The sequence below is a fragment of the Marmota monax genome, unplaced genomic scaffold (genome assembly GCF_021218885.2).
Source record: "Marmota monax isolate L192 unplaced genomic scaffold, Marmota_monax_Labrador192_F-V1.1 WCK01_AAM20220418_F8-fsc01212, whole genome shotgun sequence".
Lineage (NCBI taxonomy): Eukaryota > Metazoa > Chordata > Mammalia > Rodentia > Sciuridae > Marmota > Marmota monax.
This window is the reverse complement of record NW_026693961.1, coordinates 164-72,252: the sequence shown is the minus strand read 5'-3', so window position 1 is coordinate 72,252 and position 72,089 is coordinate 164. Positions and strand designations below refer to the sequence as shown.

Below are 72,089 nucleotides of genomic sequence, written 5' to 3'. Positions count from 1 at the left end.
ACCTACTCCACAAGAGGGTGCTTGAATGTTTGCTCACGCTACCACTTCTTCTGTGACAATGGCTGCTGCATTGATATCTCCCTGGCGTGTGATGGCAAGCCGCAATGTCCTGATGGGTCTGACGAGGCTTTCTGTCAAAACTTGGGCCTTGACCACAAGATGGTGAGCCACACGCCAGCTAGTCCTGCCCAGCCAGACACAATGGGCCTGAGTGAACATGCAAGGGAGCACTCATTGTTGGAAAAGTCCCAGAAAGTCACTGCCCCCAACCTGCTGGTCACCTCATCAGTCTCAGAGAAGAGAATTCACTCCACCTCCTGGGGACCAGAGAGCCAAATCATTCCTGTGATGCCAGGTAGTCATTCCTCAAGCAACAACAGAAAAGAGGAAAATTATATTTTTGAATCCAAGAGTGAACAAGGCAGAAGAGAACACCCAGCCCCAGAAACAGGTGCAGTGCTACCCCTGGCATTGGGTTTGGCCATCACTGCTCTGCTGCTTCTCATGGTTGCTTGCCGGCTGAGACTGGTGAAACAGAAACTGAAGAAAGCTGGTCCCATTACATCTGAGGAATCTGATTACCTCATAAATGGGATGTATCTGTAGCAAATGTAAACACTTAGGGGAAGAATGTGTTTCATGTACAATTTATTCTTTTATTAGGTTCTAGTATTTATAGCCTCTTTTGTTTTTAAATGGCAAATCACAAACCTTTATTTACTATAGAAAGATTGTCCTTAAATACATGAAATATTTCAATAGAGAGAAATTAATGTGATTAAAGACTTTTACAGATCTAATTCTGATTTACTAAATAGTCCCTAGAAATAGAAATTTGTAGTCAGCTGAGGCAGTTTTGTCAGTATCCCCAAAGATGGCCTCAGAGTGGTGGCATTCACACTTAGCTTTTGAGATGTGGCCCACTGGGCCCTGATAGTACTGGGTCACTTTAGGTATAGCTTCCTGTGGCGCTAGTCTTCTTTAATCTCCAGTGCCCCGTTTTTCTTTTACTCTGAAAAACATGTTCCTTAGGATGGATTTCAAGGAAGTTTATACTCTCAATGAAATGTTACCTATGGCAGATATATATACAATTTACAAATCTTTAGAACAGATGAAGCCTGAGGAGAGAGGAAGGTGGGTTCTTCCCAATGCCTTTGACATCATGTCATATAGTTGGGGGCCTCCTTAGGCTGATCTTCAGAGGGGAAAAAAAAAAGCTAGACTTTGGATTAAAAACACCTCTAAGATGGTTACGAAGTGAGATAGGAAATCAAGGTGGAAGTAATTCTGGTGGCCAAAAAAATTAACAGAAACTTACCTGAGGACAACTCTAAACATTGTGTACAAAGTATTTTTATCAACAGGTGGATAATTAATACTTTGTGATTTCTGCTCACCACTGTTCCATGGTCCAGCGCAGCAGCCCATTCATACAGTCACCAGTTTTCAAGATGAGTATTTTTTGATGAAAGAAAAACAGCAGGATGTTAAATGGATTTTGGGGTACAGCTTTTATAAAAATGTCACCATGTTTAAGTGACAGCAGGTTATTTGATCTAATGGAACAAGCCAGGTTTTTTTCTTCCATTTTGAAAATGCTATCCAATATTATTATGACGTCAGTCAGCTAGGGCCAAGCTCATGTGTTCCAGAGTAGAAAGCAGTGTTGCACAAATTCATCCTTAGAGAAAACTGGCATTCTATCTTTCCTTTCTAAATCTGTAGGTATTTAAAGACAAATTATTTCATACACATTTAATGCCAGGATTAGATACACTCTAGAATAATTATCCCACTGAGAGGAATGTGTGATGCAGTGCCTGTCTATGCTTACATGATGTTCCTATTTATATATATATATATATATATATATATATATATATATATATATATATATATATTTTTTTTTTTTTTTTACCATAAAAGACAAATCTTTTAAAACACTTGAAAAATACTCTAGAGTCTAGTAGTTTATTTTTAGACTATCTAAAGTAGGTGGTTCCTTTAGCAAAGGACTTAATTTGGGTGGGAAATATATCAAAACACATTAGCAAGTGGAAAGATCTAGAAAAACCAATAATCATTTTTTGTTTCCTGAGAAACTCATGTTTTTGTGGAATGTTTAGAGTTGAGCAATGATTTAAATTTCAGTGGCAGTTTAAGAGAAATGGACTGTGTGAATGAATTTAATATGTGTGTACTCCCTGTGATGCTGTGCAGTATCTTTATACAGAAGGATGCCACCTATAGCCATACCCAATGAAACTGATAACACATGCATCTATCACCAAACCTTTTATACATGTAGAAATTAATAATAATTTAGGATCGCTATAGTACTGATTTACTTAAGATGTCCCATATTACATAAACAATATTCCTTTAATAAATTGTATTTTATTCTTTAAAAAAAAAAGCCATCTCATCTCTCCACCGGTATAGCTAGTACTTCATACCCCTGTATGAAGTACTAGCTATACCCGTGATCTTTTTCTACAGCAGTCATTCACTTCTTTCCTATGGATGATTTCTGTATATTAAATCTTTCTTCATCCCTTATTTTTGTAGAAATAATGGTGCATTATTTCAAAATAATTATTTCAAAAATTATTCCAACCATCCAGAAGAAAATAATGTTCTTGTTAATTTATAAGTAATTTGTCCCATATTTTCATAATCTTTGAAATTTTTAAACACTTTGATTTTACAGAAGACATTAAAAAATAAATTAAAAAGTTAATCATATTTGTTTTCATTCATATATCCCTTACCTAAAACCACCACCTGCAATAACTAAAATTGCTTTATTACATTCTCAATGTCTTTATTAAACCTTACTCTTCTATCATAAAATATAATATGTATACACACAAATTATATATTATACACACACACTTTTTTATTCTAATAATTCAATGTTATTTTTTAGTGTATAGTACATATGCAAGCTTTCTCAAAGTTCATGATCTAATACAAGGCAGTGCCTTTATTTCTTAATGTGGTTTGCAAACCCTGTTCATTATGTTAAATTATTTTTTTTATTTTGCAATTTTGACTTTTTTGTAACTTAAATATATAAATTCTGTAAATTTTACAGAATTATGCATTTTTAATTTTTTTCTAGCCTGCATATTTCAGCTTTTAATAGATAATAGTGAAATCTATTCATATATTAGTGATCTACTCACCTGCTTACAAAATTTAAAGTGATTGAATTATTTCGTTTTTTCAAGTAAAAGTTGAGTTTAGCAAATTTACATTTCTTGACTACAGATATGGAACTTGTACACATAATTCTCTGATTTGTACTGAGTCTTGTGGGGAACCATTCTTAAAAAACACATGAGGATCCTCTCTCAGCAAGTAGCCAGGGAGATTTTAGGTTTAACCTTGGGAAATACCAGTGGCTTTCCCATGCAATAGATTGCCCAAGGCACTTGACTTTTACCTTTGCTGTCTTGTGGTGGCTCTTGAGATAGGCATAACCCATTGGTAACTGGACAGACCGTCTTTAACCTTTTAGGGAGAAGAACTTTCTATGGAAGAACTTTGATGTTCTCTGATATAAATAAAGCAGGTGCAGGCTCCATTTTGCCTTTTAGTCGAGAAGCTCCATCTGTCTGGTTGGCTTACCAGTCCTACCCCGGCTTTTTAAAAATATTTTCTGTGTCCTGTGTTTTTTGCCTCATTCTATTTTACTTAGCTTTAGTTTCTTAGCCAGCCCACTCTACCAGTTCAGTGGGATGTGTGCAGGAGAGACTGATTTTTTTTGATCTTATTGTATTAACAACATTTTAAATATCATATGTATGCTTGAAAATAATACATATGTTATAAATATTTGATGTTCTTATTATCTCATCTTTGCTCATATGTTGAAACTGTCTTGGAGTCATTTTGATTGTTTTCATCTAAAAGTCCTATAGTGTGCTTCTTCAAGTTTTGCTATAATGACCTTGCTAACACAACGTTGAACACTTAGCTGAATTTCTGTTCAACCTCTTGCCATTCAGTTGAATTTATACTAAAGCATTGTATGATCCACTTATTACTGAACTAGATTGACTTCCCCTTCTGTAAATCAGGAAATTTGCCTTTCTTCAAATATGAAGTCCTCAATCATTCTTCACCATACATCAGGTGATGACTCACTTTTAAAACATTTTCTTTGTTTTTTCCTTGCTACAATTCCAAACTTTTTGCTATTTCTTAACTACTGCAGGATACATCTCACCTCTTAGGCTTTGTTCTTGGCTACACAATCTTCAAAAAAAAAAAAAAAAAAAACCTCCTTCTTAGTAATTGTAATGACTCCCAGATTCTTATATCCTTCTTTTTTTCCTCCTGAAAACTTTATTACTCCAATAAAACATTTAAAAATTCTTATAAAACTTTTTATCTAATAACAAAAGCTAAACTCACAAATCTAACAATATTTCAGTATCAAATTTATTATTGAAGCGGCAAAGGTTCAAAATCCATATTACCACAAAGCTAATGACTTACCAGGATCTGTTTTTGATTTTCATGAAAAGCTGTAAAATATATATCCTTTTCTCTGTTGCTCACCTATAATACCTTATATATGTGCATGCTTTTAAAAATTTTTGACAATTTCAATGCACCCCTCCCCCAAATTGTTTGTTCATTTAACTTCCAATATGCTGATGATAATAATGATATCATGAAAAATTTTCTACAGCATTACATTTGCATTTCACTTAGGATACATCATTTATTAGCCATTGAGAGAGCCTTAAAACACGGTATCCTATTAAAGTTGCTTGAGACATATGGTCCTATATGACCTGTCATTCTTAATGTCAAATGCTTTTTTTAAAAAATAATTCTTTTTTAGAACCAAAGATCTTCAAATATTGCTTACTTCCTTTTTACCAGGTACCTTTATTCTTTGTTCGTCTAATACCTGTGATTCTCTTGCTCAAGTATCTTTAGTTTTGTATAATGCAATATAACTAGAACAATAAAGGTACTCAATAGAAATATGTTGAATAAGTAAGATATAAGTAATGAGTCATATTTCTATAGCCATTTTAGAATGCTATTATGACTAATATAAATGTAAAAAGGAAAATATTAAATTTTATTTAAATGATAACATTTTTACAACAAATAGAATGGTATGATCTAAGAAAATCATGCCAAGGAAACATTTAAATACTTCTCTGAGACACCAATGTATTTGATAAATCCCCCTTATTAGAATATTGTTTTGATATGAATCATTGTCATATTCTTCTACAGCCATGATAATCACCTTCAGATTTAGCATGAGATTTTATTAGAAACATTTTTCAGCTTTTGAAATAATGAAACTATGTTGCTACCAAAACAATGAATGGTTCAATAGAGTGATTTTCAGCCTTCAGGTCAAATTCAAAATTCCTGTGCCAAGTAGCTTAACAGTATCTCTTTTCTAGTTTTGTTTGTGATGCTGTCTTGACACAACTGTAAACAAAGTCTCTTTGCAGGGTAAAGTTAGGTCAGCAAGTCCACATACAGGATTGAGTCAAGTGGGGTTTCTCTTCCATAGAAGTGATTTTTTTTTGCTGCATCTTTCACATCCTTGTTCCTCAGGCTGTAAATCAGTGGGTTTAGCATGGGGATCACCAATGTGTAAAACACAGCAGACACCTTCTCCTGTTCAAGGGAATACTGAGAGCTTGGTTGGATGTAGCTGAAGGTCACAGACCCATAAAATAAGGTCACTGCAGTCAGGTGTGAAGCACAGGTGGAGAAGGCTTTGCGCCTCCCCTCAGCAGAGTGGATTCTCTGGATGGCAATAATGATGCGGATATAGGAGACCATGATGACAATAAAAGTGAACACTGCAATGACCCCAGAGAAGACTAAAAGCAGCATCTTATTGGTATGGGCATCAGAACACGAAAGCCTCAGGAGAGGAGGGATGTCACAGAAGTAATGATTCACAACATTAGGACCACAGAAGTCTAGTTGGAGCAATCCTATAGTGTGTGTCAGTGAATTAATGAGACCACCCAAGTAAGATGCAAGGACCATTTGAATACAGATGCTTTTTGTCATAATGACTGTATACATCAAGGGGTTCGCTATTGCCACATACCTGTCATAAGCCATCATAGACAAGAGGATTCCCTCTGTGGTTACATACATTGCAAGAAAGAAGCTCTGTAGAACACAGTCAAAAAACGTACTGGACTTATGTTTGGATAGGAAATTGATCAGCATCTTAGGAGCAAAGACAGTAGAGTAGCAAATATCACAAAAAGAGAGATTGCTAAGGAAGAAGTACATGGGAGTATGAAGCTGGGTGCTTAATCTGATCAAGACAATCATCCCCCAGTTACCTGTCAGAGTGATGAGATAAATAAGGGTGAAGAGTAAGAAGAGAGGGATCTGCAAATAAGTATTTTCAGTTAATCCTACCAGAAGGAATTCCTCCACACCTGTATGATTCTAGCCTCCCATGCATTCAGGTTGATATGACTCCTTAGTAGCAGAACAAGATGATGTCATTTAGATAAAAAAAATGACCTCCTTGATTCAGTATTCATCATGCATAAGATATTTAGAATACCCTGTACATAAATGGAGAAAATAAATTGATTTCAGCAGTGGATCATATGTGTGATAGACAATCTGTATCTGTATGCTATGGCTCAAAATTTCAGTATTTCTAATCATTTTATTCCCTGGTTATCAATTTCCACATCAAAATGATAAGAAACTTTATAATCTAAAAATATTATTAATAGGGCTGGGGTTGTAGCTCAGTGGCAGAACACTTGCCTAGCATGTGTGAGGCACTAGGTTCAATTCTCTGCACCACATATCAATAAATAAAATAAAGATCCATTGACAACTAAAAAGTGCTTACAAATTATATATTGAACATTCAAATCCATATCCTGGTCTACGTCTTGTATAACTTATGCCTACACTCCTTTTCCATGGGTGTGACATGACTACAATCCAGAGATAACAAACCTTCCAATATCTTATGGGTAACCTGTACCTACTTTTTACTCCCAGATAAGCTCAAGGTTTTGACTTTCATAATATGCACACTTTTCTTTTCCAAATATCAAACCACAAACCTCTTTTTGCCTGACCTTCTAACCACGTGGAAAATCAGGGACTGTGCCCTGTAGCAAATTTGAGTCCAGAAGGGAAAAAAAAAAGAGTCTTTTATTTGCTACTTAATGTTAAGACTGTTCAAAAATTAGGACTGTCATTTAAATTGAAAGTCTTTTCATTTGTTTTCTTCATGTAATTTTGTAATTACACTTTTGTTGTTTATCAGAATTAAAACAATAAACTTGAAAATCCATTGTAGAGAAGCAAGGTGTCATGTGAAGCACCAAAACTATCAGATTTTTTTTTGTTTTAAAAAACATAGGGTGTAACTTATTTCACATATTTTTGACATGATATGTTACCAATTCAACATTAATTATGGCAAAATATTAACAAATTAGTTTATCTACATGTACTTTCACACATTCAATAAATATGCAGTATTTGCTGCTCTATGTCAAAATATATTGTATTTTCTAGAGATGTAAAATGAACAAGACAAGTGTCCTGACTTCAGAGAGCTCATACTCTGTTAGGGAAATAAAGAATATGCATACTGATTTATGCAGTGGTGATTAATACTGTTAAAAAAAAGTAAAGCAAGCAAGTGAAAATAAATAAATTGTAGGTATTCTATTATATATTAGCTTTCTTTTGCTGTTATCACAATGCTGCACAAAATTGGTGACTTAAAATAGCTAACATTTACTCTCTTACAGTTCTGAGGTTAGAATTCTGAAATTAGTTCATTAGGTGGGAGTGTAAGGGTCAGCGGGGCCAAACTCCTTCCAGAACCCCTTAGGGAAAAATCCATCTCATTGCATTTTTGAGCTACTGGAGATGCACTTTACATATAGGCCCCTTCTTCTCATTTCATAGAGAGTAGCAGAGCACTTTTCTCCATTATTGTACCACCTTCTTTCATAGCAAAATCTCCCTTTTCCTCCTTCTTACAAGAGTAATTGTTATATTTAGTGTCCATGCTGCTAATCCAGGATAATCTCCGTATCTCCTGATCTAGAATAGACTCACAGGAGACAAATCCCCTTTTACATATAAAGTAAAGTATAAAGGATCAGTACTTGACTCTTACTAGGAACCATCTTTCAATTTACCATATCTAGGTTGTTCAAAGAAGAACTCTACAGAGGGAGAAATATGAGCAGTAAAGTGATGGAAGTGGTATAATTAGATATGTGGATATCTGAAGAAAGAATGTTCCAGCAAGTTCCAAGCCCTAAGAGTGGGAATTTGCATAATCAAAGTACAAAATAAATTGATCAAACCAAGAAGACAAGGGAGAGTGACTGAGGAGGAATAGACACTCTTTTCCTAGGAGTACTTTGTAAGGATTTGGAAACTCTCTCATAAGATGAGAAGCAGCTTTGCAGAAAGGATCACATGACCTGAACAATACTTTTACAGGTTTTTGCTCTAGGACTTTCTTAGAGAACAGACTACTGTAAATCCAGAATAGAAGCAAGAAAGACATTTAGAAAGCTGTCTCAAAACTTTTTGAGAAAGATGACTATGTCTTTCAATAAGGTGGCAGTGGAAAAACTGACCAGAAGTCATCCCATTTTGCACAGATTTTGAGATGAGAACTAAGGAAATGGGAGAATTGAAATGAACAAATTATTATTTTAGGGGTTGTGTAAGTGTGTATGTATGTGTGTGTGTATGTGTGTGTGTTTTGTGTGTGTGTCTACATACATGTGTCTAAATACCAAATTGACCTTTTTTTTTTCTAAATGTAAGAAGAGAAATGTATTGAAAAATCAAGAATTTTGTTTAACTATATTTTGCTATTAATTATTTAAATTGCTTTGGCATTTGATGTTTGATTATGAGATGTAAAAATCTTTAACATATGGTAATACAATGTCTGAGATGACCTAATAGGAGGTAAATCTATATAAATAATTTATTCCTATGTATCTTATATTAAGAATGACAGATTCTTCCTGCTCTCTAGACTCCATCAAGGGAATAATAATCTATCCAGGCAAAACCCAGAGAAGGGAGAACATTCTCTATAATTTGACCATTCTATGAATGTTTGTTGAGCCTTATACTATTTTTGCTGGTTTATAAAAAAATCAATTTTGTATAAAATAAATCATTCTTTTCTTATTGGACCCTACTCTACTCCTAGGTTTTAGTTCATATAAGTATGAATGTGTCCTATGTTCTATGGAAAATATATCTCATTAACAACATTATTATATCATGTATTTGTTATTCAAAGAGTGTGTCCTCTGTGTAGGGAAACATATTAGACATTAGAGATTTAAGAAATGTAGAAGAGTTGAGTCCTCATGGAACTTGACCTATACATAGGTCAGTCCTGGAATGCAATATTGTTGGTATTGATAAGTTAAAGCCCAAATCTTCCATCTACAAACATAGGTTCATCCCTCAAAAACTGAAGATATAAATTAGATTCTATCTGTATTTCAGATCAATGGCCATTGTAAGAACATTGAATCTATATAAGGAAAAGTGAAAATACTGTACTTGGAAGTAGCAAGAAGTTTTTGTGGTTGCTAGTAATAAAACCAGATTGCAAAAGAATCAAAGAGGTTGATGATTGTAAATAAAAGTCAACTTGAAACACGAAGCAGCAAGCACTTTTGAGGTAAAGAAACACTTGTGGGTGTTTTAAATGCTAACCTCCTTCCTCTGCAATGATGCTTCATGTAATAGGGACATCATAAATAATACTGGGGTGTAATAGAATAATGACTGAGTTCAGTAGGTTCTTCTCCATCTACAATAAAACACATGCAGGAACCAATTCATCAGAGTTTTTGATTGTTCAGAGAAATAGAGGAGTTGTAGCCAATTTAACTAGCGTAAGTTTTCAAAAAGTGCATTAACAATGGCCTGACTCCTATCTCACCATGAGAACACTGAGAAACAGGAACCATATGGAGCAGAGAGAAGAAAGGAGGTCAATGAGTGTGAACTGCAATTGGGTTTTCCGTAATATTTCTTCCTTGTTTATTGCTATCACAGTAGGAAACAATAAATACAGAAACATGGTACCACGGTCAGAGTATGATTTGCTCTTTTGATGTGAGAATTATAGTCAGAACAGAAATCATTCTGACACTAAATGCAGGGTTTTTATTACCACTTACTGTTGCCTTTCTGGTAAATTAAAGAGTGATCTCAAATCCTAATAATTTTGAGTATCCTCTTAGGGGAAAAAAAATCCTGGAAATAACATATATAGAACCAAAAGACATACTTTGATGTGATTTTTCAAATTTTCAGATTAGTATCTTAGATGTCATAACAAAATAAGGATCTTTCAGTACATATTAAATTCCTTCACAGTCATTTATTTTGGCTTATAACTCAAAAAGAACATTAGAAAATATATAATTACCAGTGATTATTAATAGTTAAGAATATTGGTGAGAGAAATCATAAAATTAAAATCATTTTAATTCTAATAAAAACTGGAACCCAGCCAGAAGCCTATGGGAAGAGTTAAATGATTATCAAAATAATGGTGTCTCCCTATTGTAGGAGCTCAAGTGTTCACCAAAGTAGAAGCAAGTCCTCCATTCTCTCATGTGGCTTTGTCCACAAGATATGACTATGCAGAAATAGTATTTATAAATGAGTTTGTCACAAATTATTGAATGCAAATGATATATTCATATATTATTTATGTAATGTTCATATTATAGTAAAATATGCAAAACTATTGAGCTAATTAAATGTTATATGAAATATGTCAGATTTCTCCATAATTATATAAATTTGTAAGTTTATATATGTACGTATACTTTAAGAAAGCATACACGAATGGTTTATAATTGAAACGTTTATTAGACAAAAGAGAAAAAAACTAATTACAAATCAAATATAAAAATAATGATCATAATTATAACTTTAAAAACCTACAATCAACAATAACTATGACAGACTGAAAGTCATAAAGTTATAGTTCAGATTGTCAAATTTAAAATAACACCCTTTATTGTGAAGATTGTTTTATTCAGGCCCATTTGCGTTGTAGTGGGAAGAAACAGTAGTTTGCTATAGCAAAAAACAAGACCTGAGCCCTGGGAATGAAGAGAGTGTGTTATAGACAGGATGCAGTAACAAAATCAAGGAATATAGAAAATAATGAAAATATTTTTATGAGAATCATAAAACAAAGTTGGATCCAAATGATTCCCAACTATTATTATTATTCTAAATTGGAACACAGTAATTTTCATCATACTACAACTTCAGAAATTTATAAGCCTCATATATTTCATTTTAAATAAATTTTCATAAATATTCAGTTGATTTTTAGGTACTAAATGAATCAAGTGTTACATAATTTAAACATTTATGAACTTACACTCAGAAAAAATGGATATCATGTCAATAGTACCCTTTTAACAACATGAAAAGGCCATTGGAGACCATTCAAAGATAAACTACATCTTAGGAAAAACATTCTTTTTCTGTTTATGAAAATGCTGATACACAAAAGTTTCTTTCAGTATCAACAGATAAAAGAAATGTCAGAAACTTATAATAAATGCACATAACAACTTCCTAAATATACTTACAACTCAGCAAAGCCCAGAGTTACCAGTGTCTACTGGAGACCAGATCTTCATAATTCTTAAAGGACTTATTAATAGCAGTAGAGATGTTTTATCTTTAGTCGCAGTTCTTTTGGGTAAAAAGGGTGGGTGTAGCTTCTCATGTGGAAGTGAATCTCAGTTGTTCACAAGTTGGATCATTAGTATCCTTCCAGTCTCTGGAGAATGGAACTAATCATAAACCTGCATACCCTCTGATCCATTGACGAATAGATCCTGTAAATTTCACTTTGATAGAATTGTTAAAATTGAAGTGTTTTATATGTAAAACAGTTTCAAAAACCAGTATGTTGGGGCTGGGTTCATGGCTCAGTGGTGGATTACTTGCCTAGCACCTAGTGTGAGGCACTGGGTTCGATCCTCAGCACCACATAAAAAATAAGTAAATAAATGAAGGTATTGTGCTCATCTAAAAAAAAAAAATCCTAAAAAAAACCCTGCATGTTCTCTAAAAATCAACCTTATAATAAGCATATAATATAGATAACAGATGCAATTCCAGGAAGTAAAAAGTGTTCTAATTATATATATACACACCATTCAGACAAATTTTCTAATGTTCTAATGAAGAAACAACTGAAGTTCTTTATTTTCCTGTGAAATGTGAATATTCACAATCTATCTAACTGGTTCACTAAGAAATTAATATTAATTAATGTTTTACATTATACTCTACAAACTTTGATCATAACTCACTGAATTAAAGTTTTATGCCAGTCTTCATACACAATAAATACTCAGAAATAGTTTGGCTGTGTGGCTTGCTCTGGCTAGTTTATATTGAAATGTATGCTTTTTCTCTCTAATAATTCAGTAGGCACTATATATCTGTGGAGTGTGTTTATCATTCTCTCATAACTTTCATTCTGCTGAAATGGTAGGGAAATAATAATACAACAGGGAGATTTTTGCATACTTTTCACATAGGTATATTGGCTGTAACATAATTTTGTATTTGGCCCTCTTTAGTAATTCAACTAAACATATCAACAGTTTGTGTGTTTCAGAGAGTGTGGCAGATAATTTACAAGTTCTGCCATTAATCCATTAGCATGTCTTGGCTATGATATGCAGAGAAGTAAAATAACAACAACACCAAACCAAATATTGTACAAAATTCACAAAAGTATAAAAAATTACAGTGTTGCAGTTCCAGACATAATAACATTAGAATGTTTGGGGATATGAAATGAAAAATATTACTATGTAAAAACAAATGAAATTCAGAATCCCTCAAAACCATCAACAGATGAATGGTGTTATGTGCATTATGAGAATAGGGTGTCACAGGAAAATCAGGAGAAATGCAATAAAATTAAATATCATATAATCAATGACACATTCTTCATAATTGATGTAAAGATCTCTCTCTATATATACATATATATAAATACATACATATATTTCTCTATAAATAGAGAAATTAAGATGTCTCAAGAAATTTTTATACTTTAGTGTAATAGAGACCTTTGAAAATTATAGCCTTTAAATATTATAAGCAGTACTAAATATATCGGTTATAATCTAGAAAATTTTGACAGTTGATTTTGACAGCCTGCTTGGACATTTTAAAATTTGCTATTACGGTAGTAGTCTAATTTCTTTTCCTTTATTTCATATATTATCATCAGAGAAGACATGGGTGCCAGGACAGCAATATTTGTATTTATGAAGATTATAAATATAAAGAGAAGTAAAATAATGCCAATACCAATCCAAATCTTGTACAAAATTCAAAAAAGTATAAACAATTACAAACAGTGGTGAAGGTTTCAACATAATAACATTAGAATGTTTTGGAATACAAAGCAAAAAATGTTACTGTGTCAAAAGAAAAAAAATGAATTTTGGAAAAAGATTTCTTAGGATGATTCTATTCCTGTCACTCCTTGGGTGGGGTCAGTATGTGTTGAAAGACTAATAGGCTGACAGATATAATGAACTCAGATACCAAAGTATGGACATGTGCTAAATGTTTAAGGAAGTGCTGATAAAGTTTGGTTGCTCAGAAGAAATGATAACTTCTCATGAAAAATGGTGTGGATGGGGAAAAAGCCATTGGTTTTCTGGTGGGACACAGGGATATGTCAGGAAACCCTGTCTGGCACTATTGTAAGTATATGCAAGAATTGAATGGTCTTGGAATACAAAATAATATAAGTTTCTCTGAAGTTTAAAACCTTTACAATTAAAATTCATTTCTTTGTGTTAAAATTTCCATTGATTATACAAGCCTTTAACATTTATTAGAAAACACAATCTGCTTTCACTGTCAAGATCATACAAAAATACAGAAAAGATTCTCTAATAAAGAAATTCCTGTTTAGGAAAAAAAGAATAATATTGCAATCTAGGATACATATGCATAGGCTACTGTGGTCTCTGGAATGTCCAGAGAACAAAGGAAGAGTTAAGTATTCTTGTCTGGATAGAGACATCTACTTAAATACTTTGAGAGAGCTGGCTGACTCTTCAAGTGGCAGTAGTTGTTATGTAGACCTAGTCTTTTGGTCATAGCTGGTATTCCACCCTAGCAAATTAAATCCTCAAAATAAGGCAAGCTGTTTCACTGGTGTGGCTCTGCAGAACAGTTATGGGAGCAATTATTTGTGTACTGAGCATTTTCTCTCCAGGGTATCTCAGCTCCATTTAAAAAAAAAAAGTGTTATATATAGACACCACTCAGACAAATGTTCTAATGTTCTAAGGGTATGCCAAGAATGCTTTATTATGTGCTAAATTTGTGCATGTCCTATCAGGTTCAATAATTATACCTGGCCTGATCTATGGAGGTACCTGAATGGCTGTCCAACAGAGAGGAGAATTTCTTTTGGCCACCCGCAGGGGCTGTTGTTGAGTTCAGCCTGTAGCCAAGCTCAATGGCAGAGTACTAAAAATCAGAAATTCTGTTCAACTACTTTACACTCATACATTGCTGGTGGGACTGAGAATTGATGTACCCATTCTGGAAAGCAGTATGGAGAGTCCTCAGAAAACTTGGAATGGAAACACCATTTGATCCAGTCATCCCACTCCTCGTTTTATACCAGAAAGATTTAAAATCAGCATGCTACAATGACACAGCCACATCAATGTTTATAGCAGTTCAATTAGCAATATCTAAACTATGGAACCAACCTAGATGCTCTTCAAAAGATGAATGGATAAAGAAAGTGTGGTATATATACACAATGGAATATTACTCTGCCTAAAGAATAATGAAATTCTGGCATTTGCCAGTAAGTGGATGAAGCTGGAGAATATCATGTTAAGTGAAATAACCCAATCCCCCAAAAACCAGAAGCCAAATGTTTTCTCTGATATGCAGATGCCAATCCATAATGGGGGTGGTGCTAGGGTGGAATGGAGGAACATTGGATAGGTAAGATGTGAGTTAGCATAGGGGAGGGGGTTTGAGGTGGGAAGAATGGTGGAATGAGTCAGACATTAATACCCTATTTACATGTATGAGTTCACAACTGGTATAATTCTGCATGGTGCAACAGTCAGAGAAATGAGAAGTTGTGCTCCATTTGTGTACAATATGTCAAAATGCATTCTGCTGGCATGTATAAGTAATTAGAACAAATTTTTAAAAAGAAAGAAAAATATTCCAAAAATTTGAAGAGGGTAAGGAGAGAATTCTTCCAAATTCATTCCACAAGACCCTTATTGCAAAACCAAAATTACAAAACAAAACAAACAAACAAAAAAAACCAAAAAAAAAAAAAAAACAAAACAATATACAAACACACAAACAATAAACATTCCAATAGATAAAAAGAGAAAAGAAAATACTGGCAAACATCCCTGATAAACATAGATACAATATTACTCAACAATGAATACTAACCCATTATGTTTTACATACCAGGTGTCCCCCAACAGCTCATGTGCAAAGGTTTTGAAGGTTTACAAGTGAAATGATTGGGTTATGAGAGCCTTAAACTAATCAATCCCTCTCATAGGGATTGATTGAGTGGTGACCATAGGCAGGTAGGGTGTGGCTGGAGGAGGTGGGTCTTTGGGGGCATACCTTTGGTTTAAATAATTTTTGAGCTGAGCTTAATCTCTCTCTGCTTCCTGATCATGTCCTGAGCCATTCCCTCTACTACACACTCCTGCCATAATGTGCTACCTCACCTACCTTGAGCCCTGAGGAATGGAGTTGGCCATCTATGAACTGGGACCTCTGAAACTGTGAGCTCCTAAATAAAATTTTCCTTCTTAAAATTGCTTTTCTCAGATTTTTTTTTGTCACAACAGGAAAAAAAAAAGCTAAAACACCAACAAAACTTATTAGCACATTGAAAAGACCAAGCACTATTGCACTATGATGAAAGGGGATTCATCTCAAGGATTCAAGATGTCTCTCTCTCTCTCTCTCTATATATATATATATATATATATATATATATATATATATATATATGAAGATTCCATGCAATGTTACCTTCAAGTAAAATATATATATATATATATATATATATATATATATATATATATATATATATCAATAAACATGATACAACACAGAATAAGGGTCCAAAGTCATAGGACCCTTTTAAAAAAATAATAAAAGATGTTTGACATAATTCAACATCCCTTCATGATACATACACAACAAATTAATTATGTAAGTAATATACTGCAGCTTCCACATAGGGAGGAGGCTGAGGTGTATGTAGATTGAGGAAGGCCCCAGGTAAGGAAGCCCAGCTCCCTCTTTTAGCATGGATGTGGATTTGGCAAGAAAAGGCAGTTGGTCCACTGGAAGGCTGGGCATCTGGGTTAGGGGCAGCTTTGTGAACAGAAGTGACAATCAATCCTTCTCTGCTGCCTAGATAAACCAGAGATTTGGCCAGACAATTGAGCACATACAAAAATAATGAGGAGGCAGACAAAGAGCATAGACTATGGCTCTGAAAAAAAAAAGTGATATGGAATTAAATTATTTGGCCCAGTGAACCTCCACCCATATTCTGTAAGTCCAGCTGGGAATGATTAGTTTCATTGGCAGCCCACAAATATAATACCATGATTTCAAGCCAACACCAAGGCAATGCATGATTTTTGACACCTTCAAACCACCTAAGGTTGTATTTACAATAGGAATTTATCATCGAAGTATTTACAGTAATTGTAGCATTTGTCTTGAGATTCTAAGAGCACAGTTGTCATCCACTTTATTTCTGAAGTTGTCTTATATACCTTTTCTTCACTATGTGATCCATACTCAGATGACCTCCCAGAGACTGCAAAAACATTGTGAAACAGACTGAGAAAATGCACAACAGGATATCTCAGGATTGGACTCGGAGAAGATTCCATGCAATGTTACCTTCAAGTCAAAATAAACTGCATTATAGCTTGAATAAATTTGAAATTACTGTGACTTTTTAATTTTCTTACTCGATCACTCCACTATCAGACTTTACCCTTTTAAATTTTACTTTTATTTTTTTTTTCCCTCTGTTCATTTACATGTCCATTTGAGAAGACAGGTACTTCCAGCTGCAGATATTACTGCTTTTAGAAACAGCACAGTAGTTAAAGGAGAAGAGTTGCCTAAGATTTAGAATTATTTTTTAAAAATATTGCTTGTGTATTTTGTGGCAAGTATCTTCAATATGAGACTAAAACCATTTCTCAGTGCTCCAATATGGTGGAGAAACCATCAAAGCAGGAGGGAGATGGATGCTCATTTGCCTCTTCAAAGGAAACAACATTTTTCTAGCAGTAGCTAGTTTTGTTTAAGCCTTCCTTTGTTACACATTTGAGGTTACCCAGTATAATTCATTATCATAATGATGTGAATGAAAATTAATGTTGAATTTACAGCATCAGTTAACAGAAAATGTGATGTATTTTATGCATATCAGTAAAAGAATAATGTGTTATACTATAGAGAAGGTAAATTGGAAGTCAATAGTTTACAATTTTCATTTAGATTATTGGAGGTACCAGTAATATGTCTTTAAATATCCTCTTTAATATACCAACAAATAAGTGATGAAATTTGTCAAGGATGAGTGATTAATGCATAATTATGCTATTAATTGATTTATTTTTCTTCAATACATTTGCATAAATCAGTGTTAGCAGCCTAAGCTAAGGGAAAACAATCATTTGCAAAGCAGAGCTTTTTTTTAAAACATACTTTTAGGATTTGCTTCACTGTTTGACATTGAATAATGATATAAAGTACATAAGTGTGAATATCTTGTATGTTTAGATTAAGAACTTTGTCTATTCTCTGACACACTGCTTGATCTCATTTGTGAATAGTTACCAGGGTACTTGAGTAGCATAGCTTTAATTGTTAGCACATGATAGTGGGCACCCTGGAGCTCACTAATGGACTTGGAACCCAGAAGTGCTACAATGTGTACATGGAATTTAGGAAATTTATTTTCCAAGTGAGTACCTCCCCTTGAGTCTAAGTAAAGTTTCTTTTCATTTCTTATACTTGAAAGCTGATAAAAACATAACATAGGAGTAATAATGGGTCAAAATTTACAAAATAAATCACTTGTTTTATTGTAGGAATTATTAGGAGGCTGCATTAAATTATATGGAATATTGAATATCTATTGAAGTTGATTTATTCATACATTAATACTATTGAATATTTAAATTCAGCACACATCTTTTCAGGGGAATTAGCATGAATAAATAAAAATTCTACTGGCTTAAAAAATGTATCCCAACACAATACAGGCCATATATAATAAACAGCTAATATCCTAATGACTGGGAGAAGTTGAAACCCTTATCTATGAGATATGGAACAAGACTAAGATGACAACTATTTCATCTCTGTTCAATAAAGTCCTGGAAGTCCTAGCACAGCAATTATGCAAAGGAAAGAAAGACAAGGCATCTAGTTCAGAATGGCAGAAGTTAAATTGTCCCTGATTGCAGATGATATGGTCTTATAACAAAAAAGATAAATCACACTGAAAACTTAAAAAAAATTTCTAACAAAGAAACAAACAAACAACAACAAAAACAACAAAAACTGTTAGAATTTGTAAATGAAGCAAATTGCAAAGTTGGCAGACACAAAGTCAGCATGGGTAAATCAGAAGCATTTCCTTATACTACCACTTAAGCTATTAAAACAAAATCAAGAAAAATGTCATTTATACTAGCTGCAGGAAAAAAATACTTAGTAAATTAAACCAAACAGGTGAACAATCTTTAAATTAAAAATCATGAAATACTGATGAAATAAAATGAAAAACATCACTAAATGGAAAAATGTTCAATTCTCTTTGGTTGGAAAAAATAACACTGTTAAAATATCTGTTCTTCCAAAGGTGACCTGCGGTGGTAAGTTTATAATAATTTACCTATAAAGTGTTTGTGGCATAATTTCTGATGATCTGGAACAGAAGAAAGAAATTGGAAGGACAGGCTCAGCCTCGCCTCAAATATTAGTAAATGATTCAAATTCCTACTAATTTTTAAATACACGTTTTTCACACAGCTTTTTGAGAGCATTTTTCACATCCTTATTTCTGAAACTATAGCTTATTGGATTAAACATGGGAAAGACCACAGTATAAAACACTGCAACCACCTTGTCACTTTCCGGGGAATAGCTGGTGGTGGGACGTAAGTACATAAACAGGAGTGTCCTGTAAAACAACTTGACAGCTATGAGATGGGAAGCACAGGTAGAAAAGGCTTTGCTCCTGCCTTCTGATGACTTCATGCTCAGAACAGTCAGGAGGATGCAGAAGTAAGAGATAAATATGACCACAAAAGTGCTGGTCTGGATGCCACCATACAAGATAAAGAGCAGAAGCTCATTGATGTGGGCATCTGTGCAAGACAAAGCCAGGAGAGGTGGGATGTCACAGAAAAAGTGGTTGATGACATTGGAACCACAGAATGGCAGCTTAACTGTGAGGCACACATGCACCAGTGAAGTCATACTTCCACTGATGTAAGCCAGCACAACGAGGCTGGTACAGAGTCTTCGAGACATTAGTGTTGGATAGAGCAATGGGTGGCAAATGGCTGCATAGCCGTCATAGGCCATTACCGCCATGATCAGGCACTCTACATCCGCAAAACAAGCAAAGAAAAACATCTGCAGTGCACAGCCATAGAAAGAGACACTCTTCCTGGAAGCTAAGAAATTCACCAGCATTTTTGGAGCAATTGTTGTAGAATAGCTGATGTCTAAGAAAGACAAGTTGCTAATAAAATAATACATGGGGGTTTGCAGTCTTGAGTCAACCTTAGCTAGGACTATTAAACCCACATTTCCTACCACAGTTAAGGCATACACGATGAAAAACACAAAGAACAATATGAATCTGAGGGGGAGATAGTCTGTGAATCCAACAAGTAGGAACTCAGTAGGCCTGGTCTGATTACTCCCCAACATCCTCTTTGTTTTCTTGTTTTTTTTTTTTTTCTCATTGGAGATGGTCGGTATCAGATGATATGAATTGGCTTTGATTGTGGATGAGTCAACATCTTTATTCTGCCTTCCAAGGAAACAAATAGAAGGTTAATGAGAGCACATATATGCCATTTTTTTGCGACATTGTTTTGTTGCTTTGGCTTATGTCATTTGTTTAAAGAAAGCAATTGGTTATCATTTTTGATTCTGGAAAATATTGGTTAGATTATGTTTTTCATGATACAGTAACTCTTTAAAAGTTATGCATTTTGGCTAATATTAGGTGTTAATCGTGGCTCACGTAAATGAGATCCAGTACAACAATGAGAGTTAACTAAATCTTTGGGAGTAAAGCTCTACTTTTACAATATTAAAACACATTCTCCCATGTAGAGGAGATTTGAGACAATTGTTGGAAAATACACTCACAATTTAACTACATTATTAACCAAATATCTGTGATCTTGGGTTGGGTAATAATATAACAGTTAAGAGCATAATAACAATTCAAGTGATGTCTGGGTTTAAAGCATAGCTTTAGCTAGTCATAATGGTATATATCTACAATCCTGGTGACTCAGGAGCCTGAGGTATAGAGTTAAAAGTCCAAGGCCAGACTCAGCAATCTAGCAACACCCTGTCTGAAATTTAAAAAAGAAAAAAGTGATAGAGCACCCTGATTCAATACCAAGTACCCAATCAATCAATGAATCTTGACTTTGCTATCTTACTGTTTCTGTGATCTGAGTAAAGATATTTGATCACTCTTTTGTAGAACAATAAATGATTGGGTAACAATAAATGATTCATTCATGTGACTGCTCATAAAAGATACAATATGAGCATTTATTAAATCAAATTTATGAAAAATAAATAAATTGACTCATTTTTATTTGACTCAATAGCTTGAAGTATGCAGATAGTTTCTAAGATTCATCCTGTCTTTGGCTTCCTGGATATATGAGCTTTAGTCTCATGTAAGAATATTTCTGAGTTGTTGTATATATAAGGGTGTGCAGGTGTATGGACATGTGTTTATCAGAATGCATTATTTACAAATGTTTAATCTTTTACATATGATCTGTATTTATTGTTTTCATCCCCCAAGAGTTCTTTCTTTTTCTTTTCTTTCAGGTAGACCTATAGTTGGTGTGATATCCAGAAAAATAAGTGTTTAAAGGACAGCTGTTAGGTCTATAACTAAGAGCTTGACAGAGAAAGTAGGCCAGGTGGACCTCTGAAACTGTAGTGAAGGAATCTCAACTCTTAAATACCAGGGGAAATGTGCAAGTGTCATTTCGAAACTTTATAAAACATTTTAGTTCTCAGTCCTGATAATTCCTTCCTTCCTTCCTTCTTTCCATCCTTCTTTCCTTTCTTATTTCCTCTTTATCATTCTTTCTCTCTCTCTCTGTCTTCCTCTTTCTATATTTCTTTTTCCTTTCTTTTTTTCTCCTGACAAAATGGTGGTGAGTTCTGTGGTTTAAACAAATCAATTGAGGAACAAATTAAATGTAAGAAAAACAGGAGATGTCGCATGATCTTGAATGGAAGATGGTAACAAACAGAACTGTAATAAAGGCAAAAACTCTCACATAATTATCTAATAAATGGATTCGTGAAAAATATTAAAATGTATTTATATCAAGTATGTTAAAAAGGTTCAACATTATACCCTAGATGATAAATCAGAGATGTGTAGGTTTTGTAGCTTTAATATAATATCTCTTTAACAAAGCTTTAATATGATATGTCTTTAACAATCAATGAAATACATCCCCTTAAAGAAGCAATGACTAAACTGGAAAGAGATGATAGCAAAACAAACAAAATGGATACCAAAACAAAACACTCTAAAAATTATATATATATATATATATATATATATATATATATATATATATATATAGAGAGAGAGAGAGAGAGAGAGAGAGAGATCTTCTTTCAAGTGAAAGAAGACTCTACCTTGAGACCCTAGACTCATCATATTTGTCTGTTCCTTTGTCTTGACTTTTATGGGTGGTGTAAAAGAGGTCACAGTATGGAAGAATAAGAAGGTAATTAAATATTTACAGTGCTTGGCACTAATTCAGGTTGTATATTAAAAGTAATTTCATCTCTATGTCATCATTTCCTCATCTGTAAAATTATTCCAAATCTATTTATTAAAGCATACCCACTCCATTATTCAGAGTTGTAATGTAAGGCAAATATAAGAGCTCTAAAGCTGCTTAGCAAACATTTATGTTTGTTAAGAGATTATTATTTGAAATTGCTAAAATTAGTCGTGCATATCCACACATTTTCTGTACTCACTGGCAACAAAGAAGCAGGTGAATAGAAAAATAAAAATTAACAATTCCAGAAACTATCACCAAAGTATTTCCATTATACTCTTACCATCATAACACCCTAACCAGTAAGGCAAAGTAAACTTTCCTTTCCTTGAATAGATCTCATTTGCATTTTCTATGAACTAGAGCTCTGAGGTTCCTCATGTATCACCTGGTAATGTGCATTAACTCTGGATGATGATGGTGATGAAAACTATCAATGATTGATAAAAGTTATGGAGACTGGCCAAGATATTTTCTGAGCACTTGGCAAGAAACATTTTTGTTTTTTATGATTATCCTGTGGAATGGATATAATTTATTTTTATAGCAAATACAACTAAAGAATATAGATATAGCTTGCCATACAGTCAGATTTCAGTTTTTTCTTTTTACTCAAAATGCTGTTATCTTGTGTGCTCTTGACACATTTTCACCTGTTGTTGGAATTTTAAGCTGGGTTATGTGATTATACAGTGTTCTTACTGGGAAGAGGCTGACAGCGGTCCAATTCACATTCTTATTTTTCAGATGGGATATCTACATCATATTCAAACATCATTCATCAAGTAATGTGTGCATAAAGGTTATAATGGAACTATTACCTCATTGAAATTTAATGAGTATATTCACTCAAATTCATAAATAGTTTATAAGATCCATGTCAAAAATTTTTCCTTGAGTCCCATAATAACTAGTTAACTGTTCAGAGGTTCTATCGATGCCACTACAGAAGAAAAGAATGAGTATCCTATAATCATTGTACTTCTTTTTTTAGGGATTAGCTCACTCTAGTCTGATTTGAGATCAAAAAATATAAGCTAAGCCAGCTTGCACCTGTTTTCAAGGAAATTACATTGACAGTCCTATTTTCAAAAGGTGTCCATAAATAAATTTTTATTTGATACTCTGAAGGAGAAAGTGAGGTTACAGAGATGCTCTAGCTAATCACATTTAATTCAGTCTCTCTTCTTTAAGGATGATGAGCTGTAGGCCATAAGCAAGTAGAATTTGGTGTTAAGCAGATTTGCATTTAACTTCAAGTTTGACAGCTAATCTAGTAGTCATTGAACTTCTATCTAAATTTCTGTGTTTAATGAATACAATAAAATACCATGAGGTTAAAATGAAGACTAAACTAGATAATTTAGTACAGCACATTTCACAGGGATTTTTACATCATAGATACATGGAAATTTATTAACTTCTTCTTCTTATATCTATTTATTAACTACTTATTATTATTACTATTAAAATAATTCAGTTTCTATCAATTCCCACTATGAATTCAAACACTTAGAGAGACTTTGAAGTATGTGGTTACATGAAAAATTCTAAAGTACAAGCTCAATACTATTGAGAAGGGTCTCTGGCACCCAATTATCTGAGAGAATGGAATATATCTTAAATGCTAAACTGCAGATGTAAGAGCTGATGACTCGGGCAACCAAGTTATGAATGCCTGACAATTTCACAGCTTGGAAGGCCTTGAGATGCTTTTTTAAATATAAATTTTATAAAATTTTAAAATTATTACTAACAATTTCTTACCTTAGCAGATTCTTTAAAGGATTGAGATAATACATGTAAGGGCTTAGAATCTGGGTAATTGCTTCATGATTGTTAACTTTGTTTAGCAAATGTGAAAGTATTTTCAACAGTATTTTTCAATAATTTAAACTAAAGGTCTAGATATTTTCATCCTGTAAGTATCAACAATAACATAGTCTGTACCTTGCTATGCTTATGGTACACAGATGGAAGAATGGATGAACAGGATCCTTACCCATTATAATCAATTGACCTCTTTATAATGCCTGGAAGAAAAATCAAAATCAGCTTCTTGCAACTAGAAATATTTAACAGATGCATTATCAATAGAGAAAAAAAGGTCATTATTCCTCAACCAGAAGAACAGCTATATAAATGAGGAATTTAGAGCTGGAAACAATTTTAGAGTAAGAGAAGCTACTCATAGTATTTTATTTCTTTTTATTCAATAAAAGAAATCATTTCCAGAATCATTTCACTTTTATTGGCAGGAAAAGCAAAGAATGTTTAGTATCTTATGTCTAGACTTAAAAATATCAGACTTTGGAAAAAAAATTAGTTGACCTTGCTGGATTCCATGAAATAATACAGTTCTTTGTATTATTAAAGAGAGAACATGATCTGGAAATATCTTCAGTGTATGTGATTTATTTATGTGGGTCCAGTTGCGTGGGTGTGTATGTCAGTGGTGGGGGAGGCATGTTGAGATGTCCCTAACACAGAAACACAGACTTTGTCTAGTTGCAGGACTAAATGTGGGTTGATTGGGTGTAAGGTATAGTCAGTTTAAAACATGGCAAATTGTTTTCTACTTTTCTTGTTCACATTTGCATTTGATAACAGTACATAATTCCCTAGGCTCAGTATCCTCACTGACACTTTTAATGGTGGGATTTTGAACACTTTTTGTAGATGTAGTATGGGAGACAGATGTTTAATCTTCAACACATCTGGAATAATTTTGGCTGTATTGTATCAGGAAGAATTTTTTTCTTTTTTAATGCTGACAGCACATCTTCCCCATATCTATTTTTATACATTCTCCATTTATCTTCAATGATATTCTATGATATCTTAAAATTTAATTTATGTGAGTAATGACCAATGCCAACAAATAGCAGTTTAGTAGTATTCACTTTAATATTATGAAAAAAAATACCTATGTTACCCAATGTCACCTATTCTTGGAAATAAGTTTACAATTCTTTTCAAGCTGCATGAGCAGAGAAAACACACAAGTGAAATGTAAGAATTTATAAGGAATACACTTATTCAAACTGTCCACATGGCAGTTGATGGAAATTAATAGAATATTTAAAAGTTGATGGAAATTAATGAAATATTTAATATTTTGGTGACATAGGGATCTGTTGCTTGGCTTCATATTATGGTCATCAGTCAGTGATAAACTGTCACTGGTGAGTCTTAATTCCAGTATGTAATTCATAGATGCTTTCTCCAAGCTTCTTCAGTTCAGGTTTGACTTTTTCTATTAGGTGTTTGTTATTCCTGAAAAACCTTACAATCAGCTTGTCACTTAAATTCAGAATATTATGAAATTTTGCTTTGAATTCTCCAGGTACATACAGAACTTGCAAAACTCATATCATTATATGAGTCATTCAAAAAACATGATGTCACTGTTTATGTATATTAAGATATTTTAGTGGTTTTTTTTACACTTTTATCTATAAAATTTAGAGTATCTCTTATTACATGCACTTTCTTAAGGAACTTACAATAGATTTTTTTTTGAAAAATTTGTAAGTACTTTCTGTAACAGTGACAAATACAACTCAGTTTTTAATAATTGTCATTAATTGTGATTTTATCCTTTTTACATAAGTCAGTTTCTTACATGTTTTAAAAATTTTGTTTTTAATATATGTATTTGTTTATTTGCCACTTAAATCCTCAAGTAAATTGTTACCATGTTTCTGGAATTGGTGAGCAACATTATCTTTTATATAACTTTAAAGTGGCTACTGCTATTTATCAGCCTAGATCAGAAGTTATAAATTCATTTGAAGTTCTAACTAAAATTGTTTGAGTCTCTTAATGCATTTTATCTAGATTGTACTGATTCATTACTTATAATAAAGGTAGATAAAATATGTTTGCTATCAGAAATCTTTTGGAACTAAAGTTCAAGCAAGTAAAATCATAACACTTTTACCATGAAATTGCACAGGAAGCATTAAAGATGATTGTCCACTTTTTGAAATCATTATTACTTTAATTTTCAATGTACAATTTCAAGTGCAAATGCCACCACCTTTTGAGACTGATTAAAAGCATATAAAAGTAAATGCCCAATGAGTCTCATTAACAATAATAATCAGTACATTTTTTAGTTTGAACTCAAAGAATATAGACAGAAATTATTATTGAAAGGATGAATATAATAAGCACTGGTTGTCCTGAGAGGGAATTAATGAACATATGGGAACGGAATTAGGACACCTCCCAAGCTTTTTGCACTCCACTGTAATGAATCCCTTTGAAAATTATGAATTATTCCTTTTGCACTGGGAAAAATGCAGGGTACAGTATCAGACTGTTTCTAACTATTTTATTTCTTATTTAATCTCAAGAGAAATAATAGCCATTACAGATTTTAATGAATCAAAATATTTTTCATTCTTTTACGGCAAAAGCACCCGTGCAAGTATTTCAACAACAGAAATGACTACAAAAGGACCAATATTTTATATTCTTAATTTGTAACTGATACTATGTATTTGCCTTACATATTTCTTAACACAAAGAATATTATTAAAGGGAAATATCTGTGTCTTGAAGTTAATCATTACATAAATGAAGTTCACAAAAATGTTTGTAATCTAAGAAAGATGAGACATAAATCTAATCATTTATAAACCTAACAGTTATTTTCAAATATATTTTAAAATAGTAAAACCTTTTCATTAATTATTCATGTTTTTATTACTAAATATTTAATGAATGCCTATACTTTGATAAAAAAGTTTACATTGAATTAGTCAATAATTAAGTTTTGAGCTCTAAGGTAGTTTATTTAAAAAATGAAAAATATATAAACAAGTAATTGAAGATTATAAATTCTACTTGGGTAATGTTGTAAATACAATTAAGTAAGTTTTTATTATTAAGGACTTCAGTGTATCTTTGATTAAAATTTCATTTTTAACCATTGAAACCATCTTGTGCAATGAAATTAAGATATGTGGAAATCTCCACCAACAAGAGCATGAATACATGCTTGCCATGTTACTTGATGATTAACAAAGGTATTTAATTATTTAAGAAGTACTCATTCAAACTTTTTTATATATTGTATCTCTGTCATTCTCTCTCTCAATAGTTCAATAAGTGCATGAAAACATGCAACTGACTCCACTTATCATAAGTTATAATGCATGTTTGAGCAGGACTTTATACTTAATGCTTACTTGAAAGGCTACCCGTGTCAGATCTAGAGTTCAATCCCTTATGAACCTTTCTAGAAGGTTAATATCTTCATTATTTCATAAAAAATTTAGAAGGAAAATTTAAATATGGAAATATTAAAAAAGTTTTCATAAAATTTTTTCAGATGTATTATTAAGATACAACAGCAAAGCACATCAATTAAATTTAGTACAAAACAGATAACTCAGAACATTGAATAAAATAAATTAAATGTTCAGTGCATTCAGAGTTATTTAGAAAACAGAAAACGTGAAACTATAATTCAGATTTTTGTCAAAGGAGATGGAGATAAATCTCTTTCAAATTTTGTAGTTTTAAAATAACCTTATATAACTGGCATGGAAATATTAATTTTTTGATGACTATTTTTTCACATATGGCAAAATTATAATATTGTAATTCAAAAATTATAAGAAAATCATGACCATATGATTTAATTTCTGTATGTATTAACACTTTGTATTTTTTGTATTTTGATAAAAAGTGATGTGAACAGACATGAGATGATATCTCATTCTGCTCCAGATTGAATTTCCCTGATGACTAGTAATGTCAAACTCTTCCCACATGGATATAGAAATTGGTCATAGAAAGACTAAGAAAGGGTTAAAGCAGCCTGAGGGTTACAGCATGCTGTGCCAAGAGTGCTGGCAGACAGAGATAAACACAGTCAAAGGATTCACTACAGGTGGTCAGGTAACCAATTCCACAGAGTTGTCAAAGCAGAAGATGTAGACAAAGAGCAGTTCAGTTTTAGAGTGTCAGCTTGAAGTGCCATTGGAATGGGCCATGCATGGTCATCACAGGCACAAGAAACAGCACTTTGTTGAAGCTTGATGGAGATAGGAAATTAAAGGTTCATTGCTGAGTGATTTTCCTTGTTAAAACTCCTGATGAGTGACCAGGGACAGGGTCAAGTTGGCACTGTTTCCAGTGTCATGCAGCTCTTCCTTTTATGGGTCTCAAGTGAGCAATCTTCATTTGGTGAGGTTGATAAACTCCCATGTCTGGTGCTCCTGCTATGATTTGGGATGTCCATGTGTCCAGATACTTACTGATTTTGTTTGATAAGTCTGCATGTATAAATTATTTATGAATTTGTACCTGCTATGCAGATAGTGTTTGTTTATCTGTACTAACAAGGCATTTGTACTCAAAGTCAAATTGCTTGTGGTAAATTGCTTTAAAAAATACAGTCACTCAGGTTTAGGCACAGCCTGAAAATGGCCATTCTATACATGAAAGAGTAATTCAAAGCAAGGCATGACCTGCTCTCCAAAGGTGCCTCATCCCATAGTTCACTGGGATTGCATGCTGGGCACTATAGCTAGGTTTGTTTGATGGTCAGGCTCTGCGATCTGGTGGGTGTAGAGGCTTCTTAATTGTTAGGCAGCATTGCATGCACTTGGGCTCACATTATGAACAGTCTTCTTTTCATCTGAATTTGGGTGGTGTAATTCTTAAAACTCACTTGTCAGGCAGGATAAGGGGTTGCTGTCTGAAGTTCATAGGGACCACTCTCTTGTATCCTTCCCTGGGTAAGGACTGAGACTGGACCCAAAATTGGGTCAGAATGCAAGCCAGGAAATCATGCAATCCAGAATGTGAAAGTGATACCACCAGTTAATGGTGATGAGTTCTGCTCCCTCAAATGTTGAAGTTTGAACATTAGAAAAGCATGCCGAGGCAAGCATATAAGCAGAATTTATTTAAAAAGGGGTAATATAGACTTCTCCCAGGGGAAGAAGGGGGCCATATAGCTGGTATCCTGGTATCCCAAGAAACAAGGTGTTCTGCCTTTTTATGTCCTAGGCTTCCTTTGGTCTCCTGCCTTCTTCCCCTTATGTTTCTCCTTCCTGCATACATGACTAGGCCCAGGAATGCTTGGTGAGATGACCCAAAGGTGGGATACTTGTGGGCTGAAGGGGGAAGGGCAGATGGTGCAACCCAGGACACATTAACAACCTTATAGCCACCTGTGGGGAGGTGCACTTCTTGGGAGAGGTTACCTTGGCAACAGGTTGGAGAAGGGGCAAGTTCTTGGTAGGGGTGGAGGAAGGGCTCTGAAGGAATTAACATTTCAATCCTTCAGGGAACAGTCTCCAACTTCCTGGGACTCCCTCAAAATTGGTCTGACTCATCTGACCTGAGTTGATTTACCTATCTATACTGACTGCCTGTCTAATTCCGACTTCAACATCACAATTCATAGCCAAATAGAGCTACAGGATAGGCTTCCTTTGAGTGCAAACCACTGGATGGCCTCACAGTTTGGGTGCTACTGCAAGGAGGAATGTGATGCCCCAGCCAAAATTCACTAGCTGGTCACTATGAGCCCCCTTTCTTTTTCTAGCTTACCCTACATTGTGTATCCTTGTAATTCATCAGTGTTTCTCTTGAGGTGAGGCAGAAGTGGATCTTTTTCCTCTGGAGACACCTAAGCTCAGGGAAACCTTCTTTGCATGGTGCTAGGCCAGCCTTGAGGAGAGTCAATATGGGACAAGGTGAAACCTTTCCTCTTGCCTTCTAATGCAGCTTTAATTTTTTCTCTTCCTTTCCCTTACTCTCTCCCTGGCTCTCTCACAATGGTCCAAAAGGAAGTGTCTTAAGCCTCATTCCTACATTTTTACATATTCACCAATATGGTTTGGTCCATGGGTAGTTGCCATTGGATTTTCTGAGGGCAAGTAGCTAGAATTACGTTTCTGATAATATAGATGAAGCCATATATGATGCCAGGGATCTGTTAATCTGCCATCTTGCTGACATCACCTCTAGGATGTAATGCTTAATAGCATGATGGTGGGAACTTCAGAGGTTAGAATCTTTGTCTTCATGATATTTCAGATATTCCATATGATGAAAACACAGATGTTTTCTACTGACATTGAAGATTGTAGGAATGGATTCACTAGAAGATAAAAACACACATAAATGAAAAATATACTCACCTATGTATTTTATGTAATATATATCATTAGTCTTCTAAGTGACTAAAACTAAAAATGGAATAGAATAAAAATTAAGTAGCTGAGTATTAATTATGTGGGTCATCATGTTTAAGTTGATTACTTCACTTCTTTCACTTTCTAATATCTTCTCTGTTGGTAAATCATTAAACAATTTCAAGTCTTGCATTTCTCATTTTAAAAAAGTGAAGAGTGAATATTAATGTCAACCTCAAAGATTTATATTTAGACTAATTGAGGGTTTACATGTAAAAGTCTAATGCAGTACTTGATGCCATGAGTTCCTTATGCAAATAAGATCTTCTTGCACACGGACATTGAATGTAGTTGATTTCAGCTTGTTTTATTGGGAAATTTGGTCTAGAAAATCTGTTGTTTCATAGTACTCTGGAATTAAGAGTATAAATGATAATTGCAAGAAGCCAATACAATTTTGAAATCAGAAAATATAAATTAGGTTTTCTTTTCTACTCTTCTATTTTCTTAGGATATCGTATTTTTTCAACCATTGTGCAATGGATATTAGTTAGCTGACTTCCTCTTCTCATTAATTTCAATCAGGAATAGAGCTAGATTAGAAGTTAACCTTTCACAGGAAAAGGGAGGGGCACACAAACTCTCAGACCCTAATCTATCTATCTCTCTCTCTCTTTTCTCTCTCTCATAATGACTAAGTGAATGTTATAGTTTGTGAGAGGCCATATTCTGGACAAGCTTGCCTTTTGACTCCCAGGGGAAAATTCCAAACCAGAATTGAGTCTCTCTTGCCAAATTCAACATCATCATACTGATCTTTGAAATAAGCTACTTTTCCAAATAAGCAGGAGATTCTATTCAACCCCAAGCAGCTTAATAATAAAGTTCTTCCTGTTTGAATCCTACAAGGGAAGTGATTTTGTAATGAGCAATCTGTTTGGTTTTTTCCCTTATTTATACTTTCTTCCGCCTTTTCTGTTTATGCTCAGATTTGTCTTTCACCCAATAGTCAAAATTATTATTATTATTATTATTATTATTATTGGCCAGTTTAATCTACCTTATCTGCAACTTAATTCCAGCTACTTCCTGGATAAGAATAAAATGGCTTAACTTTTCTCATAGTTATGACACTAATGTTAAATTTTCTTATATAGAGCCTCAGGAAAAATGAAGTATATAAGGATTATGGAAAATAATTAACAGCAAAAATGTCTTCATTTTTGTGATTATTTTCTAAAAATCTGAATTGAATCAATTATTCAATTTAATCTCAAAGTTTATGTGAAGCCTAAGGATTTTTATTTATTTATCTATTTTTTTAGTTATAGATGACATCAGGATACACCTTGACTTAATCACAAAAATATAGAACACAATCTACACCAATTCAATCCCAGCATTCCCCCTACTCCCTCCCCCACTCCACTAATCCCTCTTCAATCCATTTACAATTCACATTTTTTTTACAATTAATGTCCTGTTAGACACACCTGATGCAGGGACCTGCCATGTCACATTCATTCATGCACATACAAAATTTCAGTTCTATTCATTCCCCTGCTCTTCTCTTTTCCTGTCCCTTCTTCTTCCTCTTCAATACCCTTCATCTGCTCCACTGATATTTCCTCTATTTTGATGAAATTCCCTCTCCCTTTCTCTCTCTTTCTCTTTTTTTTTTATTTTATCCCACACCCCTTATTCCTGTTTATTTTGGGTTATCTTCTACATGTCAAAGAGAGTATTTACCTTTTGTTGTTTTGGGAGTGGCTTATTTCCCCTAGCATGATAGTCTCTAATTCCATCAATTACCAGCAAATGCCATAATGTCATTCTTCTTAATGGCTGAGTAATATTACACAATTTATATATGCCATATTTTCTTTATCCATTCACCCATTGAATGGCACCTAGTTTGGCCGCAACTAGCTTAGCTATTGTGAATAAAGTTTCTATAATCATTTATGTGACTGTGTCACTGTAGAATACTGATTTTAAATCTTTTGATATATACCAAAGAGTGAGATAACTGGGTCAAATGGTGGTTCCATTCCAAAGCCTAAGGATTTTTATTGGAATATTTTCTAAGTAAACACACTTTTTAATTATTTTAGTATCCATGTCTTAACTAGAAATAAGTTACCAACTTATTAAAAGACTATGGAATCTTTATAATAATTTTCTATCTACATTGGACCTTCACAAATAGAGATTATTTATAATAAATCTTGGCTAGGGAACAAAAAAGTATTTTAAGAGTCTATAAACCAAAGGCATAATGTCACATTAAATTAGCCACATATAATGTTCTATCTATTTATTTTTTCCCAGGTTTCATTTTCACCATTTATTATTTGTAGGAGACTCTTAAATACTTCATATAACAGAACATGCATTAAACTTAAATTATCTTAAATTATATATCCTCACCCAACAAATGGAGGTCACTAGGTGAGGCAGTGGCCATAAGAGAAAAAAGAAAAAAAAAATGTCATCACCTAAATAATGACAACAGTGAGTACCATGATCAGAACGAAGAATTGACACATGGAAAGGTGGTGAGAAGGTAAAAGTGGAATGGAGGACACTGGCATGTCCTAGAGTTCCTAGAGATATGATCAAAATATCAACTACAAGGCTACCTTTGCTTCTGTGGAACAATTCTGGAGATGTTACAGGCACAAGATAAGTTCTAGGCTCCTGATATGCCACAGTGACTTCCATCTTTTCAAAGGAATTAAAACCACTTGGGGAGAAGATCCAAACTAAAAGAATGGCAACTGCACAAGTCTCCTGAAGAAGTGCTTGACCTTTTGCTGAAGGACTCACCCTGTTCAAGCAAGGGGAACTGTTCAGCTTGGGGAGGTGATCTGTGGGTTGTGACCTCTGTCCACTTTGGGGAAGACATTATTTCAGTATGGAATGAGACTGCCAATGATGAAACAACCACAGTCCAAATCTGGGGTATATTTAATGGGTGACTAGTGCATGATCCCCTGATACCATCATGGGAAAGACTTTTATGGTGTCTGACCATCATCTCCTGATCATCATGGGATACAAACTTATGAAATACAAAATGTGTCAAGATGCCAGGGAATCTGGGGTCCCCAGGTGCCTTGATATTTTTCTCTAGATGACACACCATCACTGGTGGCATTGTAATAGTTTCTTGTTTTGCAAGCATGCTACCTAGAAGACCCCTCTGTCCTGGACAAGGAGAATTAGAAGAATATTTTATGTTTTAAAAACAAGCAGGTATGCAGCAGGCACAACAGTTGGAATCAATAAATGTTGCTAAACCCTGTACCATACTATAATTTAATTTACAAAACTTGGAAGGATACTTACATCAAATTTCTGTAGTTAAATAAATACTGAATTGTCTACCTTTTAATGCATCTTTCCCTGTAAACACACATATATTCATCAAAGAAATGGTATGACTTTGTTCAAAAGCAAATTACCATACAATTAAAGTGCATCAATTACAATTTGCCATTTCTTTTCACTCTCCTCAAAAATTTCCAGCCTCCTTGCTATTGTGTGTGTTATGGGTTATATATGATATGTCCCCCAAAGCTCATGTGTGAGGCAATACAAGAAGGTTTAGATGTGAAATGATTGGATTATGAGAGCTTTAACTGAACCAATGAAATAATTCTCTGATAGGGATTAACTGGGTGGTGACTATAGGCAACTACAGTGTGGCTGGAGGAGGTGGGTCCCTAGGGGTGTACCCATGCTGCACATGTTTTCTATCTGGCAAGGGGAGTCTCTTTCTCAAATTTCTGATGCCATGTCCCCAGCTGCTTTTGTCCAAACCTTTCACCATGATGTTCTGCCTTACCTCAAGCACAAAGGAATGGAGCTGGCTGTCTCTGGACTGAGACCTCTGAAATGAAATGATGTGCCCCTAAATAAACTTTTGTTCTGAAATTGTTCACCATTTCTTTTGTTCATAGCAGTGAAAAAATTCAACTAAAACAATCAGAACCTTTCTCTAAAATTTATATGCTAAATTTAGTAGCCAATGTGATACTATTAAGAGTTGAGACATTTAGCAGGTGGTTAACTCATGTGGAGACAGAATGAGTGACCTTATTAAAGAGATATGGGGGAGCCACCATGTGGGCACACAGAAAGAAGCCACCATCTTTGAAACAGAGAACAAGACCTCACACAAAATGAATCTGCTGGTGTCTTCATTTTGGATTTTCAAAGCTCCAAAACTGTAATCATGAAAATTTCAATTATGTATAAGTTAATCAGTCAAACTTATTATGTTATAGAGGGCTGAAGGGATTGATTCACACCCTCTTTTCCAAATTGACATATATACAGTCATATGCACACACATTCAGTTGATATAAGTAGTTCAGTTTTTATTTTCAATGGAGGTAAGAAAATGTTCCATGAACACATCTGACATTTTTAAAAGTAGGTTAGTGTATTTCACAGAAGTGCTGTTTTGATTAGCAATAAATATCAATTATGATCAAGTTTAATATGAAAGCTAAGCATTACTAGTATTCAGGTAGGTAGGAATTATTTTAGTAGAACTCTGAAGGAAAGTGAGGTGCAGCAGAAACAGCCACAGTTCCAGTTTTTGAAGAGAAATTTCCCATAACCCCTGCCCTTCCTGCTGAAGTTACAGCATATAAAATCAGTGATGTTTGTGTTTTCTGTCATATGGATAGAAGATCCACTACATACTGTCACAAAGAGGTCATTCTGCTTCCTTTTGTCTTGTTTGTTATTCAGAACATTTATGTGAAAAATATTCTAAGTATTTTTATTTTCTTTAATTTAAAATTTAACTAAAAATTTCTTGAATTTGTCTTAGAAGTTGGTAATATTCACTGAATCCCTTATTATGGATCTATAATTTTCTCTTTTTTCTATACTATATTATAGTTATATACTATAAACTTTCAAAGTTTCAATCCATGTTCACTTAATGGTTTTTGAGTAACTTATTTATTAAAATGAATGAGAGGATTTGAAATTTATATGATTATGAGACAATATTTTGGCCTATATCTTCACCAGCGATCATTAGGTAAAGCCAAGCAGAAACTTATTTACCAAACATGTAAATGTCCATGAAAATTGGAAAAGAAAGCAAAGAATTTGGAAATAATGGAAGAATTAAAATGTTAGAATCATATTAGTCAAAATAAATTTTGAAAAGACAAAAAGATAATATTAGTATCTAGATTTCTACAATAAACAGAAAATGCATAGAAAATATGTGATAACAATATATAAATGATTTTGAATTTAGTATGTTAAATATATGGTAACATATACATCATATTCATTGGTATATAAAACAAATGAAATCAAACATTTTTTTTTAGCAGTAATAAATGCTAGGGTCCAGATTAGGTAAAGCAATCATCCCATTTAACTTCACAATGGACAAATAAAATTGAACATAGCATGTTAATTCATTGTCAACATGATTGACATAGGATTAAAACATATTATATCAAGAAGATAATTCACAAATGGTCAAATGTATGGGAGGAAAAACAACAGGTAAAAGGTAATTGAGTTTATGCAAAAGTATATAATCTGTCAAAGGGTAAGACAAAATAAACATAATTGCTTTTTGAAAGCTAATGTGTGAAGTCAGAAAACAGCAATACAGTTTTAAAACAGAGAAAAATTTACTTCTTTGGCTGGAAAATTGGCATGTGCTATTATTAAGATTCTTGTTATTTTTTTAAATGATGTTTAGAATACACTGTTCAAATCCATGCACCATCTCCAAACTTCATAAGTGTCCTTGGGCTATTTCAACTACTTAACAAAATGATTACATCCATATTTGTTACTAAAGTATGGGGAGATGAGTATTAATTAAGGAATTCCAAGACTTTTCAAAAGAAAGTCAATCTGATAATCTATAGTATAGCATGATTTCATAAAATCATGTAAAAGTACCATGTGAATAATTTCTCCTTTATATATATATATATATATATATATATATATATATATATATATATATATATATATATAGTACCAATCAAAAATAAATACATAAAGGAGTGAAAGAGAGATCAGCAGAGTACAGGAGTGGAGAGAGGGGACTGGGACTGTACCTCAGTGGTAGATCACTTGCCTAGCATGTGTGAGGCATTGGGTTCAATCCATAGAACCACATAAAAATAAACAAATAAGACACACTGTACACACACATAACACACACAAAAGAGGGTGAGGAGAAAGTAAGGAAAAGGGGGAAGATAGGGATTGAATCACATACCTTGTACAATTCTGTCAAAATGAACCCAAATACTATGTATAATTATAATTCTCTAATAAAAAATTTTAAAATATGAGTTTCTGGATCGGGTTCCAAACTATAAACCCCTGGAAACTGTAAAATCATTTTAACTGTACTTGATAAAACAGTCGTAGCTCACTTAATGACCAAGACACATTTTAAGAAATGCATTATTTTGTGATTGTGCAAACATCACAGTGTGCATTTACACAAACCTAGATGGTGTAGCCTACTGTACACTTATGCTACACCATATAGCCTATTGACCCTGTGCAGTGTTGTGCTCCTGTACTGACATCATTGATTGTTACACAATGAATTGTGTGCATGTAAAAATACCAAAGTATACACAAGGTATAGTAAACATACAGTACGAAAGATGTATATATAAATACAGTATACAAATACAGTAAACTATTGCCTATATGAATAATGCTCTTTCCAAAAATTCAATTTTCAGCACAATGTTTTTCTGGGCAAGTCAGTGATTGTTGAATAAATGTGAACGACATGGGTGCCATCATCTAATATTGTATGCTTTATAAATAAACACTGTACCTTTGGCTTCTCAATGCATAGAAGTTTTTAATTTAATATTAAACTAACCTTACATTTATGTAACTTTGTTACTGTATTTTTAAAGATTTTTGATTCTGTAATAACACAACTTAAAACACCAATACATTGCAGAATGAACAAAATATTTTTTCATTTTTATTCTATAATCATTTTTATATTTAAAATATTTTATTTTATATTTTTTGTTAAAAATGAAGTCACAAACACATATACACACAGACCTACACTGTCTTCTACCTCCAATTCCCACCTCAGTGGAAGATCTTCAGGGGTGAGCACACATGGGAAGATCACCACTCATGATAATAATGCCCTCTTATGAATCCTTCCTGAGGATCTATCTGACCCTCTTCTTGAGGAGGTACCATTCTTCATAAATATGTCCATGTGGTTTTTCTCAAGTTCACTCATTTTTTGCATCATTTACTTATAAGCAAATAATGCATACAAAAATTCCTGTCAATAAAAATCACTTGGTGTTGGGGCACATGCCTTCCAACTTTTTAAGGAGCTTCTGGAGGTCAGAAAAACTTCTCAACCTTTCACTGTGGGCTTCTCTGTAATTTTTTTTTCTGCAGTTTCCTTTTCTCTTGCCTCTTCTTCAGCTGTGTACTCACTAAGACACAGTAATTTTTTACTTCCATTTTAGTCTTACAGTTCTATCATCATATACATGATGTCCATATTAACCAAAAAGTCATTATGAAAAATTTCACTTACAAATTTTAAAAACGCAATTTACTAGTTAAATTGTGTTTAATGTATATCAAATTTATTAATATACTGCTAAGAGAAGATAAAATGATAAAAAATAGATGTAGACTCAAAGAGGGCATGGGAATATATTTATTTAGTTGTGAAGTAAAAAGGTATAAGCAACATAAAAATATGAAATAAGGATTTGTATTTCATTTCACAAACCACTATGGCTAACTCATATATTTCAGAAGAGGACTGTGTCAAAATCATCTAAAATTTTAGATATGAAGAGTACTAGTAAAAAGGAACAAACAACACATTTAAAGAAGAAATAATAAGGATAGATCTATGGCTAATTTCAATGGCATGGTTTTATCTCCTTATACTAATGGAACCAACTAACATGAACTCACACTATGTGGCTGTGAAGGTTAATTGTCCATGCCAATCTGACTGCTGAAGCATAATTTCTGAGTGTTTCTGTGAGGATATATCTGGAATTAATTGGAAATGAGTCAATGGACTGATGAGAAATATTTAACTTCAACGTGGCCATCATTTAATCCACTGGAGACTAAGATAAAACAAAAAGGCACAGAGAAGCCAATCCTTCCTCTCCCCTTATTTTGCCCTTGGATGTCAGCACTCTGGGTTCTCTGGCCTTTGGACACTGGCTCTTCTCTAATGCTGTTTCCTTCCTACCCTTCTTCTCCTGCTCCTGTTCCTCACACCTTTGACCTTCTGCTGAAAACTAACCCATTGGTATCTCTGGTTCTGTGAACTTCAGACTTGGACTGAGCCACACTGTCAGCTTCCCTGGTTTTGAAGTTTTCAGAGCACCAGCATGGGATTTTTCAGGCTCCATAATCATGTGATACACTCACTTTAATAAATCTCCTCTCATCACTCTCTCTAGCTGTATATCCTATTGGTTCTGTCACTCTGGAATACCCCGACTAATGTTGATTTGGGTACCAATAGTGGCTCTAGAGGAAACAAATTTAAATGATAATTTTTCTTAATTGATTTTTAAGTTCCTGGAATTATCTCTATCATCTGATTAGACATAAAACTGCTAAGAACTGCTACATACGGAGAGTGTATGGCATGAACTGGTTTTGAGTTACACAACATATCTGCATTGGATAGTCACTTATAGGCAGCAAAGGACTTGATGACCCTACATATACTTTTGAACATTTTTGGAAAATTAAGGAATATGAAGCTAAGGAATGTAATGTCACTGGACAAAGTGATGACAAAAGAGTAAAAGAGTGTTACAATTGCTGAGAATAAAACACAAGACCTCATTATGTCATTGCCTGAGTTGTAATATACATTGAACTCTCACTCTTGAAAGCTGCTTACTAGAGAGAGAGAGAGAGAGAGAGAGAGAGAGAGAGAGAGAAGAGAATTATCTGCGACAAATAGGATCTTTTATGTTTGCAAGGAAAGCAGAGTGTTTTGTTGACGTGGCTTGGTGCTTGGAGCAAGATGTGCATCAGAAAGGAAGACAAATGAGTAGGACTCCAGGAGCTCATGAAATAAAGAAAGAAGTTAAAGTATGAAATAAAAATTAAAATAGTATACTTAAAGTCAAATAGAAGTTATATTGAAGGGAGATGTGAGCTTGTATCAGAATATTTAAAGTTGTCTTCAGGAGTAATGTCACTTTTCATAAGTTGAAATAGAAAGTGAGTCTAATAAAAGATTTGATATTCTCACTATTATCAATGAAACTTTTAGATAACAAACCACTCACAATTGCAAGGTAATTTTATGACACTGTAGATCTTAAAAACTATTATGAAAATGAAAGACTAATTCCTTATGAATACTTATTGTCATAAGATGACACATCAAGTAAATCAAAATGAGAAAAAGCTTAGTAGGCAAGTGTTATAACCAACTACCCACACAGGTATTCTGTCTCTTCTGAATTCTATAGCATAATACCTTATATAGTTAGACATGTATTGGCTGTTCAAATAAATAAATGGAGAATACTAGACTCACTGATTGCATAATTCCTTTTTATATAAATTGACCAAATATTCATAACAAGAAAAACTCATTCCACTTTCTCTCTTACATTAGTTTTAATATATCATGTCATTTCTCTGCACTCATCCATAGAAAATTCAGACTCAATGTACTATGTCCTCTTTTTAAAAGTATTTCTTCCTCTTATGTAGATACAGGTAAATAAAGATGAATTCTCTCCATAGCATGAAGGAAGGGGTCTTTAGCTTATAAACAGGATAGGTTGGGCTGGGGATATGGCTCAAGTGGCAGCGAGCTCGCCTGGCATGCGTAAGGCACTGGGTTTGATCCTCAGCACCCACATAAAAATAAAATAAAGATATTGTGTCCACCTAAACCTAAGAAATAAATATTAAAAAAATAAATAAACAGACTAGGTTATGATAAACTCATGATTTCCAAGTTGCATTATTTGAAGTTGAGAAATGATGTTCTAGAATGATAATTACAGGGACTGAGAGAGGTGTAAGTTAGGGAGACATATGACAAATGATACAAAATTTTAGACAGATTAGAGTAATAAATCTATCATACAACATGGTGACCATAGTTGACAGCACGGAATTTTATTATTTTAATGGATAATAGAGCATATTTTAAGTATTCTCATCACAAATATTGAGAAGTATGTGAAGGTATGCATATGTTAATTAGATCATTTTAACTGTTTCACAATGTGCACACATTTCAATTATTATGCACAGGACATATGTATGAATTTTGTTAAAAATATTTTTAAAATTTGTTTACTTTTAATTTAATATTTTCATATTTTATGTGTAGATGTAGGCCTATGTGAAAACTGTGAATGTCTTATAAAATCTTGGCCAATAAGGGAATGGCTGTAGTCTCCAAAGGCAGAGGGTATGGGGAGAAAGGCAAGAGGAATGGTCAGGAGGCTAGTCCCCTCAGACCATATTCCAGAGAGACAGAGATGATGATGAAGGACTAATCCAATCAAAAGCAGTTTGTGGATTATTTACTGCTTCTCACTTGATAAATTACTGAGGTTTAAAAATGCATCCTGTCTTAGAGACAAAATGACCTCACAATGAATAAGGAACTATTTCCCATCTAAAATGTACTATAGCTTACTTAAAATTAAGGAATACCATTTCAGGAGGAAATAAAAAGTTTGATTTGTTACTCTAATAATGTCAATGAAAAAAAACTTACCTTACATAAAATTATATTCTTATTAAGAGAGGCACCATATAATAATTTCTTCACTATATAGGTAATGGGTAAGCATTATTGATTTTATTTTAGAGTATTATTTTTAATCTTATGGATCAAAACTCATCAAAGAAAATACTTTCAACCAGATTGCTTTATGAATGTCATAGGCTTATCATCAATCATGATCAGAACACATAGGATCCACTCTGTAAGCAATTACCAAGAATACAGTTCCTTGTTTTTAACTTTAGTTGCCATGCCATACAATGGATCTCTTGATCTGAAGTTCTGCATCGCTTTTTAAACATCTCTCTAACTTTTGCATCCATTTGGTCATTTTTCTACCTCAAAGAATGCAACTTGGAAGTTATGAGTTCATATACAATCTGGGTTGTTTATGTGTTGAAACATTCTCTGATCATGAGATGGAAGGAATTTATCTTTATTTACAGGTACTTACGAAAGAGGAAAAAATATTTTAGAAGACAGATGAAAATGCCTTGAGTCTCAATTTTGTACAGGTGAGTATGGGAAAATGACATTGTGACGTATGAGTACTTTTTGAAAAGAGAAAGTAGAGCGAATTTTTATGGTTACTGTGAATCTTTTGTCAGCTGATTTGAAAAGTATTCATGCATTTCATGCATCTATGAACATTCAATAAATATCCAACTATATAAGGTGTTAGGCTATAGTATTCAATGAGGCAAATTGTTTGTAGTAGTATATACTGGTTATGACAACTGGTCACCAAACTCCTTCTCATCTTTTGGATTTACTCTGTGTGTCATCCTATGAAACTATATAAACTATCAATGAAGTAAATTAGTCTCTCATTTTGTAATAGCAATTGAGATCTACAAAATTACTCTGCAGTTCTGAATGGGTTACTATTTCTCTAAGCTTTATTAATATTATTGAGACTACCAGAATTTTCTGTGAATCTCTTTGATTTATATATATATTTAAATATATAAGTATTTATAATTATTTTATATACACACATACATATATATAGATCCCTTTGGTTTTATATATATGTGTATATATACACACACACACACATTTTATATATATATATATATATATATATATATATATATATATATAAAACACAGTTTGAATTCAGTTAGGATGTATGCTAACTTTATCACACTGGGCAAGCTACTTAACCTCTCTGTGCCTCTGGATTTTCTTGCAATAACACAAATATAATAACAACACCTACTTCACTCAGTATGATAAATTAGATAATGCAAGTAAACTCATGAAAATGGTGTTTAACACATAATGAATGTTAAATATTGTCAGCATCAACAAAAAAATAGGGCAACTAATGAGGGCTCTCTATATCCCTCCTTTAGCTATGCTAGTTTCCTAATAAAATAGAAAATAAGATTAGTAAAGGATAATAAAGAAGAAATGTTTTCAATAAATGTGGTGCAGCTACTAAAGTTTCCACATTAGAATTTCCAAAATATTACTAATTGCCAATGGAGAATATAAACCCAGTTGAGAAAAGATACACGATCAAAGAAGGTTATTTCTGAGAATGTTTCTTATGTATTAAATAGACTTTGATTTAGATTTTTAAATTTCACTTTGCCAATAGTACACTTCTTGTGAGTTCTCTTGACTTCAAAATACAACTATATAGTTGTAAATGTCTTTAAAATTTATAATTTTTAAAAAGAGACCAGTAAGTTTTTTTCCAGGTACTGTTGCTGTTTTCCTCCATCAGCACAGAATTATTCTATTAATTTCAGCTCAGCATTCTTGATAAAACACTGCCCTTTACATCCTCTCTTGTCCTAGATTGAGCAAACTCCGTTACAGGGCAGAACAAATGGTGAGCAGACTTTAAGAGGATAGAAAAATAGCATATTCTAAAATGAAAATTATAAATACAATGAGGATAATAATTATTATAACAGCAACACTTACACAGCGTACAATTGCCTAATTTAAATCTATCCACTCTCATAGCTTATGCCACTCATTGCTCAAAACATCTTCCTTAGTAACCTATTTTTATTACTACAAATGTTTTAAAACAAGAGAAATTAGCCTCCCATAATCTCAATAAGGGCATATTACCTTAATGTATCTATTTTCCACTTTTAACTTACTTAATATCTAGTCCATTGGTTCCTGAACACTCATATCTAGTGAAATTGAGCATAACTGCTGAGATTGGTGGGAAATTTTCATTCCTATATATTAATCAGGAAGAATTTATAAATCACTCATCTGTGTTGGCATCTAAACAGTTTGCTGAAATATAGTATTGAAAGAGGATATGAAGTATTTTTCTCCCAGAAAATATTTTAATCTCTTTTTAAAAAAAAATTAACAAAGGTTATTTTGCTATGTACCAAAATCTATAAAAGTCTTACATTAGCTGCCCTTTCCCTAAGCAATTGTCTGAAACTCCAATAACAACTTTTAATTTCTCTCTATAAACTTTGGCATATCTAAGGTAAGATGCAAAACCTGTCTGACTTCTCTACTAGTCCACAAGCTCTGTGAAAACAGCAAATGCATATTATTTCATGATTATTATCTTTATTACTTAACACATTAAACGATTCATAATAAACTACAAGGTACATATAGATTTGGGTTGGGGCTATATAGCTCAGTGGTAATGCACTTGCCTCGAAAGTGTGAGGCACTAGATTCGCTCCCTAGCACCACATAAAAATAAATAAAGATGCTGTGTGTTCATTTACAACTAAAAAAATTAAACAAGAATAAAAAGAAGATATGTATACATTTAATGATTTATATATTACGTGAAACATATCTAGAACACTGAAGTTTCAATATTCTTTTAGTTTTAGTTTTTTTTTTCCCTCAAGGTATGACTTACATACCTGGAAGATGATGCAAATTTTTGAAAATTTAGGAAAGAGCTGAAATGGAAAACTAATTACTAAACTATGAAAAGAAAAAGAATCGGGAAAAAATAGAAATGGTAAAAAAAAAGTATTTTAGAGCTTACACAGTCTCAGTTTATAGAACATATTATTTTAATCCAAAATTTCCCAATTTGCTGATTGTTCTTCTTGATGATTCTAAATTGGAAGTAGAGGTGGGAGGGTACTTTAAATATGTTGTGGGAAAGAAAGAGAAGAGAACATTCATTGAGAAGAGAAGTAAAAATAAGTGAAAGTAGAAATTGTCAGTTCTTTGGTTGTTTAGCATTTATGAAACAGAGAGGAATTTTGGGTTTTAGTAGAAGAAAGGGATGCTGTATTTTGTAGGAAGTGAAAACAGTTTGGGACCTAGGAAATGGGAGTGCAAAACTCATAACACCATAAAGTGTGGAGAATGTGACCTTCTGTAGAAAAGGTCAGAGTTTAGCATAATTGGAGGTCACAGGCTGGATGGAAACTGAAAAAACAAAAACAAATGTTATAGGATCCAGTGGAGGAGAGGAGAGCTTGAACATCTCTGGTCAAAAATGCTTAATTCTTGAAGGAGATGATGAGGCTCAGTCTGCACTGCATTTAGCACTGTGCCATGTACATCACAAATCAGAAACTCATATTTAATGTTAGAAGTATGAAGTAGAAGGTGTTACGTATTGACTGGTGAAAGATGTGATCCATATTTCAAATTCTTTTGCACATTTAATATTCCCTTTGGGCATATAATTAGCTGTTTAAAGTCCTAAACTTCCCCAACGATGCCTCTTTGTGGCCTATAATTTACAATATAAATGAAATTATTAAGATTATCAGGGGTTTAAAGCATATGACACCAAAAGTTTATTTAGTTCATTTCACATTTTGAACTTCCAGTGCACATATGATTTACTACAGTGCATTATTTCTAATATATATTTGCATGATTAATTAAATAGAATTTTTTGGTGTGTGATAGAGACAAAGTGACATTTCTAATTTTTTTCAGATCAATGTCTAAGTCATTTTCCAAGCTACTCAGTGGTGTGGACATTCAGATTCAGGACTGATTGAACTGAGCAGGGCAGTGGAATCTTAGGGGCTGACTGCCTTGCCATTTGACAATCTGGGTGAACCATCAAATCAAATGTGAAAGAAGCATATAAATAAAATGTAAATTAGAAGTTGTTGGGAAGAAAAAAATACAAAAGAAAGGCAAATAGAGACTACATTGATTGGGAAGGAAAAACTTTTCTCATTAGATAATGTTAAATACTGATGGGAACAGCTCAGATCCTAACATAAACTACTGATATCTTTTTCTCTTATTTTATTGTTCTCTTGTCTTACTTTGTTAGTCACATGATCATAACCTTTATTGCAGGCAGAAACAGAATTTAAAATTATTCTTTTTACCTTGTGGAAATTTAGGATATTGAGTTTGAAATATATCTCTGAATATACAAGGCACTTAAACACAATTGGATGTCTCTTCCATGTCAGTAGACTGGCCATTATTACTATGGCCACCGAGCCTGGTGGATTGAAGTGACTTCTACATCTTGAAATCATTGTGTTCATAAATGGAGTCTACAGGACAAAATCCTCCACAAAGGAATCACACTACACTGGTGGAATTTCTCTTCCTTGGTTTTTCTGATATTCCTAATATACAAGAGTTTCTTTTTTGGTTGTTTCTGATAATCTATATAATTATTCTGATGGGAAATAGCCTCATTATCATAATAACCCATGTTGAGCCTTCTCTCCATAACCCCATGTATTTTTTTCTTGGGAATTTTTCCTTTTTGGAAATATGTTATGTGTCAGTCACTGTCCCAAGATTATTAACAGACCTCTGTAGACAAACCAGAAATATTTCCTTTGTAGCCTGTGCTACTCAAATGTACTTCTTTCTGGTCTTTGGAGCTACTGAGTGCTTTATCCTGACTGCAATGGCTTATGACAGGTATGTAGCCATTTGTAGCCCCCTGCTCTATTCCATCATCATGAACCATAGGCTGTGTATCCAACTGGCCACAGGCTGTTGGGTCAGTGGGATCCCAGTACACATGGGGTTCACCTACTTGATCTTCTCCCTACCTTTCTGTGGCCCTAACCAGCTGAATCACTTTTTCTGTGACATACCTCCTGTGCTTACACTGGCTTGTGGGGACACTCTTGTGATTGAGATGTTGATTTATGTGATTGCTCTTCTAGTTGTCACTATTCCTTTTATATTGATACTTGGATCTTATGTAAGAATAATCTCCACCATTCTGAAGCTACCATCAGCAACTGGACGACGAAAGGCCTTCTCCACCTGTTCCTCCCACCTCATGGTTGTGGCTTTATTCTTCGGATCAGGCATCATTACGTATTTGAGACCAAAGTCTAGTCATTCAGCAGGAATGGACAAATTCCTTTCTCTTTTCTATACTATTGTGACACCCATGTTTAATCCAATGATATATTGTTTGAGAAACAAAGATTTCATGGTGGCACTGAAAAAATTGCATCTTAAATGGATTGTGTTATGACTCATAAAACATAAATCCATAAAATGTGTTCTTATTCATCACAGTCTCTATAAGTTAATTTGGCTTAGAACTTTGATTTATTTTGAATTAGTATTATTGTACTTTTATCCTATGTGAACTCAACTCTGCTTCTGTTTTCAAATAGTAAATTAATCCCAAAACTAATATTTTCTTATGAGTAACAAGCAGCCACCTATAAAACTTGATCCAATATAATGAAGTATCTGTAATAACATATTGGATTCATCAAAGATTATTCCTATTACTGCTATTGTTATTTGTAAGAGTCCAGAATAATATCTCCATTTTATTTTTCACAAAAAAGATTATTCATCTTTTATATCTAGAGTCCAGTGTATTTTCTGGAATATAATATTATTTAATTAAATTGTTAGATTGAAAGGTTACTAATATAATAACAAAGTTTTTAACTATTAATGCTTTATATACTCATGGTCAATATATTGCTTTATAATTAGTGAAGGAGGTTTATATAAAGAAAGAACCATCAGGATCCAATGGGAGTATGTCTGTAAAAGAAAATTGGTAAAGAAAAATAAAAATCTCAGTGATAAAAGTGTCCCCACAGGCCATTGTAAGCACTGGAGGTATGTCACAGAAAAAGCAATTCAACTAGTTAGGGCCACAGAAAAGCAAAGAGAAGATCAAGTAGATGAACCCCATGTGTACTAGAATTTCAATGACCCAATTCAATTTTAAAGAAAATTGATATTTGACCTGCTTTTCTTAGTGATTTATGAAGAATATTTGCCAAAATAGGGAAAGATGATGTTTAATATGTAGCTAGGTGGGTTTAATGTGTTTCACTCCTGAGGAGAAACACTTACCAATCAGCTAGTGGTGGTTTCTGGACAATTATGAACTTTCCTCACAGAAGCAGGCTTCTTAAACACATAGAAGACACAAACAACAACAACAACAACAAAAAAAAAAAACAACTTTACAGGTGGCCCTAATGAGAAGGAAGGGTCTGAAGGAGAAGAATAATATCTTCTCATTTATTAAGGAAAGATTCACCACTGTGTAAGCACAGGAGCCAATAATTATTACAGGACTTGGGGAAGGCTGCTTCTGTGGTAAAGTATGAGTTTGTCTAAATTATGTCAAGACCAAGTCTGCACCATGTAAGTGCATTCTCTTGAGTCACAGAAGGAGTCAGGCTACTTCTAATAGTGCCCTGCCTCCTTTCACTAAAGATGGAAAACTGTCCCAGAACAAGTGAACACATCTGTTTTCTCAATGGAAAGTGTCAGGGACACAAAAGCCTTAGAAGATACCAGGAAGGCTAGTTGAAATAGATCCAGCAGTTCCTCCACCAGACCCCTGATGTAAATGTGTCCCTTCATCTTGATTCCTGCTTGACTTACTAAGTCCTTTACAGGTGGGCAACACACACAGTGTGAAACAACATAGAGAAAACGATTTTGGCAGACCTCCAGGAAAATCAAATCCTTGTTTATTAATATTCAAAATGCAACCACAGCTCTGATAATTTGGGGCTAGGTCCTTTTTTACCCCATTTAAATTCATTTTTTTTTTAAATTCTTATTCAGTAGCTACCATCTTTAATGGTGCTCTACTTTGGTAGTCATCTACAGCTCACATGTTTGTTGGCCTTTTTCTTTACATCCTACTTCTAATTCTGGAATTTTCCCTCTTACTGTCTGTTTGAATTGCCTTTTCAGCATTGTATTCAGAGGTTAAAGACCCAAGAGAGAACATAATAGTGTCCACCAATCACTAGGGCACCTCAATTTTGAAAAAAAAGTTCATGACAGAACAACCTATAGACTGCTTCCTAACTCTGAGGTGATTGCTTTGAGATCAATTTCAGTCACATGAAAGTCCAGGGACAAAGCAGAGCAACTAATGTGGGTGCATTCATATATACACACAATATCCTCAGAAGTGAACAGTTTCATATATTTATGAAAATGGAATTAAAGAAAGAGAGAAAGAAAGAGTTGGAGGGAGAAAGAGAGAGAGAGAGAAAAAAAATTGGCTTCCTCATCTCTAAGCTATGAAAAAAAAATAGATTACTGTTATTTATAAGTGACCAGATCTAAGATATTTCATTGTAGCAGCTTGAATAGACTGTGACAATGAGTATTTAAATTTTGAAACATTTGTTTTGAAAAATAAACTATGTTTTAGGGGAAGGGATTTTTTTTTCCTTCAAGAAATGAAAATAATCTAACATTTCATTGTTTTTCACTTAAATATCCTTAGTCATATCTTTTGCTGCCATCCTGGCTCCTGAGGCTGGAGCCTCTTAAGCTCCCTCTACTTCCTCCTCTGCCTTCCCCTTTCTTCCCACAGACAGTCAAACATTGTACTACTCACCTTTCTATGTTTCATTCAAATGTCATTTAATCAGTGAGATCTTTCCCAAAGTCCAGTGGTTCACATGACATCTTAAATGTTATCACTAAATATAGCATGTTATATATTTCTTATATTGCTTATTATCAGTTGTCTTCACTAGAATTTAAATAAACACCATGAGGAAAGGAGCCTTTGCTGATATTTTCAGCACTCTGCATTCCCACTTACAATATGCCTGTGATATAGTAAAGGCTAAAAGATACTTATTGAACACAAGAAAAAGTGAACAAAGTATATATCTATTCCTAGAGAGAAGAACTATGTTCTTTTAATCTTAAATAGGACATATATTTTCTACTATTTTTTGTGGAGGGATTTTTTTTGGGGGAGGCGGTACTGGGGACTGACTTTAGGGACACTTGATCACTGAGCCACATCCCAGCCCTATTTTGTATTTTATTTAGAGACAGAGTCTTACTAAGTTGCTTAGTCCCTCATTTTTTATGGGACTGGCTTTGAATTCAAGATCCTCTTGCCTCACCCTGTGCTACTGAGCCCAGCTGGAGAGATATTTGAGAGAGGCAGTTTGCATTATTAGATTAAAAAATAATAAAAATCATAAAAACTAGGTCACATGTTTAAAAAGCACTTTCTCTTTTGAATATCCATGTATAAGTTTCTAATTTTACTTATCAGAGAAAATGTGATGCAACTAACACATGCATATAAATTCTTATACACAACAAATGCATTTTCTTTACTAGTGATATTAATGAAAATATTTATTTTCTTTAAAAGACTTTATGTTGTAGAATAGTTTAGGCCAACAGTAAATTTGGTAAAATTGAGGAAAAGGAGCAGAGATTTCCTATACAGTACCTCCTTCTACACAATACAGCATGCCCCAGTATCAACAGCATTACCAGAGCAGTATATTTCTTAACAGTTGTGAGCTTCAATGGACATATAATTAACACCAACAGTATATCATTCACAGTGTCATTCATTCTTGGTGTTATGTATTTTTATGGGAGGGGCAGGGTTTAAAAGATGTATAGTGACCTGTATTCACCTTTATATCATCATCTGAAGTACTTTCACCACCATCAGAATCCTCTGTACTCTGCCTGTTCATCCCTTCTTCCCCTTGTACAGTGGAAACCATTAATCATTTTAGTGTCTCTATCATTTGCTCTTTTATATGATGTCATATATTTGGAATCATACAACATGTAGTTTTACCACATTGCTTTATTTTACTCAATGATGACATTTCCCCCCATGTCTTTTTATAACTTGATCGCTGATTTCTTCTTATTACTGTAACAATATTACACTTTCTGTATGTAACACAATTTATTTATTCCATTGTTTGCAAAAGAATCTCTTGATCAAGTTCACATTTTTTATTAATTGCTCAAAACATTACAATGATCTTGACATATCATATATCATACATTTGATTCAAATGGGGTATGAATTCTTATTTTTTCCATGTGTAAAACTTGCAGGATCACATTGGTTATACAGTCACATTTATACATACTGCCATACTAGTGTCTGTTGTATTCTGCTGCCCTTCCTATCCCCTTTCTATCCCTCCTCCCCTCCCCTCCCCTCCAATCATCTCTCTCTACCCCATCTACTGTAACTCATTTCTCTCTCTTTTTTATTTTTATTTTTTCAAGTTCACATTTTAAAAATTGTGAATAAGTATGCTAGATATGCTGTAAACCTCCATGCATAGGATTCTTTATGGACAAACGTTTTCAGTTACTGTGGGTAAATAACAAGGAAAATGATTGATGGACTCTATGGTAAGTGCATGTTAAGATATTTTGCATACCCACAGACAGTGCATGAGCAGGCTATTGGTTTACATTCTCGTCAGCACTTGGTGCTATCAGTGTTCTGTATTTTGACCATTATTATAGGTATATAATGGTATCTCTTTGTTGTTCTAACATAGATTTCATTAATGACCTTTTGACATGGAGCATCTTTCAAATGTTTACCTAACATCTTTATGACTTCTCTTTTAAGGGGCTTGCTATAGTTTTTGCCCGTTTTTAATCAGTTTTATTTCTTATTGTTGAGTGTAAAGGGTACCTTATGCATTTTGAAAAACAGTTTATCAAGTGGATCTTTGAAAATATCCTCCATAAGTGACATGGGTTCTCAGGTTCTTGATATATCTTATTCAGAGCCAAAATTAGTATTGATAAAGTACAGGGTTTTTTTAAAAAAATAATTTGTTATATATGACAACAGGATGCATTACAATTCATATTACTCACATAAAGCACATTTTTCTTATCTCTCGTTGTACATAAAGTAGAGTCACATCCTTCATGTCTTTATACATGTATTTAGGGTAATGAAAACCATTGCATGTCACTGTCTTTCCTACCTCTGTGCCTCCTCCCAGTTTACCCTTTTCTTTCATGGATCTTCCATTTAGCTTTTCTGTACCTAAAAACTAACTGAAAAACTCTATTTCATCCTGATTTATTCTATGCGCTTCTAAGGCTTTGATAGTTTTGCTTTAGATTTTGTTACAACATGCATTTGAGCTAATGTTTGTGAAGGATATGAAAAGTGTATACATTCTTTTTCATTTTGTTTTGTTTTGAAACTGGGAATGGCCAGTTCTTGTAGTGAGATTCTGTGAGAAGATAGTCTTTGCTCCATTTTACTGTCTTTTCAAAGATCACACTACATTTTCAACTATATTTTGGTGGTTCTATTCCTGGGTATTAAATTCTATCCCATCAATGAATCTGTGGATCTCATCACTAATACCACACACCATTGAGATAATGTATCTTCACAGTAAGTCTTGACATACCTGTCTTCCATTCTCTTTGACTGTCTCAAAATTATTGTCCCAAAATAATATTGATAAGGAAAGTCATGAGCAACTACACCATTTCCACAAAAAATGTAACTTGAAATCTGAAAGAAAAATTTGTATTGCTGCTTGCCATTTGTATATCAATGACAGTTTTCTTCTAGATATCTAACTGTGAACTCATTTTTTTTTTGTCAAACAGGGAACTATGTTGTTCAATTCTGGAGCATGTGCTCAGCAGAGATGAGGCCTTTAGTTCAATTCCCAACACTGAAAAACAAAATTAGGTTGTATTTTGCTTAAATTAGAGTTTCATTTCTCTTTGAATTTTTGAGGATATTTTCTTCCTTAAATTAATTCCATTAGCATTAATTCAGCATCTTATTAGCACTTAATTTATGTGGGGAATTATGGTGGTCAAGGACAAAGACCAACCAATGTCTGTGGACTAAATTATGCATACTCACATATATGCCTGATGCTGCATGCACACACATAATCCTTGGTGATAAACAATGTTTAGATGACAAGTATCAACAAACTGACAAGAAATTGTTTAGATTGCCAAAATACTTGACACAGACTTCATCCAGCAAACAGTTCACAAAACTTTTCTTAAATTACACAAGTAGTGAATACATTTGCCTTTTTTCCCCAATATTATGTAAGTACTTATATTTCTAGTTAGGATATAACCATTTCAAAATGGAAAAGGCAATATTATCTGACCAAGGCTTAGCCAAAACAAACAAACAACAAACAAAGAAAACACAAAAGAAAGGAAAAGCAGATATTCCAATAAATAGCAACAACAAGAGAGATAATTTATTGTACTAAAATAACTATAGTATGCTTTGAAATACAATGTTTTAGCTTTTTCATTGCAGTTACAAAAAGTTCTGACATGAATAATGTAGAGGGAGAAAAGTTTATTTTGACTCATAGTTTCAGAGTTTAAGAGCAAGATCTGCTGACTCCATAGCTTTGGGCCTAATAAGAGGCAGAATATCATGGTGGAAGAAAACATTTCAAAACAAAAGTCAGGAAGTAGAGTGAGATCTAAGCTTACCAGAGACAATAAACAAAATAACCTACAGGCATGGCCCCAGTGACCTACCTCCTCCAGCCACAACCTGTCTACAGATACCACCCAGTTAATCCATACCAGGAAATCAGTCCACTGATTCAATCACAACTCTCATAATCAAATCTTTTTATCTCTACACGTTCTTACAAATATGTCTTACAAACATGTTTTGGGGAGACCAAATATCCTAATCATAACATCCTGTCCCTGGCTTCCCAAAATTTTATGCCCATCTTAAAATACAAAATACATTTAGTCCATTTTCAGGAGTCTTTATAGTCTGAACACTTCAAGTGTTTCCCAAAAGTTCTAACCATAATTTAATCTGAGCCTCAAAGCAAACTTTCAGAAGTGAAAGTAAAGATCAAAAGCAATTACAGGTATTCAAAATATAATGGTGCACAGTAAATGCTTCTATTCCACAAGGAAAAACTAGGGGTAAAGATAGAAGAAAGAAGGTATGGGAACAAAGCAAAATTGAAAATACACCTGGGCAAAACTGTCTTGTGGTTCCTCGTCCAACATTTGTGGCTCAAGGCATCATAATGTTCTCTCCAAAGGACTATGTAGCTCCACCCTGTGGTTTTGGTGGTTGCAGATCTCGTGGCCTCTTTTCACTTGTTTCTGCTCAATTCCTGCAGCTGTCCTCAGCAGACATCCCAAGCTGCTCGTGTCTCTTACTCTCAGGTTCTCTGCTGCAGCTGCAGCTTCCTTTTCACATCTTCACATATCACCCTTTCAGGGGAAACCCTCTGGATCTATGACCCTGCTACACTTTGCCTGACCTCGAAGCCTTTTTTTTTTTTTTCATATCTCAATGGAAGCTTCTAGGACCACCTAATGTATCTTGCATTCCTATAGATCCAGCCCCACATGGTAAATGCACAAGGTCTGCACCCATTTTGAGCAATATCCAAATCTTCTGGGACCATAGTTGCAAGGTTAGCTGAACACAGTGGAATAACATTGTTGGTCCCTTGTGCATGCAGAGAGTCCTCATGATCTCTTTTTAAAGGAATTTTTACTTTTATATCCTTGAGCCTGTGATGAATATGGTCTTGCTAATGCCTGAAATGCTCTCAAGCCATCTAACCTATTGTTTCTGGGTTACAACTTGCATAATCCAATTATCTCACCCCTGAATGTTCTTATATCATCTTGCACATAAGCATTTATGAGACACCCACATATCCAAACAACATGTAATGTAATGAGCAATCATTGTACTTGATTAAATGTTTTCATGAAAAGTTAATAATATAAACTCACTCTTTAAAAGGAATATATGAAAGTAGAAACATGGGAGAAGGGTATCTTCTTTTATTCATGGAGAAATACTAGCACCAGAATAAGACTTCCACAATGAACAAAGATAAAAAAGGACAAATTACGTGAGAAAACTAGTTCAAGCACTGGATGTGAGGTATAAAATATTGTGATTCTGAGAGATTTTTTTTTCTATTGTTACATTACAAATTACCACAATCTTATTAGCCAAAAATGTGCTCCTCCCCACAATATATCTAACATGTCAATTTCTGATAGACCATAGTCTAAACATTGTTTAGCTAAGTCCTCTGTTTCAGGCCCCCAGACTACACAGTCAAGGTGTTGGCCAGGGCTGCATACTCATCCCAGTTCTTCTAGGGGAAGATTCAATTAGGTGGAGAGAATTCAACTTCTTTCAGTTGCATGCCTCAAGTTTTCATCTTCTTCCTAGCTGTTGACTGGAAGCACTTCTCAGTTTCTAGGGGCTGCATTCTGATCCTTGCAACATGGGTTTCTCAGTGAAGGCAACCTCTTCTAGAGTTTGCTTCTTCAAGCCAACATGGACAATGGAGTCTTCTACCAAGATGGTTTTTGCAGTGTTATTTAATGGAATCTTTAAACATAATCACACAAATGCTATTTCCATTATCATATGGTTGGAATAGATTCAAGTTATATTACCTCTAATTTTCAAATGAATTGAGTGAACAAAACTTGAGTACCAGGATGCAAGAATCACAGGGCCCAACTTAGGAGTCTGCCCACCTTCCTGAGAAGGAATACTCAGAAAGCTAATCTTCTGATCAAGCTAACTTCTACCTAAGAAGATTTTCACAGCCAGCCAAACAGCCAACTGTTTATACTGTTAATAACCTTCCATTGAACCATCATACCCAAGTAAGGCAAATTAGTAGCTAGAGTCAATTAAGTAATTTGTTTAAGTTGCTTCTTTGTTAAGCTTTGAAGTCCCATTGTCATGGTACTAGAGCGGAGCTCTGAGAACTGCTTTTGGTTTTGAGTTGTTTGATTCATGAATCACTCTTCTCATTCAAACTCTGTAAAATTTACTTTGACTACAGTTTTTCCTTAACAGTGGAAAATATCAATGTACATATTCCTCTAAACTTCATTAGAATGAACATAAAGAAAACTTCATCTGTACACATCAATATGAAAAAAATGACTACTTAAATAATAGCTATGATATGATGACACCAACTAAAGGATAAAATATGAGCACAGGGGAATATACCGTTATAAGATCATTACCTTTTTGAAGTGTGAGATGTAAGATATTGAGGATAAAAAGGAAAAGCAGAAGGAAAGCATCTCTTGTTAAGGATGTAGACTAAATACGTCTAATTTTAATGCTACTCAAACTTCGAAAACTTAAGGATATATATATATTGATAATTTTTCAGATCTGACATAATCACTGAATTATGAATAAAAGTGCTATATATAAAAAGACAGAGAAAAATAAAATAGATCAATGAATTAGCTTAAAAATTGACAGAAAAGAGAAGAAAAAAAGAGGAAATAAATAGAAAATGGTAGTATATCATAATGACCTTAATTCTCATAGACTAAGCATTCAAGTTAAAAGGTAGACTCTAAAACAGAAAAGTATTATAATTACACTATATGTGGTGACATTGAACTAAACTTTAATAGATAATATGGACATAAAATATATGCCACTAAGAGGAATAAAAATGCTACATATTTTTCAAATATGTTTAAAATATTTTTTTACTTGTGTGATATTGGAAAAATAATAGATGGTCACAACATTAACAAAATTACCTATATATTTAGTACAGCAAATAAAGTCCCTTCTGTTTCTCCTACTGATATTTTTTCCCACTTTCTTTACCACAGGAGTGCTCAATACTTTATATCACTGGTTTTGAGACACCATAACAATCACAGTGTGTCTGATTGATTTTAGTGTGTTTGGTTGAGTATTCTGGGAAAATTGTCCCAGTGAGTACATTTCTGAAAACCTACTCCAGAAACAGATTTACATGCCAGATATTTGTGGTGAAACATCTGTGGTTACTGATTACTAGTGAATTCAGAACTGGGGGGCATTTACAGCACTTGGCCATGAGACCCCAAGAAAAGTGAGCTTAAAGATGGCCACCAAGAGTAAGAAGATTTTTGACATTTTTCACGTTGCCATCAATAACATCAAAGCTTCCAGTAACTACTGCATGGAAATATTAAATTTATCACTCTATTATGGGGAAAACAAACCAAAAACTAGAAAAAAAGAAGAAATATGAAATGTATATATTCAGTAGATTGAGAATATGAAGCAGATAATCATCAAAAATAAAATCAATGTCACAATTATCAAAGGAAACTGCTGGAAGCAAGAATTAATGCAAATATAGCACCTAAAAAAATTCTCCAGTGGTATCATGTAATATTGACAGTATACCTTGTTTCCTTATTCTCTCCAGAAATAAACATATTTTCATTTGGTCATAATAATGTTTTCCAGCTTTTTATATATAGCACTTTATTTATAATTCAGTGATCACGTTGGAGCTGAAAAATTATCAATATGAAAACTTAAGTTTTCAAAGTTTGAGTAGCATTAAAATTAGACCTCCTTAGTATACATCCTTGACAAGGGATGCTTTCCTTCTGCTTCTTCCTTTTCATTCTTTTTGTGGAATCTCTCCAACTGAAGGAATGTTATTGTATGTGTGGAAAAGAAAATATGGATGGTATGTTTTTTTTTTCCTCGCTAGAAGTCTGATGTCAGAAATATCCTGTTTCTCACTATATGTATGTTGTGCATTTTGATGTAATTTTCCTATGAATATCATGCAGCTTTATCACAATGATAGAGGCCAAAATTCAGTCACAAAGTTCCCATTGGTACCTGCTGTCTTGCTAAGTATTATCCTTGAAATCAGTGGGGAAGACAGGGGAAGTTATCTAGAGTTAGAAAACACTAATCATCTTTTGTCAACTGATGTCCAGTTCTAGCTCCCTTGGTATGGAGATTGGGGATGCTTTGTCTATGCTATTAGGATTTTAAAAGCACCTACCATTTCCAAATTCCAGTGTAGTTGAAAGAGCTGAAAGGGAGCAGTATTCTATGGCTAAGCAAAGGAAGTGAGGATGAAACTTGGAGAAGCCTTCTCCTGACATAGCATAGGTAACACGAAGGGGCATAACCTTCATAAAATAACCCATCACAGAAACAATAACCTACTGACATGGAAACGAAACTTAATAGAGAGTAAAGAAGTCAACAGAGGTTAGAAATTCTAACTTCATGTTTGGGATGGTTTTCTTCACAAAGAAAAATGGAGAAGAGTGACATTAAAAATTCCTAAAAGATTGAAGTTTGAAACAAGAGAGAAGCATTTTAAAATTTTATAGATAATATTTGGTTTTAGTTATTTTTATAAGGTTCATTAATGAACTAGTTTGTTTTTTTTTAGGGTCTCCCATGTGTCTGAGAGAATATCATAATTTGAATATAGTATTTTAGTTTCTTTAAGAATTGCAGAGCTGGGGCTGTAACTCAGTGGCAGAGCATTTACCTAGCAAATCTGAGGCACTGGGTTCAGTCCTCAGCAGCACATAAAAAAATAAATAAATAAAATAAAGTTATTGTGTTCATCTATAACTAAAATAAATAAATAAATAAAAAAGATACAATTGCTTTTGTCTACAATTAGTCCACAACCATAAATTTCCACTGCTACAAAAAAAAAAAAAAGAAAAGAGTATCCCTCAAAGATGAGAAAATAAGCTGAGCATGTTCAGATGATGTCATCAAGAGCCATCATTTGCTAAAAATTTCTACCCACAAATATTAAGTCATAATAGACAATTAGGATAATCTCTTCTAGGACATGTGTGCTGACTACATTTGAGAAAAACAATAGTGTGTGAAATTTTATTCCATGGAGAGCCATCAGAAAAGTCTAATCTGCTATGGAGCAAATGTTTTGAAAACACACCAAATTAATTATAAACGTGGGCAGTCAGCTAACAATTTATATGTAGCAAGAGAGATGAGATATCCCCATTGGAAAGAAGTGACTATTTCTAATATAAAGAGCACTAACCTTTTCAAAGGCACGTGGAGATCTTCTTTAAAAATGATATAGCTCTCAATCTATTTAAATATTTACAAAATATAAGAAATTCAGTGAAAAGGAGGCTACTTTGGCAAAACTGAAAAGGTAAACTGCTTATATGTTGATATTCTATCTTTTAGGGCTATTAATTTGAAGATAACAATTCAATAAATAATATCAAGCATTTAGATTATAAATAATATCTTGGTATTAAAATTAATCCTCTATTTGTTTGTCCCTGTAGTTATTTTATTTTCTGAGGTAAAGAGTTAAATTACTATTTTCCAAGAATATGAAATATGTTAATCCATAATTTATTTGTTCTTAATAATTATAATATTAATTTTTATTTTAAAAATATGAAAACTAAAATTAAATAATGTTGCATTGAATATAATGATTAAGTATGTTATTTAATGTTGATAATAAAAATTTGTTGCTATTAAAAATAAAATCATTCCTATTTCTTTGGAAATTTCTGTCTGTTATGGGAAATATAAAACAAATATTTCTTTTAAAATGTAAATTCATGCAACTCATAAGCAACAATTTAATGGATTTGACCCATGTCGTATCATTGTTTTTGTGATTCCAATCAAATAAGACCATAAATATGGCAAGAGTTGGACACAGTATATAAGTGCATTTGCTAAACTTTCTATATATTGTTTGATGTGGTCCATGGGAATATTTAATTTGGGCTTAAGAGAAATAAAGACAGTAAAATATTATAGGATTAAAAATGAGTAAAATTCCAAAAGGTTTGTGGTTTTTAGCAAAAAAACATCTGTATGTACCTGGCAAAGAAGAATGCAATTTTTCTCATTGAAAATTCAAGTTTATGCTTCTATATAGTCTCACTGTATTTTTAATTACCTCTCTTATTTTATGGAAAAAAACTGATATTCATGGAAAATAACTGATTCTCATGGTAATTTCTACTTTTAACTTAATTAAAAATCATATATAGGGTAATATAGTAGAGCAGAGTCTTGCCTATTTTCTTCCAAAAAAAAAAATGGATCACACAAGGTAATATCAAGGGCAGAAAATATTTGTGAATTTGTGGATGAGAACTCCAAGGGCCAATACATGAATGTATTGTTAGATGTCATAGGACAGACTGCGGTATGGGTTAGACTGATTGGAAGAGGTTTTAAGAAAGCTAATTAGCTTAATAGTTAATTGAGTTGGGAATTGCAGTTGGCTCTAGATACACTTGATGTTTTTGTCCTCACAGTAGTGTGTATGTAGAGTACATTTCTGCTTCATAAACATTCCCATGTACCTATGCAGTAATTATTTTTCTCCCTGAGGTAAAGAAAAGGGAGGAGTTATAATACATACAGGTAATTCGGATTGTCTTAGTTGAGCAAAATGGCAGATATTAATTTTTACATTATAGATCCAAAGCCTTTGATAAATATAAGAGATAATTAAGACTTTTTTAAGGAAACAATATGAAACTAAGACAGAAAGAAGAAAATATTTCAAGCTGGCAAACACACAGAAAATGTCCTAAAGTCAATTTTATTTTAAAACAATAAGATTCCCAATTAAGACAATATTTTATTTTCTGGAGTATCAGAAAACAATCAATACAAACTATAACAGAACCAGATGCACAGATACATGCAGGAGGCCAAGAGGGAGGATCCCAAGTTCAATGTCAGTCTCACCAACTTAGGGAGGCTGTTTCAAAATTTAAAAAAATGGAAAGGACTTGAGCTGTAGCTCAGTGGTTTTGTGTGTGGCATACAATAGCTTGATGAGTGGTGTTATGATTTGGGCTGTGGTATCCCCACAAGCTCTTGTGTTAATGCAGGGATGTTAGGAGGTGAAATGATTGGATTGTCAGAGCTATAACATGATCCATCCATGCCAGTTTGAATTGACTGAGTGAGTGGTAACTCTAGGTAGGTGGGGCATGGCTGGAGGAGATGGGTCACAGGGTCATGCCTTGGAAGGGTCCAACTTCCCTGGGACTCTTTCCCCTCCCTCTCTCTGCTTGCTGGGTGCCATGAATGGAGCAGTTTTCTTCACCCAAGACCTCCCACCATAAAGTTTTGCCTCACCTTAAGCCCAAAGCAATAAACTGTGCCCACCCTGGACTAAACCTCTAGAACCAGGAGCCAAAATTAACTTTTCCTCCTATAAGTTGTTATGTTGGGAATTTTGATAACAGCGACACAAACCTGACTAATACAAATGGTAATAGAGATCTTGAAGAATTATCGTATCTGTTTCTTCTGAAGAACCAGTAAAGTACATTAAAAAAATCACCTAGTTAAAAAAAAAATAAGAATGATTTCTATACAGGTGTTATGTTTTGAAATATCAAACCAAGGGTATATAGAAGAAAAAAAATAGATTTGGAATCCAAAATATGTGAAAACCTGGAAAAATTATGTGAACTTTAAAAATCAAATTTTCCTCAGGTATAATGAAAAGTAGGGGTATAAATAAGTTGTTTTAAATTAGAAGACAATAGTATATGATTAACAATTCACTTACTGGTATTAATCCAATTCAGCAGTAATAATATAATCTTGACAATATAATTGGGGTGGTCTTTTATGAAGTGACATTTGAGATAAATCCTAAATACTTAGAAGTAATATTCACACAATGAACCTTATGATCATAAGAAATAAAAGGAGACAACACTTAAATTTCCATTCTTAGGAGATAGAACTCAATATTGAAATGCAAATGAGGAGAGAAATTTAGCTGATGAAATTAAAAAGATTTCCAAGTACCGAATTATACAACAGTTTTTAATCAATGGAAAGGAGTTTAAATCTTATTTCATGTACAAGGAGAATCTACTTCTAACAGAGATGTCTAATGATGGATTTACATCTTTTAAATATTCACCTGCTGTTCTGTGCAGAATGAATTGCTGTGGGGTCAGGCTGCTAGGGTTATTCCAGAAGAGACAAAGTAGATTTATGTAAGAACCAGGAATGGAGTTAAGGAGAAGCAACATATTTGAAAATTGTCAAGCACTGATGGGTATGTGCTAGGTAGCTCATGTTTATCCAGCACTGAAGAGCTTAAAACACAGTCCCAAAAGCAGTCACCTGCTACAAATTAAAGCCACTATGTCTCCACTCCTCAAAACTTTGGTGCTAGTACAGTAGAAGCAATGGCAGACTGACAGAATTCATGTAGGTATGAAAGGAATAGATCCCTCTCAATGTTCCTCTAGGAAAGGCTGGTCTGTGGTTAATGATCAGATGAGGATCTTTCAGAGGAAACTCCAATAGAGAATTTCATCTCAATAAATCTGAAAGACAATAAAAATCAGAAAGCTTATTTAATTAAATGCAGGAAGGAGGATTGTTTAATAGAATAATCTGAATTTTTATCAATTTCATCTTACCTTCATATTCAAGAAAATAAGTTAGAAGAAGCAGTTAATAGGGATGACAGATAGCGGGCTTTGAGTGAGGTAGATCTTAGGACAGAAAATACTACTTACCCCAATTGCAATATAATATATAATACTAATATTTTTTCCCTTTAGAGTCACCCAAAATTAGCTGTGAGAACAAAGAGATATACCTTTCTCTTGAGTAAGTAAGTTTATCTCAGATGGCCCAGCCCATGGTCAGAAGAAGAAAAATGTGGTTTTGCTTTTTTTTTTTTTAATTAGGGATCAGCTTTCGTGATTGAGGAAATGTGAGGGGAAAATGGTTGGAATGTATTACAAATCTAGAAGTGGTTGTAAAGAGACATTTGAATGTTGAAAATTGAATTCTATCTAACCTGGTAAAGTAATAATTATGAATGTATTTGGGTAACATAAAAATATGTTGAGTTAAATGAATGTCTTGAAATTGTTGATTAATAGCAATGAGACATAGTTATTAATATATGAGAGATGGTGATTAGAAACGTCCTGCAAAAGATTACCCGATCTCATGACCTTGCTATATATTCAGTCAAGGAGTGGGTACAGTCTCAAAAGTGTGGGGAGAAATACAGAACTTACTCCATCTATGACAAATAATGGGAAAATGAAGTTTTATTTGAATATAATAGTTTGAGATATCGAGATTATGTGTGTGAATGCAAGAATAACAAAACAAGCAAACAAAAAAACAAAGATTCCCTAGATATATTTGAGACTAAGGGGATAAACAGTATTTAAAGAGAGAAATAAATTTTTCTAAATATAAAAATTGGACAAAAACTTGGGTTAAAAATGAAAAGATAAGAAAAGGAAACAAAAGAAGAATTTTACAATTTGACTGGAAAAAACCCATGAGAATTATCATTACTGGTATTATAAATGGAATAACAGCATACATCTCTATGGATCTTATTTATGCTATAATTAGAAAGTCAGTCTAACATTATCAGTTCATATTTAAAAACATTTTATTCACCACATTAACTTTCATTTTTATTTGATATATTTTTCACTCTGCATTTCACATCAGATCTCCTGGAATCACAGCATGTAGGCTTCAGAAAGAAACTAAGAAATCATAAGGATCCAAACTCACACACTAATCCAATTTGAAATGAAGAAAATGCAGTCAAGAACTGTAAATCCACAGAAAGAAAACGTGAAAATCACAGAAACCAACCTTACTTCAGTGGAGGGCTTTGTTCTCTTGGGCTTTTCTGATATTCCCACACTGCACTGGTTTCTCTTTGGAACATTCTTAGTCATCTACCTGATTATCCTGCTGGGGAATGGCATCATCATTCTAATAACGAGGGTAGAGCCCACTCTGAAGACTCCCATGTACTTTTTTATCAGTAATTTTTCTTTCCTGGAAATCTGTTATATGTCCATCACACTTCCCAGAATGCTTATAGATCTTTGGACCCAGAAGGGAAATATTTCTTTTTTTTTTGCCTGTGCTACACAAATGTGCTTTTTCCTCATACTGGGAGCCACAGAATGTTTCCTTCTGGCGGTGATGGCCTATGACCGCTATGTGGCCATTTATAACCCTCTGCACTACCCTCTAGTCATGAGCCATAAGATCTGTGTCCGGCTGGTAGTTGGTTGCTGGGTCATTGCAATTCCATTTCACGTAGGGCAGACCTGCCAGATTTTCTCTCTGCCCTTCTGTGATTCGAACCAAATTCACCACTTCTTCTGTGACATTCCTCCAGTGCTCAAGCTGGCCTGTGGGGACATCTTTGTGAATGAGATGATGGTTTATGTATTTGCTCTACTATTTGTCACTGTTCCTTTTATGTTGATCCTTGGGTCCTACAGCAGAATGATCTCAACCATCCTGAAGTTGCCATCAAACACTAGGAGGGCCAAAGCCTTTTCCACTTGCTCGTCCCACCTTATAGTTGTACTTTTATTCTATGGTTCAGCCAGTATTACCTATTTAAACAGCAAATCCAACCAGTATGAAGGAACAGACAAGCTGCTCTCTCTTTTCTACACCATTTTGACCCCGATGTTCAATGCAGTGATATACAGTCTGCGCAACAAAGACGTTACAGAGGCATTAAGAAAATTTCTTCTCAAATTGTTAACATTGTGAGAAAATTAATGTAACAAATATTAATGCCTTATATGACTAATTGTATACATACTTAATTTGAAACTAATTAAATCTTGCCCTAATTTATAAAAAAACTAATAATGTAATTCCTCTTTAATGAATCTTTTTTTCTCAGAGTTATGACATTTGTATTAATTAATTACCAATGCTATACTTTTAAAATAAGATTTTTCTCCTCACTGTAAACTAGTAAATAGAAGAGTGTGACTAAATAAGGTGATATGACATATAGTATTTTCTAAGTTGATGGCTTCCACACTCTACATTAGCATCCACCACTAAAACAAAATATGATAGGTCTACAGATATTACTTAACAATTATCTCATAGGAATAGATGTGTGTATAAAGATACAAACAAGAATGACTAGCACTTATAAGTTTATAACATAATGTTTATTGCGGTATTATTTTCTTAAAAATGTCAAAAAATGGAGGTTTATATTGAGAAATATTTTAATAAACATGATACATATATGTAATACATTTATGTAATTGTGCAAATAAGTGATCATATTACACACATATAGTAATGGCCTCAAAAATTGTTACTCTTGTACCCATGTCTTTTTTCTTTTTCTTTCACACAGTGACTGTTGGTTAGAGTGTGTGATTTAGCCTTGGCCAAAGTGACTAGCAAACATGAATAGCATTTGGTCATTAGGGATTATTTTCTTAAACAATGGAAATCTTTTCATTTCTATGTCAAGAAGCCCAGGCAAGTTGGGATGGTGGTGCAGGCCTGTAATCCCAGTAGCCCCAGAGGCTAAGGAAGAAGGACTGTGAGTTCAAAGCCAGCCTCAGCAAAAGGAGGCACTAAGCAACTCAATGAGACCCTATCTCTAAGTAAAATACAAAACAGGGCTAGGGATGTGGCTTCGTGGGCCAGTGCCCCTGAGTTCAAACCCTTGGACCAAAAGAAAAAAAAAGAAGCCCAGACAAGACTGCAAGACAATAAGAAATCACATAAAAGAGGTTGCATTTGGGGGCTGGAGTTGTGGCTCAGCGGCCTTAGGTTCTATACTCAGCACCACATGAAAATAAATAAATAAAGGTATTGTGTCCATCTACAACTAAAAAATAAACATTAAAAAAAGAAGATAGGCATTAAACAGGTAGTTATCAAATAAAAAACAAAAATTATTGAGGAAGAACTTTTTTTTTTTTGTACCAGGGATTGAACTCAAGGTTACTCAATCACTGAGCTACATCTACAACCCTATTTTGTATTTTATTTAGAGACAGGGTCTCACTGAGTTGCTTAGCACCTTGCTGTTGCTGAGGCTGGTTTTGAACTTGTGATTCTCCTGTCTCAACCTCCTAAGCAGCTGGGAATACAGGGGTGTGCCACAATTCAATGGTGCATCTATATCCTCTACAATAAACAGTACAATTAAAATGATGAGATTTACATCTTTAAAGATTCTCCCTGAGTTCTATGTATAGAATTACTTACAGTGAGACAAAGTTACTAGAATAATCCTGGAAATGAAAGGATTGATTTAAATAAGGAGTTAGATTAGATTTAACTCAGAATGTAGGCATAGAGATGAGAAGGAACAACATATTAAGAAGGCTTGGGAGAAGTGATAGATGTGCTTCATGGAGTCTGGATTTGTGCAAGCCCTAGAGATCTTATCCCAGAAACAAGCAACACTGTAAATAAACTCTACTCTGAACCTAACCCACCCGCACAAAAACAATATTACCAAGAAGTTAGAAGTGATTCATATCATTCATGTCAGTGTTTCAGAGAGCATTTTGTAGTAAGGAATTGTTGTTACAGAATAGCTAGGTATGATTCCTTTGGGATAAGCTTCCATGAGAAACTTCATCCCAGTGAATTATGAATACACACAAAATAAATCTTATTTACAAGATGTAGAAAAGAAGACTAATTAATAATAAGATAATAGAAATTTGTGGCAACTATTTCTGACCTCCTGATTAAAATAAGATAATAAGCAAATAGAAATGGCAGGTGGTGTAAAATGGTTGACACAAACTAAATCAATGAGAAGGGATGGATGATCTCTAATTTCTTTACCACTTTTATAGAAATATCTCACCACATTATAGTCTGTGGATCAAAGATTTCATGATAACATTGAGGAAAGTGCTAAGTTATTTACATGAGTAAAAAAGTTGAAAACATAAATAACTGGCTATATTGATTGCCATATAGACATAACAGCTCCAAATAGTTTTGTTCCTAAATTCCTAAATAATGATAATTATGTGTATGATAACCACATATTATTTCAAGAGACACTTGTTAAGATAGTGGCTTCTCTATAATCAAAGTTCAGCTTAGCTCAATTAAGTAATCTAATTTTGAAGATCAATCTTTCATGGAGAAAAATGAAAGACAAATGAGGGAGTTGTAGAACCATTTATTAAGGTCACACTCTCTCATTATCATTCTTTTTAGTCATTCAGAAGTGTTTTCTGGTATTTTGAGACAATGTGGTAGGATTTAGACAGTTGAAAAACTGACAGTAGCTGAGGCAGTAGATGTAGAGAAATCTTGAGGATTTCTTTGAGGTTTTTTTTTTGGGTGGGGGGGAGTGGGATGCTTTTCTCTCTTGTTGCTAATCCATGTCCCTCTAAGACTAAATTAAGACTAAATATATTCATGAAATTCTCTATTTTCCCAGATCTCACCATCATCTGATAACACTATTTTCCCTCCTTATAGCCTCTGGTATTACTGTAGTAATTTCTACATACAATTTCAAATATCTGGTGTTTTACCTACTCTCTTCATGTCAATGTACTGTCAGTTTGATGGTTTCCACTCAGTAGATATGTCCAACCAGGACCTATATATATGGTTTACTTTGAAAAGTGTGTGCAGATGTAATTAAAGTATGAATTTTTAAAAGAGGTTATCCTGAATTATGGTTGGACCTAAATCCTTTGACAGGAGTCCTTAGAAGATAAGTTTAGATATAAAACCTACAGACAAAAGACAAAATTATGACAAATGGTAACAGAGATTGAAGCTACAGAGACACAAGTCAAAGAACACCAGTGGCCACCAAGAGCAAAAGGAGGCCTGAAATTATTCTTCCCAAATGGTCTTTTGTGTTAGGTGGTACAATGTGGTAATGTGTCACCATAGCCCTAAAATCTCATATACATGAACTAGTCATTTCATTAAAGTGATTTTGTTGGAACTTGAATCATCAAGGATGACTTCTACTTTCTTCCAGTTCCCAGTATATATGCTATTCCCCATTTCTGGTGTATATCTTTTGGGAAAGTAACTAAGCTTTTTAATTTATTTTAAAGAAAAATCAAAACAGTTTACAAACAGTGCCTAGGATACTTCATCTTATAGAAATACAAATGTTTGTACAATTTCAAATATTGTTTGTGGAAGGATGTCTATTATACATTTAATATAGTACAGAAAAATAAAAGCAAAGAGTGCTCTTAGTTCTAACAGATTAACTCACTTGAGTACTTTGCCCCATGCCCATGCATACTTGGCTGTTCTAGTCAACATTTTAAAGAAATTCTAAGCTTGTGTTGAAATGTAAAAAAAAAAATGTAGGAATAAAATATAATTTAAAAAACAAAGTAAGATAAAAATGTATACTTTCAGGTAATATTTTATACATGCTGTAATTACTGGAAGTGCATGCATATTAGCAGTCTCTGAGAGAATGTGGAATAAAAGGACATATTGACTTTCCTGAATGAAAATAATTTAGGTCTTTTCTGATTTAGTCTTTATATTTTTATGCATAGTTAACATTTACTATAATGGTCATATAATAGGCATACCCTCAAAATAATTCATGTTTGTTTAAAAAGAATAAAATAATAAAAAAATGCTTTTGTACATTCATTATAATTACAACTAAAATGCCTTTAAAATAGTATTTATTATCTAGCAGATAAATAGCAATATTAGCCAAACCATCTTTGAGTCATAAAACAGTTATTATTTATGACATGAAAAAATATATAAACTAACAGTAATTTCTCTATTTCTTTCTCTTCCTGTATCTCATCTTTTCTTTCTTTGCACTGAAATTTAACCTAAAGGTACTTTACTGCTGAGCTATATCCTCAGTCCTTTTTATCTTTTATTCTGAGACTGGGTCTTACTAAGTTGATGAGGATCCCCCTATATTTACCAGGCTGTTCTGGAATTTACAATCCTCTTGCTTTTACATCTAGCGTCACTGGGATTATAGCTCTGTGATACTGCATCTGGTTATATTGTTTTTTTTTTCTTTCATCATTTCTTAAAAAAAATGAAGTGAAAGGTAACAATAGTAATCAAGAGAGACAAATTTAAGATGATAAAATTAGGCATAAAGAGTGAAATCATTTTATTCAGGCTCACTAGCACATATGTCCAAATCTATCTTGCTCAAGAATGGCCTTATCCATTCTCGCATGATGATTTAATTTTTCATTTAGAGTGTTAATGGAAATGGAAATTGTGGGAATAAAAGCACAATTGGATTATCTTCTACATTTTCCTGCTTGAAAAGTTGCTTAGCAAAGTCTACATAAATATTTACACTGTGTGAATGAACAAAAGCTAAAATTCAGGAACAAAAAGACTCAAATTTCCGCTGAAATCTGAACATTTGGATGATTCATCAATTAAAAAGAAATGAAGAATATGTAACCTGAGTGACTTTTTTGTTTGCTAGGATTTTTAAAATTTGTTTTGTTTTTAAATTTATTTCTCCTTTATGTTATATTACCTATTCATACTCTTTGCTACATAGTCATATGGAATGCATCCTTCAGGTGCTTCTCTTATTCTGTACATAAGCATCATCTCATTGTCAAAATTCTCTAAAAAGTCACAAATTTAGGCGATAATTTCAGAGGAGAGAATATTTAGAACACTGACAGATGGCAATTGTGGTTATAACATAGTGGACATGCAGTGGAACAATAGAAGAAAGGTTCGACATTTGGCTTTTTAAGAATTTTCAAGTGCTTCTTCTCATTTTTATTGCTACCTAGCAAATCAAATGCACAGGTGTAGTTTAAAATAACATCACTCTGTTATGTCTCAAAAATGTCAGAATTTCAATAACTGCTACAAAAAGTAACTCTGAAATGTATTTGGACAAATAAGATACATGGAATATACAAAGTGACCCTTTCCAAAAAAGAGAATCAGGAGGACTCTCAATATCAGACTTCTATATGCTATAGAGCTATAGTAATAAGAATAGCATGGTATTGGCACCAAAACAGTCAAGAAGGCCAATGGAATAGAATAGAAGACACAGAGACAAATCCACATAAATAAAATTATCTGATACCTTTTTTTTGCCCAAAAATATGCCAAAATGGAGAAAAAATAGCCTATTTAAGAAGAAATGCTGGAAAAAATGGAAATCTGAAAATCCACACATAGAAGAATAAACTTAATGCCTATCTCTCACCTTGCACAAAATTCAACTCAAGATGGAACAAAGACCTAGCTAGATGTTAGAGTGGAGACCCTGCATCTGCCAGAAGAAAAAAGTCAGCCCAACTCTCCAACATGTCAGCATAGGAATGAACTTCCTTAATGAGACTCCTAAAGCACAAGACATAAAATTATGTATCAATAAGTGGGATGGCATCAAATTAAAAACTTCTGCACAACAAAGAAACAATCAAAAGCATGAAGAGAGAGCCTACAGAATGGGAAAAGATATTTCTAACTTGTTCCCCATATTGGGCATTGATATCCAGAATATGGAAAAAAAAATACAAAATTGAACACCAAAAGAAAGAACAATTCACCTAACCAATGAATAGCAAAAGAACTAAATAGGGACTTCTCAAAAGAAGAAATGCAATGGCTAACAAAATATGAAAAATATTCAACATCCTTAACAATTAGGCAAATGCAAATCAAAACTACACTGAGACTTCATCTCACTCCACTCAGAATGGTAATCATCAAGAATACAATAATATTAAATATTGGTGACAATATGAGCAAAACGTACATTGATACATTTTTGTTGGGAATGCTAATTAGTTTCAACTTCTAGAAAGAAATGGGAGATTCCTTAAAAAATTATATTGGGAACACCATAACTCAGATATCCCATTCCTTGAAATATATCTCTAAAAGATTTAAACTCAGCATACTACAATGATGCAACCACATCAATGTTCAAAGCAGCACAATTTACAATAGCAATGGAACCAACCTTAAATAGATGAATAGATAAAGAAAAGGTGGCAGATAAACACAATGGAGTTTACTCAGTTTAATGTCATTTTTAAAGAATAACATTATGGCATTTGCTGGTAAATAGATGGAACTGAAGACTATCATGATAAGTGAAATAAATCAGTTCTCGACAGCCGTAGGTTGAATATTTTCTCTGATATGTGGAATTTAAACCAAAATAAGTTGGAGGGGGTGTAAAAAAATCAAAAAATGAGAGAAAAATAAAAAAATAGGGAATAGGAACTTTATCAAAAAAGAGAAAAGATCAGTAGACAAAGGTATTGAGGAGAAGAAAGAAGGAACAGTAAAAGTGAAGAACAATGGAATGAATTTGATTGAACGTCCATATGTGTATGAATACATATATCACGGTGTGTCCAGGCATGTGTATGTCCACAGGGCACTAATTAAAAAATAAAATAAGAACAGTAAGGTGTAAATGGATTGAGAGCTGATTTGTGGAATGAAGGGCAGTGAGTTTAAAAGAGTGTTGGAGACTGAATTGGACCAGGTTGTGTTGCATCCTTTTTGTGATAATGTCAGAGTGTATCCTGGTGTTGAATATAAATAAATAAAAAAATAAATTTAAATGTCAGGATTTTCTCTCCATCACTCCCTTCTGCATGGCTCAACTGGGAGATTATTGTGTTCCATGTGACATTGAATATATTTTTTTGTGAGTATTCAGATGGTTCCTTGTCTGATCTGGAAAGTCTAAAATGATTTTAAATTTATATTATGCAATTACACTATGCAGTAGAGAAACTAAAATTCCACTGTTGTAATTTATATACTGATAGGGAGAAAGTTTAAACAATTATATAAATACATTAAAACAATTTTTTCATGAAAAAGTTTTGAATTAATCAAATAAAGTAACAGGGTTGAGCTTCATGTAATATCTGAGTTTGTTTAATAGAAGGATAAACAACATGTACCCATCATGATGGCACTAAAATGCAATCTTTGTCTCACCAGGAGGAGTCTAAGTTAGAAAGACTCTTACATATTATTAAATGAAACAGAAATAAAAAAAAAAATATAAAGTGCAGTCCGAGAAGAGAGATAGGTACTTAGGAGAGGAACAATTCTACATTCACTAATCCATGTAGGTACCACACATATTGATGGAAATAAAAAAGTGATTTCCTTTTATTTCATGGGCTGGCAAATATTACAATTAAGAACAAAACTTTGAAATATATATTTCTGTAATGGGAATCAAGAAAATGTATTTAGATATGGGGGGAAAAGTATTTGTAGTTAGTGTAGAAAACATTGTATTTAAATTTTTTTAAAGGAGAAATTTACTCCATAAACTACACAAGGCTTTCCAGGGAGTTTATTTACCTAAATACAAAATGCAACAACTATGCATTTTCAAAGGAAATACATATTATCTTTAAGACACTAGTATGTAAAAAATAAATTTACCAAATGTGTGACACATTGTAATTTGGTTGGATAAGGAGATAACCAGAATTAAGTGGCAGCACCATCCTATAGGATGATGGCTTGGATGAATTAAGAGTTGGAAGAACTAGGAAACAGCAGCAGATGTAAGCTCAATTGTTCCTGAACGAGTTCTTGATTGCTATTTCAAACTTCTGAGAATATTAGATTCTCTCTTCTTCACTTTTCCAAAGTGGACTCTGGCAGTGATTGTCCAGATGACAACAGTCTTGGACTGGGGTGGCACCATTGATCCCTCTTGTTCTGGGGCTTTAGCCTCTTGGACTGCACAGCTACTGGTTCTTCCAGCTCTCCAGCCTGCAGATAGCCATTTTAGACTATTCAGCTTCTGGTTGTGAAAGCCAACCTAATAAGTGCCCTTTTTATGATTTTACTTCCTGTTGCTTCTGTTCCTCTAGAGTATCCTAAATACACACATGGATAATAATTTCACAAACCATACTAACTCAAAAAGGGTGGTGTGTATATATAACTGCTGATAAACATAAAATTAGTTCTAAGAAATGTTAAAAAATGAATTGACAACCAGGTTTGGTGGCAAATGCCTGTAATCTGAG

The 72,089-nt window shown here is 33.5% G+C and overlaps 4 protein-coding genes and 1 pseudogene across 5 annotated transcripts in view; 3 read left to right on the top strand and 2 right to left on the bottom strand.

Moving 5' to 3' along the window:
- Positions 1-1,862, top strand: part of LOC124106351 (low-density lipoprotein receptor-related protein 11-like) — a 2,974-nt gene extending 1,112 nt beyond the window's left edge. The window contains 1 exon segment of the mRNA XM_046463958.2: positions 1-1,862. This exon segment is cut by the window's left edge and continues 71 nt beyond it. Within this exon segment, the coding sequence (XP_046319914.1) occupies positions 1-606 (606 nt within the window). The 3' untranslated portion in view covers positions 607-1,862.
- Positions 1,863-5,502: 3,640 nt separating this feature from the next.
- On the bottom strand, positions 5,503-6,474 carry LOC124106349 (olfactory receptor 1052-like; annotated as a pseudogene).
- A 12,687-nt stretch (positions 6,475-19,161) lies between these two features.
- LOC124106354 (olfactory receptor 5AS1-like) lies at positions 19,162-20,100 on the bottom strand. The gene has a single exon (XM_046463963.1). It carries the CDS (start codon positions 20,098-20,100, stop codon positions 19,162-19,164), a length of 939 nt encoding a protein of 312 aa, XP_046319919.1.
- A 25,587-nt stretch (positions 20,101-45,687) lies between these two features.
- LOC124106353 (olfactory receptor 10AG1-like) lies at positions 45,688-46,644 on the top strand. The gene has a single exon (XM_046463962.1). It carries the CDS (start codon positions 45,688-45,690, stop codon positions 46,642-46,644), a length of 957 nt encoding a protein of 318 aa, XP_046319918.1.
- Positions 46,645-56,937: 10,293 nt separating this feature from the next.
- Positions 56,938-63,828, top strand: LOC124106352 (olfactory receptor 10AG1-like). Of its 2 annotated transcripts, XM_046463961.1 has the most exons (2): positions 56,938-56,961; positions 62,875-63,828. In XM_046463961.1, the coding sequence occupies exons 1-2, from the start codon at positions 56,938-56,940 to the stop codon at positions 63,826-63,828; spliced, it is 978 nt and encodes a 325-aa protein (XP_046319917.1). The 2 variants fall into 2 exon arrangements, with proteins under 2 accessions (XP_046319917.1, XP_046319916.1); XM_046463960.1 differs by lacking the exon at positions 56,938-56,961 and having other exon boundaries at positions 62,848-63,828.
- The last annotated feature ends 8,261 nt before the right edge of the window (positions 63,829-72,089 follow it).

Bases quoted from the DNA above. Each gene is read 5' to 3' on its own strand.
- LOC124106353 (XM_046463962.1), top strand. From the start codon at position 45,688: ATGGAGTCTACAGGACAAAATCCTCCACAAAGGAATCACACTACACTG.
- LOC124106352 (XM_046463960.1), top strand. From the start codon at position 62,848: ATGCAGTCAAGAACTGTAAATCCACAGAAAGAAAACGTGAAAATCACA.
- LOC124106354 (XM_046463963.1), bottom strand. From the start codon at position 20,100: ATGTTGGGGAGTAATCAGACCAGGCCTACTGAGTTCCTACTTGTTGGA.